We start from the raw sequence: 72089 nt of genomic DNA, 5'->3' as shown, positions 1-72089 counted from the left end.
CTGTGGCGTGCTAGCGATGATGGCGTCCTTGCAGTACCGTGGCGGAAGGTCTTGATCATGGCGGTGGCTACGGTGCAGGGGCAGGCCTGGGAGCTTGTCTAGCGTGTAGAGGGCGGGGAGGCGGTGCTCGATGCAGGCGTAGCTTGGTCAGAGGAGGACGGAGGTGCTCGAGCGCGTGGTGTACTGGCGATGCCAGAGCGCGGTCACCGCGCGTGCTCGGCACGTCTCGGCGAGTTTTGGGCGAGCGCGTTCCGGCCAATGCCGTGCGTTGGCGTTGCCGGGGCGTGTACCCTCGTCGTCCTTGAGTGTTGTAGATGCTCCGGGACAAGAGGATGAGTTGAAATGGTGGCCGGAGGTGGAGATGCCAAAGGTGGCCGGGTGTGCATGGCATTGAGCATCTCCTCTCACTTTCTCACTTAATCAACCCAGGCAAGTACTTGGCTATGTGCAGGGGATCATAGAGAGGCACTTATCATCTCGATAGCAAAGGGGTTTAGGTCAAGAACCATTGGATAATAGCATGTAACACAAAATGGAAAACATGCCTGCCAAGTGTTTGATTAAATGGCCGCAAGAACTTTTTGTTTAAATTTTGAAATTCTTTTTGGTGGATCTCATTTATATAATTAATGTGTTGGATTGGTGGTGTTGGTGTTCATTTTGGTGAAGTTTTGCAACAATTCAAAAAGTGGGTCATCTTCACATAGTTTCAAAGTCTCCACTTGTCAATTCCATACTGGTCAACCTGGTCAAAGTTAGCATGTGTGGTCAACATGAAAGTTGTTCTCCTTGACATGGTCTTGGATGACATGGCAATGGTTGACCAAGTTTGGTTGCAGAAACAAAAGATAGGTGGGTGCAAAGTGAGGAAGAAATTATAAATGTGACATATGACCATTATCATATGTGTGATAGTTTTGAGTTTTGCTTTGATTTGATTTTGGTTTCTTTGATGCAATTGTGTTTTTTATCATATATAAGAGTTTTACAAACAAGAGATCAGGCAATGGTGGCCTTGGGTGAAGATTTGCAAAATTGGTGTTATGTGTATGTGAGTAAAAATGGAATTATCTCACCATTTGAATTCTCTCCATTTGATTTGACTTTTGTTGACTCTAAAGTGATTCTTATTAGTTTAGAACCATTTCCAAACCATTGAATCCATTTATAAGGTCTTGTTCCAAGATTTGCAAAAATGGCCATAACACATAAGAGATGAGGTGTCAAATTTTACTAAACTTGTAAATGGTTGATCTTGCTTTACTTGGACATGGGTTAGGGTCAATTTAGTGTTATATTAGGTTGAGAGATGGTTTCACATCATTTAGTCAAGGTTTAGAGTCATAGGGTAAAATTGGGTGAAATGGCTATGTGTCACATATGACTTTATATGTTGCCTTTAAATTTTAATTTGACTTGGCTTGATTCAAATGGTGTTGTGGATTGTTGAAATGGTATATGGAGGTGATCCAACCATTCACAACAAGTCCTAGGGTCAATTTTCTTAAATTCCCATATTTGCTATTTTACTCTCATATGCCTCTATGGCATTTTTAGTTTCTTTTTATTTTCTTTGGTTTCAACTTGGAAATGATTTAAGAAGTACTATATAAGGTTTATAAAGCTTTTACAATCCTCTAAATAAAGTGGAAAGGTCTAGGGTAAAGATTTATAATTATAGCCATAGGCACATATGCCTTTTTCTCATTTAATTTCCTTTTATTTTATTTTAACTTGGATGATGAAAAGAGGGGTGGGGTTTTAGGGTTTAAGATTATTTTAAATACTAATAACCAGCAATCATGGCAATAGCACAAGAATTAAGCAAGATTATTATGTACCAATCTTAATTTAATAAAAGTTTTTGTTGGTTCCAAAAATTTGGAACTAGATGTTACAAACCCTTCCCCCTTAAACAAATCTCGTCCCGAGATTTTAAGAGAAGTTAGGTTCCTAAGAGAGATTGGGTATTTTGATTAACAGGAAGGCATACTTGTCAGGGTCTGGGGTGCTTCCTGAGCTTCCGTGGCAGTCATGTGGTAGAAACGGATGTTGTTGTTGTTCTGGTTCCTTCTACCTGCGAAGCGGCGCTGTTGCTGGGCAGGTGCAGCGGTGTTGGCCGCGATCTTGGCAAGCTTCTTGGGGCATTCTTTGGAGTAGTGGCCCACAACTCCACATTCGTAGCAGTTTACAGTGGACTTGTCCTTCGGGGTGATGGGGATGGCATTGCTTCCAGTCCTCGGGCCAGTGTTGGTGTTGGTGTTGTTCCCATTGTTGTGGTTGCTGTGGTTGTGGTTGTTATTGTTGTTGCCTCCGGGCTTCGGGGGTCCTCCGTTGTTGTTGCTGTAGTTGGGGCGATAAATCTGAGTAGGTGGCCTGTTGTTTCTGGGGGTGAATCCTCCAGAGGAGTTATTGCGGTGCTTCGGGTATGGTGGGGTCCACTCTGGTTCATCATTCTGCGCTTGCGGTTCTCATTGGCCTGATGCAGCTTTCCTTCCATCTGTATGGCTGAGTCCACGAGGGCTTCGAGGTCAGCGAACGGAATATTCACTAACACCGTTTGCATCTCGTCGTGCAGTCCGTTCAGGAATCTTTCCTTTCTCTTCTCATTTGTGTCGGTCTCATCCGGGGCGTACCTTGACAGAGTGAGAAACCTGTCGCGGTATTCCACCACGGACATTCTTCCTTGCTTGAGTTCACGGAACTCGTCTCTCATTTTCTTGATTAATCCTTGGGGCACATGGTACTTGCTGAACTTCAGCTTGAAGTCTTCCCATGTTATCATATGTCCTGCATTCATTGCACGGGCACTAGTCCACCGAGGCTCTTGCAGGTCTCGACGGGTAGTGGGTGGCAAACAGTACTTTTTCTGCGGCTTCAACTCCCGCAACTTCAAGGTTGTTCTCTATTGTCTGAAGCCAGTCATCAGCATCCAAGGGTTCTTCGGTTTTGCTGAACATTGGAGGGTTAGTGTTCTGGAAATTCTTCAGCTTTGACCCAGGGTGATCGTGGTTCCCATGGCCTTGATTGTTCTGAGCTAGCTGTTGCAGTGCGGCAAGGTTGGCTTGGCGTTCAGCTCTTTCCGCTTCCCGGTCTGCCATCATTGTCTGCAGTAGTTGCATCATGGCATCCTGGGTGGCGTTGCGGGTTGGTGGGGCCATCTGAACATGTAGATAGATCATGAGGTAAGAGGGAAATTTTCTATGGCTTATTTTGAGTTAGGTTTAAACTTAAAACTTGAAATATTTTTGTGATGAACATAGCACACACTTTATTTATTCACAACAAACATCACACATGACTAGTTAAAGCACTAAGGGTTTTAAGAACCCTTTTTCCACAAACTACGATACATGGTGCGGGATACAACTCACACCTACGTAAGTGAAACTAGTGCAACTATTCTTCATCGTCTTCATCCACATCGATGGGAATGATCCCATCCTCCTCGGGCTCCAGAAACTCGTAGTCTTCCTCATCGGTGAACTCATCATCCTCAAAGTCGTTGTCGTCACTCAGGAAGTCATTGCCTCCCTGGATGTCTTCTCCATCCTCCTCCATCTCCTGGATCTGGTCCTGCTGGGTCCGGACAGTCACCTCCAAGGTGCGTATCTTCTCGCGAAGACGGGTGATAGTAGCGACATTCTTGGCGCGCTGCAGGCGGAGTGACCGGCGGTCCTTGGCGAGTAGCCTGATGGCGTCGGCATGATGAGCCAAAGCCATCTGGGCACGGTGGGCATGGACACGTGTCAGCTCCAGGTCCTTCCGTGTCTCATGAAGCATAAAGGCCAAATGCTCCACATGAATCTTGAGCACCAGGTGCGAAGAGAGTGCCATGGGTTCCCCCATGGTGTCGTGCCTCGCGAAGTGGGCGAAGCGGCTTCCCCGGAGTGCGGCGATGTTCTGTCCGCACACCCGAGCAAGTCCCTCCTGAAGGGCGTGAGCAAGACCGTCCACCCAGCTGTATGCCTTGAAGGAGAAAAGGATCCTCTCCGAGATGGGAGGCTCCGGGCTTCCCTTCAAGTCAGCGGTGATCATCCACTGCTGCTCCCCAGCGGGGGTGTTGTGGATCCGGACTCCGTGGAACTGGGGAGGTGGGCGTTCAAGCTTCTCGGACACTAGGTACAAGTCGCGCTCAAACACCAGACTTCCTCCGTTTTCCAGATCGTAGGTCTCCGTCTGGACGTAGGGCTCCATCTGAAAGTGAAATGGATAAGTAAATTAGAGATGTGAACAAGTGTGGCAAAATTTTAAATAGATTTATAAGGAGGTGCATGGCTTATTATTTTTAAGAAGATCTGATAGAGAAGAAAATGAATAAGTTTTTCACAAATACTCACTTCATTTGTTTTAGAAACTTAAAATTTTCCGAACGTCCATTCTAACTAGGGTCTCCTAAGGTCAAACAATGGCTCTGATACCAACTTGTCAACACCCGGATTTTTAAGTCCAGATGCCTATTATGCCGTACATCGCAATCCCAGGAATATTGTTGTTGCGAGACTTAATAGTTGAATATCATAGAGTCATCATTTATTACAACACATAACTGTCTTACAAGATGGATCACATGATCCAATATTACAAATAGTAGTTGATCTATTGATCAACGAACATCACAAAGAGCGGAAGCGAAGTAGTAGTGGCTATCTAATCCACAGGCCAACGCTTGACGTCAGGAGCGGTCCTAGTTGTCGTAGACGTTCTGCTGTCCATCTTCCTCGTACTGCTGTTCACCTTCATAGTCTGGCCATTTGAATAGCCAGGGACAAAGCCATGAGTACTTTTAAAGTACTCGCAAACTAATACTAGTGTAAGCACTATTAATTGCGGTAAGGGGATGCTAAGCTCTAGGTTTATTTGCATAAAGCCAAGTTTATTTCATAAACATTTAGTAAAGATGCTTGAATCGCTAGACTACCTCCGGTGGGAACATTAGTGTCATTCCCACAACTCTGTTGTGATTCAACTCCAAGTCACCATTCACCTTTCAAAATCAAGTCACCAGTCATATGTCACATTTTTGAAAATGGTCTGATGACGGAACAGTATGGCCTTTCCAATCGTCCGTAACCGTGGACACGGCTATTCGAATAGTTCTACACTCTGCAGAGGTCGTACACTTGTGCCACAATATTTGCAATAATCCGTCAGGGTTAACTGGCCCTGATTTATCATACTCCGTATGCGGACTACCAACCATAACATTTCACTTATATACTCTAGTATAGGCACCTCTCCCCATGAGTTTGGCCTCCCAGTGAAGACACACCGTCAGCCTGGGAACTGCACAGGGCTTGGGCCGGACAATTCACCTCATTTCACGTCATTTCATATCCTCTCATATTTCTTTGGAGGCAGCCCTTGGCATAACCCCGATGACGCTTGTTTAGAGGGAACCCATACTAAAGAACATAAATTTCTAGTTAAGCCCTTACCCATATTGGGTATTGTGGGGGTACTTTCAAAATTGGAATGGTATCGCATCCGAACCCAACCCTCAGTTTTATATCAAAAATCACCATCTTCTCTTGGTCATATTCACCTTCAAAGTCATTCAATGGAATGAACCATCATTCCAAGGTTTCAACTTCATTTCAAAGTCACATGTTCCCATCTAGAGTAGTCCAATTTTAATTGATTAGCGCTAGCAACTATTTCATGAGGGGTGCTAAGTATCTTGTTGCTTGCTAGGCTAAGTGTGATTCTCTTGTACTACTCTATAATTCAACCAAGTGAATCATAAACCAAAAATTAACTTTGATAAATAAAATCAAGTAAGGCTTGTAAAGTAAAAACTTTGGGATAGGTTCATGAAGTAAAAGTAATGATGCCTTGCTCTGGTAGAGCTTTGCACCATGATGGTTAGCAAGTTTATCAGCTTGCACTGGTAATAGCTGGCATTAATATTAGCTTGCAAGAGTATTATCTTGCCTTGATTGGTGAGGTGATCAAAGTGTTCTTCTTCTTCCTCTTGGTAGAATACCTCCTCCTCTTGATAGTCTCCGGTACTAGCATCTATAAACGAATACGAGGATACAATCACCAAACAATACTTAAGTACTCTTAAGTAGCCTTAGTGGCTCACATAATGATCTAGCATCACTACTTAACATTTATTACAAGATTATGCTAGGGTTTCCTTATTTAGTAATAGGAAAATAATTTCCTCTCATTGAAAATGGAGTTAGGGTTTCTCTTTAGTTTGTGAGAAAATAATTTCCTCTCATTGAAAATGGAGTTAGGGTTTCTCTTTAGTTTGTGAGAAAATAATTTCCTCTCATTGAATCTTCTTAAGATTTTATTTCTCTTATGAATAATATATGACCTAGGTTGACCAAAGTCAACCTCTTCATACTTACCACTTGAGACAAGGATTTAAATGAGGTTCCATACCTCATGCAATTTAATGCTAACATGGTAGTGATTTAATGCCACCCAATAATTTAATATGAGGTTACCTAGACCATGATCACTACCTCATATTGAATTACTTGAGAACAAGATTTAAATGAGAGGAATATCTCTCATATGATTTAACACATAGTGGTAACTAATTTAAAGGACTACCCTTGAGGTGATTTAATATTCTCAAATAACCAGGGATGATCCCATGTTGACCAAGGTCAACACTTCACACTTAGTATTTGAAAAAAGGGAGTTAAATGAGATTCATCATCTCATGTGATTTAATTAATCTTTGGAAAATTTAAATACTATTTAGATTTAAGATCTATAAGTGAGCAAGTATGAGCCTAGGAAATTAAAGGTCAACACATTACTTCATATTATTTGAGAAAGATGATTTAAATGAGGTGAGCACCTCATACCATTTTAATAACACCTTACAATGTTTTAATATCATTAATTAATCTAAGGTGAGTTTTAATTGACCATGGGATCTACCTCATATTAATTTGGTTGAGGCAAGATTTAAATGAGACCAAAGTCTCTCATATGACTTAATAGATAGGTTTGAAAATTTTAAATACTACTTATGAGGATGATTTAATATTTTCAAATAGGAACCTATGGGTCATTAATACATGTGTTATCAATTATCATTGAACTATTTGGATTAATGATTAAAGTGAGAAGCTATACCTCATATAAGTTAAACTATCATCTAAATGATTTAAAATCTCTAAGTAACCAAGCATGAGACTTATTTGACCAAAGTCAGTACCTCTAGTTGAATTACTTAGGATCACAATTTAAATGAGAGAGAAGCCCCCATACTATTTAAATAAGTTTATGTGTATGTATTAAATGGGCTAGAAATGGCTCCATAGCCATTATTTGACTCTAGTCCATGATCATGCAAAACAACTATGCTATATTTTTGCATAAAAAATTAGAATATGTCAAATGTGATTTATTAGAGTTGGAATCAACTTAAAATCATTTATAGATAATTTTTAATATTTATTTGAAGTTAGAAAAGGCCCTGCCTTGTTATTTTTATCATTTAAATTTAATTTCAAATTTGGACATGAGGCCAGTGGCATTGTTTAGATAATTTCATGGGCTTTCCGAATATATAAAATTGGCTAGATTTGGTTTGGTAGATTTCAAATTATTCAAAAATTACCAAAGTATCTGCAGGGTTTTTGGAATAATTATTAAATCAAAATTTGAATCTGTGGGCTAGGCGGGAAAAGCAAATGGGCCGAAACGAGCGGAGAGGGACTGGGATGGCCCAACTAGTGCTGACCACGCCGCGGGCCGCCTGACATGGGGTCCCACGCGTCAGTGGGTTGATTCGACCGAAACGGTACCTGCGAATAGGAGCCGTTGGATCAGGCGAGGATCGCACGGTGGGGCTTCGTCGTCAACGTCGGGGGAGAGGAGCTTGCTGCGCCGGCGAGGTAGGGGGTCGGAGGGCGCTGTAGGTCGCCGGCGGTCGAAGGAGAGGGGTGAGGCGAGGTTGTCGACGACGAGAAGTCGACTAGTAGCAGTTTCGAGGCTCGGGGTGGCGTGAATTGGCGACGGCGATCTGCAGGCTCTGGCGACGTGGAGCTCGCAATTGGAGCAGCTCCGGCGGTGTGGTGTCAAATTGATGTGGGGAGAGGGATCAGTGAGGGGAGGAGAGCAGATGGTGTGCAGAGAGAAGGAGCCGATCGTCCCTATTTATAGCGGGCGGAGGTGACCGTGAGGTACTGAGAGGGGTCGCTCATGGCGCCGGCGTTTGGGGCGATGAAGGGGCAAGCTAGGGCGCGCATCGTGTAGGCGACGGCTAGACGGAGCTAGCGCGCGTGATGGCGCGTCCAATGATGGTCTGTGGCGTGCTAGCGATGATGGCGTCCTTGCAGTACCGTGGCGGAAGGTCTTGATCATGGCGGTGGCTACGGTGCAGGGGCAGGCCTGGGAGCTTGTCTAGCGTGTAGAGGGCGGGGAGGCGGTGCTCGACGCAGGCGTAGCTTGGTCAGAGGAGGACGGAGGTGCTCGAGCGCGTGGTGTACTGGCGATGCCAGAGCGCGGTCACCGCGCGTGCTGGCACGTCCTGGCGAGTTTTGGGCGAGCGCGTTCCGGCCAATGCCGTGCGTTGGCATTGCTGGGGCGTGTACCCTCGTCGTCCTTGAGTGTTGTTGATGCTCCAGGACAAGAGGATGAGTTGAAATGGTGGCCAGAGGTGGAGATGCCAAAGGTGGCCGGGTGTGCATGGCATTGAGCATCTCCTCTCACTTTCTCACTTAATCAACCCAGGCAAGTACTTGGCTATGTGCAGGGATCATAGAGAGGCACTTATCATCTCAGTAGCAAAGGGGTTTAGGTCAAGAACCATTGGATAATAGCATGCAACACAAAATGGAAAACATGCCTGCCAAGTGTTTGATTAAATGGCCGCAAGAACTTTTTGTTTAAATTTTGAAATTCTTTTTGGTGGATCTCATTTATATAATTAATGTGTTGGATTGGTGGTGTTGGTGTTCATTTTGGTGAAGTTTTGCAACAATTCAAAAAGTGGGTCATCTTCACATAGTTTCAAAGTCTCCACTTGTCAATTCCATACTGGTCAACCTGGTCAAAGTTAGCATGTGTGGTCAACATGAAAGTTGTTCTCCTTGACATGGTCTTGGATGACATGGCAATGGTTGACCAAGTTTGGTTGCAGAAACAAAAGATAGGTGGGTGCAAAGTGAGGAAGAAATTATAAATGTGACATATGACCATTATCATATGTGTGATAGTTTTGAGTTTTGCTTTGATTTGATTTTGGTTTCTTTGATGCAATTGTGTTTGTTTATCATATATAAGAGTTTTACAAACAAGAGATCAGGCAATGGTGGCCTTGGGTGAAGATTTGCAAAATTGGTGTTATGTGTATGTGAGTAAAAATGGAATTATCTCACCATTTGAATTCTCTCCATTTGATTTGACTTTTGTTGACTCTAAAGTGATTCTTATTAGTTTAGAACCATTTCCAAACCATTGAATCCATTTATAAGGTCTTGTTCCAAGATTTGCAAAAATGGCCATAACACATAAGAGATGAGGTGTCAAATTTTACTAAACTTGTAAATGGTTGATCTTGCTTTACTTGGACATGGGTTAGGGTCAATTTAGTGTTATATTAGGTTGAGAGATGGTTTCACATCATTTAGTCAAGGTTTAGAGTCATAGGGTAAAATTGGGTGAAATGGCTATGTGTCACATATGACTTTATATGTTGCCTTTAAATTTTAATTTGACTTGGCTTGATTCAAATGGTGTTGTGGATTGTTGAAATGGTATATGGAGGTGATCCAACCATTCACAACAAGTCCTAGGGTCAATTTTCTTAAATTCCCATATTTGCTATTTTACTCTCATATGCCTCTATGGCATTTTTAGTTTCTTTTTATTTTCTTTGGTTTCAACTTGGAAATGATTTAAGAAGTACTATATAAGGTTTATAAAGCTTTTCCAATCCTCTAAATAAAGTGGAAAGGTCTAGGGTAAAGATTTATAATTATAGCCATAGGCACATATGTCTTTTTCTCATTTAATTTCCTTTTATTTTATTTTAACTTGGATGATGAAAAGAGGGGTGGGGTTTTAGGGTTTAAGATTATTTTAAATACTAATAACCAGCAATCATGGCAATAGCACAAGAATTAAGCAAGATTATTATGTACCAATCTTAATTTAATAAAAGTTTTTGTTGGTTCCAAAAATTTGGAACTAGGGGAATTTATTTATTTTGTTTTGAATTTCTGGGATGTTACAATGACCTCAATGATCCTTCCTTCACCTGCCTCAACACCGCCTTCTATGTCCTGCTACCTAAGAACGAGGCGCCCAGCATGATGTCACATTACAGGCCTATAAGCCTGATTCATGTCTTTGCCAAGCTGGTCTCCAAGATTCTCTCTGCCAGGCTGCAGCCACGCATGAATGAACTGATCTCCCCATGTCAGAGTGCTTTTATCAGCGGTAGAAGTATTCAGGACAACTTCCTATACGTCCAGAATCTTGCCAAACATTATCATCAGGCCAAGACGCCCGCCTTGCTCCTCAAGTTAGATATTGCTAAAGCCTTTGACACGGTGTCCTGGACATACATTCTGGACATGCTCCAGGCAAGAGGATTCCCTGTAAGATGGAGGAACTGGATAGCACTGCTCCTCAGAACGGCTTCTTCCAGGGTTCTCATCAACGGAGCCCCGGGCCGCACAATTGAGCACCATAGAGGCCTTAGACAAGGCGATTCCCTTTCACCTTTCCTGTTTGACCTAGCCATGGAGCCACTACATCGCTTACTCGATCTGGCTTCCGATTCAGGAATCCTATCTAAGCTTAGAGGAACGAAATGCACCTTCAGGGCCTCACTCTATGCGGACGACGTCGCGCTTTTCATCAACCCTACTATACAAGATATTCAGGGGTTGCGTGATATACTTTCTAGTTCGGCTGTGCTACTGGGCTGCTCACCAACTTGGCAAAGAGCTCTATAAACCCTATCAGTTGCGCTGGTATCGACACGGATGCTCTCGCACAATCCATTGGCATTCCGGTGAAACACTTTCCCTGCGTGTACTTGGGCATGCCTCTCTCGGTCAGGAAGCTAGCTAAGGCAGACTGGCAAGCCCTTCTGGACAAAGTTGACAAGTACCTGGCCACATGGAAAGCAAGAATGATGAGCAAAGCCGGAAGACTGGAGATGCTAAACTCTGTTCTTTCCTCCCTGCCGGTCTACTTAATGACGATTAACGATATGCCAGCTTGGGTTCGAAAGGAGTTCGATCACCGACGAAGGGCCTGGTTGTGGGCTGGAGACACAACGTGCAGCGGTGGGAAATGCCGCGTAAGCTGGAAACAGGTTTGCAGACCAAAGGATCTGGGAGGATTGGGGGTACACTGTATCAAGCATTCGGCTCGGCGCTGAGGTTGAGATGGATGTGGCAGAAGTGGAAAAATCCGAACAAACCCTGGGCGCACATGAAGATACCCGCTTCCAATAAGGACAGAGCGTTGTTCGCAGCAGCAACACAAATCACCTTGGGTGATGGATCTAAGGCCTTATTCTGGTTTGATAGATGGCTGATGGGTCAAATACCGGCTGAGGTTGCTCCTGCAGTTTACAAAATTTCAACTAGGAAAAACAGGACGGTTAAGGAGGCTTTGCAAAATGAGAGATGGCTGGAGACTTGCGCCACAATCTGGACGTACAACACTTGCCTCAACTTTTCAGCCTAGCTCAGTTGATCGAGTCAATTCACCTATCCGATGAGCCAGATGACATCACTTGGCGGTTTGGATCTAAGCCTACCTACTCTGCGAGATCAGCATACAGACTGCATTTCTTAGGAGCTGTTCAAACGGACTTCAAGAAGCTAATTTGGAAAGGATGGGCGCCGGCCCGGTGCAAATTCTTTGTTTGGACGCTCATGCTGGACCGGATCCTAACGGCCGACAAACTACTCCAAAGAGGATGGGAAAACGACTACTTCTGCCCCTTGTGCCGGAGGAATCTAGAAACTGCTTCTCACCTTTTCAGTGAGTGCCCATTCTCCATCAAAGTCTGGACACACATGGCAGCGACCCTTGGGCTGGACGCCATAAAACCCATTAACTGGCTATACAACAATGATACAGGGTCATGGTGGGCGCGCAACCCAAGTCTCAGCGGAAGACCATTTTTCCTGTCTCAAACCTCATCTGCTGGGAAATTTGGAAAGAGCGTAACAGGCGTATTTTCGAGAAGAAAGAGTTACCCTTTGCGGAGTTCGTACGCCGCCTAAAGGATGAAGCAGCTACATGGAAGATGGCGGGTGCGCCTATTCCTCTAGTCGTTCAGTATGGCGGGGCACCCTTCGATCCGGGTTAACTCAATGTATTTGTTTGTTTCGTGAGGGTCACACTTTGTGACTTTCCCTTCCTGTACCTGTTTCCCTCTATTGAAATGAAATAGCAGCTCACCTGCTGTCATTCAAAAAAAAAAACTCAGAAGTGCGTGGGTTTGCTCGATTAGTATCAGAAGAAAAGGAGCACTGGATTTTGCTCTTCATCAACTTTCAAAGCCCCGTATAAACTCTGGGGCTGTCAAAACAGACGTTTGTGGCCTCGGGGTTGGTACAAGCTGAAAAGAAGTGGCGCTAAGTTTCTTTTGTTCATCATCCTTGTTGCAAGAGATATCATATTGGTTGGATGTATATAACAAGCAAACTCTGTATCCCGACCTAGCAAATCTACAAAGTTACCCACGCACCTAGCTAGTTGATGCCAATGAGCATAGCACCACTAATTCACTAAACCAAGTGTAATCCTGTTTTTTTTTTTTGTGAAACGAGGCAAAAGTCTTCATTCCCACTAGCATTTGTTGACCGTGGCGAAATATCGTGTATTTTGAGTGTAATCTAAAGAAAACTTTCAGATTCTCTGAATTTGTCCATGCCTTCATTCCTAGTAGCGTTTGTTGACCGCTGGCTTCATGGGTTGTTCTCAGACAAACTGTAGAAACCTGAAGGGCGCGTTTGGTTGGCTGGTCCGGATTCCTGCATGCCTGGCGCAGCGAGATGGGAGGCATTACACGTTCAGAACGGGCCATGGGCCACTTTCGGCGGGTCGTTTGGTAACATGTGCGGCCTTTTGCGCGCCGGAGAAGGAATCCAGGCCCCATCGTTTGGTTGTCCATTTTTAGCCCATCTTGCACGGAGGAAAATAGGAATCAGCTGTTTGGTTGCTCAAATCACAGTTTCATATCCTTAGCACAATTCAAATAGGATGAGATTACCATGCCATGGCATATTACATATGATCATACACCACTTAGAAGAACACGATCCTCACGATCACCACGATGAGGAAGGCGATGATGTAATCTTTGACCCGGCTGGGACGTACCTCCGGTGGTGCTCCTTGTAGAGCATGTACTTCCTCCGGCGGCAGCTGTGCTAATGGCACTGCATCATCGATGGCCTGGTCTTCCAGGAGCTCCTCTTCCAGGTAGGTGAGGTACTCTTGTTGTGCCTCCTCCAATGTTGCATATCCTCGGTAGTTGTTGTTGGAGTAGCCATTGACCTGATCTTGACGGACTCTCCATGAGCTGTAGATTCCTCGAACCCACCTGCGAAACACCACATACCACTAGAATGGCATAAGAATAAGTTAGCAATCACAACAATGAAGCAATGCAAAAACGAGCAATAGAACAAGACAAGTGTTGACAGCAAATCTGAAACTAACATGGGCATGCATATTGATGGGGATATGCCCATAGGGGGTGGGTCGCCAGTCCCACTCGCCATGAAGGTGGAGGCCCAAGTGGGCCGCCAGTCGCCCAAGCGACTGGGCCCTGTAGCGACTGGGCCACAATCCCAGGGTGAAGATCTGCGCGACTGGATGAGGAGGTTACTTGCGAGAGGGGTGGCGAATCCCGGATTAGTAGCAACTGATATGATTCAGAGTTATCTTCATGTAACCCTAGATCGGGGGTGTCTATATAAACCCCCGAGCTAAACCCTAGAAGGGACATCATCTGAGATCCAATCTCCCCCTTGTAAGCTCTTGGCGTAGCCGCCGACTGAATCTCCCCCCCCCCCCCATTGTAATTCTCCACTGAGTAATAGATCTAGAAGGACGTAGGCCTTTTACTCTCCGGATGGGCTGAACCAGGGTAAAACCTTGCGTCGTATGCACCTCGATCCGCAGATGGCAGTGTTCCCTTGCCCCCGCATCAACGAAGTGTTGCCCCCTGTAGCACCTGTCGTGGTCATATCCATGACAGTGGCGCCCACCGTGGGGCATGGGACATCAAGCCTCCGAGTTGCGGCGAGGCCCTACTCGCCGATACGCCGGCCGGTCGCCTCCGGCAGGATGATCGCCACGGGCAACTTCTTTCACATCCTGCCGAGCTCCTACCAGCCGGCCTCGTCGCCCCTCACGCACGCTTGGATGGTGCCGGTCGGCACGATCAACCTCTTCGTCGGGCTCGCCAACGTCAGCGACCCCGCGGAGCCTCGCCCTGGCCAGCTGAACGACCCCTTCGCGCCGGGGCAACTCCTCACCGCCACTCTCCCCGTTACCGGCGAAGTATACGTCGAGGCCGAGTCGGCCCTGGAGGTCGACGCCGACTCGGCGGCCACGGCGTCAGTCGCAGGATCCATCACCGCAGCGTCGTTCGGGGACTCCATCACCCCGGTCTCCAACCCGAGCGACTTCGAGGACGACTCCATCCTCCCCCTCTTCGGCAGCGACTCTGAGTCGGACTCTGTCGACGCCACGCGGTACCAGTACCCCAGTGCCGTTGTGGAGGGTGCTCCTCGGCAATGCCCTCCGATAGGGGCTTAGGGTTGATGGAATCCTGCAAGCTGACACGAGACATCGGTTCACAGACAAGCGGGGAGAGCGATTTACCCAGGTTCGGGGCCCTCGATGAGGTAAAACCCTTACGTCCTGCCTCGTCCGTTCTTGATTATGATGAAAACTGGTTACAATGGGGTGCCGAATAGTTCGGCTGTGATCTCGTCGAGATAGCCAATTGCTAGGGTAACCTAGTTCTAAGCTTCTGTTGGCTAAGATTGCTAAGATTGATTGATTGTGTCCTCGACAGCCCCCCTTCTGGCCTTTATATAGGAGGCCAGGTCTTGAGAGGCCTAATCGAGTACGAGTAGGTTTACAATAGATCTACTTCCAATCTTTCCTTGTTCGGCTTCTTCCGTGTCTTGTACTTCAAGTAATCCTCCGCCGTACCGTCCTTAGTGGCCCATCTTGCCTTCGAGTACCTTCATGGGCCTCCATCTGGACTGTATAGGGTAGTGCAATATTGGTTACCCAGAGGGTAATGCCCACGTCAGTAGCCCCCGAGTGTCTAGCCGAACATAGTTCGGGTAGAGACTGAAGCATGTCTTCTTCCGAAGCTCTTCTCCTTGATCATTCTTGCTTCTCTTCTGTCTGCACTATTCTCTTTTATCGGGCGCGCGTCAGCGCTCCCGATGGGAGTAGCCTCCGAGTCTAGGTACGGATGACTGCAATCCGTGCGTAGACTCAAGTTGTACCACTCGAACGTCTTCTGCCGAAGTTTTTCCTGCAAGTCTTTGTAGGTCACCCGATATATTTTCCTTACGCAAGGGATAATGGATAACGTGCCCAACTTTTGTTGGTTAACTGCCGAAGGCAAAACAACGTTACCCTGCACAGAATCAAGTCCCCGGGCATGATCCTGGAGTGCGAAAAAGTTCTGTCGGGTGCGCACCAGCGCTCCCGATGGGAGTAGCCCCCGAGTCTGGGCGCGGGCGCTTGTGTCTGGGCGCAGACTTCCAGTTAAAAATTTTTCTTCGAGTCCTCATTCTATCGGGTGCGCGCCAGCGCTCCCGCTGGGAGTAGCCCCCCGAGCCTAGGTGCGGATGCTCGCAATCCGTGCGTAGGCTTAAGTTGACAACCCGATACTTTCTCATCTCTTCGTATGCAATCATTCCTCATGACGTCATTGATGACGTTTTTCTGTCCCCTTGATTTTGACTGATAAGACGCAACCTGCAAGCCCTGTTTTCGAGAAATTCCTGCTCCTCTTTACACAGTTAGTGAGGCGCCTCCTCGATTTCCGCCACCATTAACTGGAGAAAAGGCCCACTAACAATACGGGACCTTCCTTAAGTTTCCCAAAAGATAGAAATCCCAAATCTTCTCCTTCATTCATCCCTTCGCTGTTCTTCCTCTTCTCCCTTTCACAACTTGCTCGCGCCGCACCACTGCCTTCCGGTTTCTCCCAGATCTCATAATGGTGAAGAAGAAGAACCCTAGCGCCGCCGCCAGCTCCACGAGCGGTGGTGCCGCCACCAAATCTTCCTCGATTCTTTCAAAGGAGGGCGCCCCAAGCGCTCCTCCCCCAGCTTCGGCACCGCCGGCGCCACCGAGCTCAGCAGCCGGGCCCGGAGATTGGATAGCTTCAACCGTCACCAAGCGTGACGAGAAGAGATCCCGAAGCCTGGGATTGATCTCCTCCGATGAGGGGAATGTGATCTTTCCAGGTGCGATTTCTCGACCTAACCCCCCTGCCGGTTTTACCGTGATGTTCTCGTCGTTCTTATACCGAGGTCTTTCGCTTCCCGTTCACAAATTCCTCCTCCATCTCTTGCAAACTTACGAGATCCAACTATGGCAACTTACTCCCAACTCCATTCTCCACGTTGTTGTGTTTATCACCCTTTGCGAAGCATATCTGGGCATTGAGCCTCATTTCGGGTTGTGGAAAAAGATCTTTTATGTGAAGAGATACAGCAGCAGTAATGGATCCTTTGTCACCGGAGGAGTGGGATTTGTAGCTCGTTCGGATGTGAACTACTTCAATTTTCCAATGAGGGAGTCCGTGCAAGGGTGGAGATTGAAGTGGTTTTACCTCAAGGACACCTCGTCACCCGAATCTCAGCTTCCTCGCTTTGTCGATGTCCTTGAAGCCAAGCCTAAGAATTCCTGGAAGAATATTCTATCTCCCGATGAAAAAGTAGCAGCCGATGAATTATTTGACAAATTTCTTCGGATCAAGGAAGCCGATGGCCAAACCATGGTCGGCACAGAGATAACAGCGGTGTTTCTGAAACGTCGAGTCCAACCAGTCATGGCCAGAGTTCGCCCAGTGTGGTTGTACTCAGGTCCGAAAGATGAGACCAGAATCAATGCTGCCGAATTGTCGGGAAAGGAACTGCTCGATGAAGTCCGTCGCCTCACTTCCTTTAGCCAGGAAGATTTGATCCCATTGGTGTCTTCGTATACTCCTCTTGATGCCGAACATCCACCGCCAGAGGTAACTTCCCTTCTCAAATTCTTATCATGCTACTATTTACTTAGTCGTCATAATTACTGATGTTCTCATCTGCCTTTCCTTTGACAGACTCTTGTAGCTTCCGGGAACTTGCACAACTTGCCAGCCGATGTTTCTGAAGGAAGAGGCTCTTCAGAGCCTGTTGATTTCCATACTATCGAACATATAAGCCCGAAAAGTGGTCACGATGATCCGATAGACTCAGAAACTGTTCATACCAGTCTCCCTCCATCAGCCGATGACACTTGCAACACAGAGGGATCAGTGCGTGATGATGACGCTGATCATGATGCCTTTGTTAATGCAGCTGCGGAGGAAACCAGGGCTCCGCTCAAGAAGAGATCAATCGGCGGCTTTGCCGATGAAGATGATCTTCTTGACATGTAAGTGTTTTACTATACTCTGCTCCTTTGTTTTCCCGCATTTTCCTTATAACTTTGGTTGATCAAAATCCTTCTCGTAGTGATGAAGCTTCCGTTGAACCTCTGCCTAAGAAGGTCAGATCTGATGCTGCTTCCCCGGCTGCCGTAGCTTCCGAAGCTTCGGTTCCTAAAGCAGCTCCCGCAGTTCAAGCATCGACTGCTTCCTCCCTTTCCAAAGGGAAAGATGCCCCTTCTGCCGCCACAGCTCCTCCTTCTGTAAGTCCTTCTCGAATGTAACATGAATCTTCTGGGGCGTGTTTTGCCTAATGATTGTTGTAAAACATTTTTTTTCTTTAAGGATCTGAGAGGTGTGATATCCTCTCTAGAAGCCTTCGCCTCTCAATTTGCTTCTCTGGAGGCAGACAAAGTTCGGCTGCAGGAGGAGGCTAAATCTACTTCTTCAAAGTTAGACGGCGCCATCAAGAAGGCTGCCATAGCTCGCCAGGAGGTCGACTCCCTGAAAGAGGAGCTGAACAAGCTGAAAGAGAAGCTGAAGGAGGAGGAAGCTCGATCGGCAGAAAAGGATGATCTCCTTCGTCAGTCTGCTTTGGCTTTGCTTGGTAAGCTCTTCCGTACATCTTTTGTTGATTATTATTCATATGAATCCATCAATGATTTTCTCCAATTCGATTTCTTGCAGAGGCCGCCAGTATCCCTGCCACTGCCTTGGACAGCGTTCCAAATAACTCCCCGGCAAATGGTGTGTTAATGGCTCTCGCCTCCCACCAGCTTACCTGGGAGCTTCCTAACAAGGGAAAGGGTGCCTTGGCGCGGATGCACTCGATGATTTTCCCCAAGGTCAAGCAGGAGAAGACTCTGGGGCAACTGATTGATGCCTTCGCGGTTGACACCAAGGAAACTATTGAGGTATTCAAGCGTAGCTCACGTACCTATGGTGCCCTCCTTGCCTTCCAACTTATGATGGGTTACTGCTTTAAGGCTGACATTGAAGAAATGACTAAGGAGCTGCCGAAAGAAAAAGATGGGCGATCTGTTGACTTGAGCGCTTTTACAGTGTCTGCCCGTACTTGTGCTCGCCAACTCCTTGCACTAGTTTCGTCAGAAAAGACATCGGCTGGCCCCAGCCTATCTGCTCAGACCCAAGCTCCTTGATTGTTGTAATTTTAACCTCGGGCTTATGTGAAACATTATTTTGTTGCGAAACCTTATGTTTGTAATGAACTTCGTGCTGGCAATGTTGCTGGCACACTTTTATCATAACTTCTTTTACTTGCACCTCTCCTGATAGGGATTACTTGTACTTCTCCCGATGGGACTTGCGTTGGATGCTCAATTTGACTATATCCGTCACCCTTTTTAACGCTGTTTCCTGCAGGTTTTCCCGGTGCCTTCGTTTGTCGATGACTCTTCGGCCGTTCTTCCCGAAAGTGATCGGATCCAGCGGATGAAGGATCGGATCGCCCAGATGGAAAAGGATCTGCGCGACACTTACGCCTTAGCTGCTATTGTCAACAAGAAGAGTGAAATTGCAGCCAACGTGGAGCGATACGCTCTTACTGAGCTGCATAAAGCTACCGACAGTTTGAACTGTAAGTTCCTTGATCCCTGCGCCATTTTGACGACAACGCCTTATCTGATCCTTTACTTATTCTTTTGCCAGTCATAGCTCTAAACCGTGCGGAAGAAAACAAACGGATTTACGAGCATGTGCATGCGTTAACCCAGCTGTCCTCAGCCGAAGAGATTTTCTGGCGGGAGCACTCGAAGGCTTCGGCTGTCGCGCAATTTCAGGATCGGGTTCAGCAGGTCCACCACTTCTTTGACAAGTGCTACAAGGCCATGAGGGTGGTTTGGAAAACGATGTTTCCTTTGAACGCAGTTCCCCCCCCCCCCACGCTCCTTGCATTGATGTCTGAGTTCGGTAACGCCAAGAAGATCCGAGACTTGGTGTGCGCGCAAGTTTTTGCAGGAGCCAGGTTTACACTTGCCCTTGTACTTGCCCGTTATCCTTCGACAGGTTTGCTGTCGATTGCCAATGCTACTGGAGACTTGGAGGCGCTGTATCCGAAGGTATTGTTGCCCGCCAACATAATTGTCGACAGACTCGAGAAGGACTCAAGGGTACCTGAGGAAAGAGGAACTCCGCAAGGGTGATTTCAAGGTTTTAATGTCTGCTTGTAAATAAATATTTTGGCTACTTTATCCAAGTGTTTGGATTATATAATGACGCCTTTTCATTTGGTAGATACATGTATATGTACTTTTACCATGTTATTGCCGTTGGCAAGTTTCGACTTTGAGCGAATCTTAGTTGCTCGTTTTTTAAATGTATGTATATTGGTTGGCTAGCAAATCATGTGAGTGATCAGCTCGTGTTGCAGGTCTTGCTAAACCTGTTGTATGCGCAACTTTGCTTTCAACCGTTTTAAATTTCGACAGGCACTCCCGAATATTTCGGGTGTAGTGATTCTGCCGATGAGCCCGTTGTTCCTTGATATTTCCATAAGTAAAATATCGAACGTGGGTTGTTGTTTGTGTGTATGTCCAACCTCTTGCTATTTACGGCACTCGTAGAGGCATCTATAGCAGAGGGAAAGGTGAACGTCATTTTAGCACTCGTAGAGGCTTTTTGGAGCACGATCCTCGTACTACGTTTATGTAGTGATGGGGCTTAGAAGTTCGCGATCGCAGTGCTTTAACAAAGGATAGAAGCGTAAGTTCTTATTAATAAAGTAAGCACGGGGCTAGAGGGCGAAAAAAGGAAGGCCCTGTATAAAGTAAGAGGAAAAAGGAAAATAAAGGCTGAAAAATTTCTTAATCAAGGAAGGGGTTCTTCTCTTCTCCTGGCTTCTTCACCACGTTAGTGGTAGCTGCAGCGTTGCTGGTTTCATCAAGGGTTTGGGCTGTGATTGCCAGCGTCTTGCTGTCTTCTATGCCTTCTGTGCCATCAACTTCCGAACCCTTTGCTGCCGAAGCTTTTGCTGCCGAAGCTCCTGCTGCCGAGGCTTCTGCTGCCGAAGCTTTAAGGGAAAGGTCAGCTGGCTTCTTTTTGCTTTCCCTATCGTGCTTCTCTTCCTTGATTTCGCGCAACAACAGCTTGGGTGGAGGCTTAGTAATTTCTTGTTTGCTCCCGAACTTCGCAGCGATCCTATGAAAATCGCGATCACAACTGTCTGAGCATGAAAAACTTCCATGAACTGTGATGTTTGTCCCTTTGTTCCCAGGCATCTTCAGCTTGAGATATGCATAGTGCGGCACGGCCATAAACTTGGCATAAGCTGGTCTTCCGAGTATAACGTGATACTGTGATTCCCAGTTCACTACTTCAAACTCGATCTTTTCCTTCCTGAAATTGTCGGATCTGCCGAAGACGACATTTAGGTAAATTCTGCCAAGAGAGTAACCTGGTTCAGTTGGCAGAATCCCATGGAAGCAGGTGTCTGTCTCCTCCAACATTCCCATGGTGATCCCCATACTCTTGATTGTGTCGACGAAAATCAGGTTTAACCCGCTCCCACCATCCATAAAGACTTTGCTCATCTTGAATCCCCCTATCTGTGCCTCAACTACTAGGGCAGCGTGTCCTGGTTTTGGTATGGTCATCGGGTGGTCTGCTCGGCTGAACGTAATGTTCTGAGAGGACCACTCGACATACTCAGGGATGTTTGCCATGATGCTTTCGGCCAGATTAATTTCTCGGGTGAGCTTCTTCATCTCTCTTCTCGAGACACCTGTCTTGTGGATCATACTCATCTGCCCACGTGGTGGTGGGAACGCCTCGTTGGGTTGATGAGGTTGAGCCTGCTGGACTTGGTGCTGTGGTGGAGGTGGGGGTAGAGGTGGTAACGCTTGCTTGTCCGACTGCCTGGATGAGTTTGTGCATGTCAAGGAACTGTCGGCAATCCCTGAGAAGGTGACTTGACTTTGTTTTGCCGTCCTTGGAGTCGACATACGAGTGCAAGTAACAGGGGGCGTTGATCTGCTCAGCATAGGGTAGCTCGGGAGTCCTCTGCTGCCGTGGTTTATAATTACCACGGTTCCCAGAGTTGTTCCGATTGCCATCCTGTCGATCGTCTCTTCTTTCATCATATCGATCGTCATGTCGATCGGAGTATCCTGCAGCTACCAGATTGTTGTCGTCATAGTTGCGATTTTTCCTCCTTTTGTGCCGATCCCTTCGACTGCTCGAGTCGTGCTTTGGCTGGTCGTCATCCTCGTCATCGCTGCGCTGGCGCGGTCTTCGCACGTTGTCCTCGCCATCAGCCCAACTGTTGGCGATTTCCATTAGCTTGGTAATGGTTTTCAGCTTTTTGCGTCCGAGTTCTTCTATGTAACTTTCACGTCGGACGCCATCGCTGAAAGCGTCGATTGCTCTGTCTACGGATACATCTTCGGCAGCGTTTAGGAGTTTGGTAAATCTCCCTATGTATGAGCGCATCGACTCCTTCTGCTTAACTCCTCAATCCCGACGGGTCTTTTGTATGTTGCCTGGAAATTAGCAACAAAGGCGTCCACTAGGTCGTCCCATGATTTGATGGAACCCTTCGGCAGCCCCCTTAACCAGGCTCGCGCTGAGTCCTTTAAGTAGAGCTGCAAGCACTGCATTGCTGCTATCTGGTTCCCTTTATGCAGAATCACAGTCTGCAGGTAGTCGTCTATCCAAGATCTTGGCTCCTGCTGCCCATCATACTTGGCAGCGTCGGTGGGAGTAGCCTTGAACTTTTTGGGTGGCATCGTCTCGCGGATTTTGTAACTCAAACAATCGGCTCCCCTTAGTTCACCGTCGTACTCCTGATCCTCATCTGAGGAGTCACTGTCGTCGTCCTTTCTGGCGGCGCGTCGTCGCCTTGCTTTATCAATCCGGCTCTGGGTGATTTCATCCCGAGCATCTCTCGCCCGATGTTTTGAACCGCTGGCCTGCGCCGTGGTTTTCTCCTTCTGCGGAACCAGATTATTTCCCAATATCGCGAGACTTTCTAGGGCACCACGGTGAGCTTGTGCCATGGATCCTTCGGGGCGCTGGTTGATGAGGAATGCAGCGAGGTTAGCTGTTGCTCCTGCAACGTTCTTCGGTCGTGGCATGCCCGCGATGTCCGTGGTCATGAAGGACTTGGTTAGATTCGACGTTATTTCTCTGGCGTCGTCTTCTGAGAGCCTGGACAGTCTTGACCGATGTTTTCTGCCCCAAGAGCACTTCGAGAAGCGCTTCCTTGTGAAGCTCTCTGTCGCTCGCTGGATCGTTCTGTCGCAGATAGACGTCTCTCGAGCGTAGCTTGCTCTCTCGACAGGTGCTCCCAGTTTTTCTCTAGTATAGAGCGGTATGCGTTTAGGGTTCCAACCGAGGTTCCTGCAGGGAGCGGGGTGTTGTTAAGTACGGCTGCCCTGGCCGCCGCCCATTCCTCGTCCGCGATGGTGTAGTCGCTATCGCGATTGCTGGCGCTATTTTCGAAGCTTGCTCTCCTGCTAGAACGAGGCGTGCGGTCTCTGTCTCCTCCGTGCCTTGTATTTCCTGTGTTGTTGGCGACGTAGACCTGATATTGTGCTGTTCTTCGGGTGGCTCTTCGGGCGATGTTGCCGACACTGTCCTCTCCCGACGAGTATCGGGCATTGCAAATGAACGGTGTGTCGCTTGACCCCAAGCCGTGCCTGGCGTCACAGTTCGAGCAATAGTAGGAGGTTAATTCCGAGGATGTGGGTTCGTCGGATCCTACTGACATGGAGGACGCTGAACGGGGAGTCGAAGGCGCGGGCGAACTCATCGACTCTGTCAGGCCAGCCAACAAATTGAGTGATGATGACGCGCTGGGACTCGTTGATCCAGAGGTAGGCGATTCCAGTAGCTGAAGAATTCCCTCTGCGTTGACGTTGTAGTGGACGCTGCCGATGGTCAACTCCATGTTTCCTTGTAGATCCGAGAAGTTTGAGCGAGAAGAGTCGCTATGCGGGGTGAACTCGTAGGAGCCGAATCGGACCGGACCTCCCAGAGTTGGTGATGGCGGTGCCGATGAAGATGTCGATGACATGATCGGATCTGCCGATGACCGATCTTGCGCCGGCAGGGTTCCCACGAGACGGCGCCAATTGTCGAGGGTGCTCCTCGGCAATGCCCTCCGATAGGGGCTTAGGGTTGATGGAATCCCGCAAGCCGACACGAGACATCGGTTCACGGACAAGCGGGGAGAGCGATTTACCCAGGTTCGGGGCCCTCGATGAGGTAAAACCCTTCCGTCCTGCCTGTCTGTTCTTGATTATGATGAAAACAGGTTACAATGGGGTGCCGAATAGTTCGGCTGTGATCTCGTCGAGATAGCCAATTGCTAGGGTAACCTAGTTCTAAGCTTCTGTTGGCTAAGATTGCTAAGATTGATTGATTGTGTCCTCGACAGCCCTCCTCCTGGCCTTTATATAGGAGGCCAGGTCTCGAGAGGCCTAATCGAGTACGAGTAGGTTTACAATAGATCTATTTCCAATCTTTCCTTGTTCGGCTTCTTCCGTGTCTTGTACTTCAAGTAATCCTCCGCCGTACCGTCCTTAGTGGCCCATCTTGCCTTCGAGTACCTTCATGGGCCTCCATCTGGACTGTATAGGGTAGTGCAATATTGGTTACCCAGAGGGTAATGCCCACGTCAGCCGTCTTCATGACGACCGGCGGCGAAGCCCCGCCTCCACCGGATCCCTTCTCCACGCCACTCCCTGCGACCGCAACCGCGACCGAGATCGAAGCACATCGGGCGGCCCTGGAGGAGCAAAGGAAAAAAGGAACTCGTCGAGCGGCAGAAGTTCTGCCTCGAGCAGGACTCGGTGAGAGCCGTATCCCATTACCGCAACGAGCGCAATCGCATGCGCATGGAGCGCATCCAAGCGCAGGGCTTCCCAAGCACACGCCTCAACTTCGATGATCCGGACGGAGAAGTCCGGGTCGCCCGAACCCAGAATCACGACGTCCACGAATCGAGTCGGGTTGCCGCTGGCAGGGTGGCACACGGAGCACCACCCCCCCCCTCCGCCACCTGGAGGACGGCCGGCTCCCCGAGCAGAGGTCGACGCCAATGGCCTGCCCCTCCATTCGTCGCCGGCCGACAACGTCGCGGCCGCTCAGGCCGCCCTCGCCAACCTCCCCGAAACTGGAGACGACGCAATCTTCGTCCAGCACGCCAAGGCCCTGGAGCAGTAGCACGCCGCCGCCGATTCCCAAGGACGGCTCTACTCGCGCTCGTCCGCGAGTCGAGTCGCATCATCAGACGCGGGGAATCGCGCAGTCGCCAACGTCAACAACTGCCCGCCTCTAGCGCCACGCGCCGCCCACTCGACCAACCACCGAGTCGAGCCACGCCCTCCGCGGGCGATGGTCGCCGCTAACGGGCAGGCGATTGACGCGCGCACACACATCGTCAACGACCAAGAATGGCGAGTGCGCAACCGCGCAAACGACCGCTTCGCCGACGAGGCCCCGCGCCAGAGCGCGTTCAACCAAGTCGGCCCAGCATGTTTCGGCCCCATGATAAGAGGCGAGCCCTACCCCGTAGGGTTCAAGGATCCCCACGACATCGAGAAATACAACACACATATCAACCCCACGGTCTGGATTGACTCGTACACCATGGCAATGGGTATCCTAGGCTACTCCGAGCTACTCGCCGCCCGCTACCTGCCCCTCATGATGCACTGAGTAAACCGTCACTGGTTCAACACCCTCACCCCGAACAGTATCGACTCGTGGGAGGAGGCTCGCGCCGCCTTCATCCAGCACTTCGCCAGCGCATACACCCGCGCCACTGATACGTCTCCAACGTATCGATAATTTCTTATGTTCCATGCTACTTTATTGATGATACCTACATGTTTTATGCACATTATATGTCATATTTATGCAATTTCTGGAACTAACCTATTAACAAGATGCCGAAGAGCCAGCTTGTCGTTTTCTCGCTGTTTTTGGTTTCGTAAATCCTAGTAAGGAAATATTCTCGGAATTGGACGAAACTTTCGCCCGGGGTCCTATTTTTGCACGAAGCTTCCGGAAGACCGAAGAGATAACGAAGTGGGACCACGAGGCAGCCGGGGACAGGGCGGCGCGGCCCAGGCCCCGGCCGCGCGTCCCTGTCATCCGGGCACCTCGTGTGGCCCCCGACCTACCCTTCCGCCTACTTAAAGCCTCCGTCGCGAAACCCCCGGTACCGAGAGCCACGATACGGAAAACCTTCCGCAGACGCCGCCGCCGCGAATCCCATCTCGGGGGATTCGGAGATCGCCTCCGGCACCCTGCCGGGAGAGGGGATTCATCTCCCGGAGGACTCTTCATCGCCATGATCGCCTCCGGAGTGATGAGTGAGTAGTTCACCCCTGGACCATGGGTCCATAGCAGTAGCTAGATGGTCGTCTTCTCCTTGTTGTGCTTCATTGTTGGATCTTGTGAGCTGCCTAACATGATCAAGATCATCTATCCGTAATTCTATATGTTGTGTTTGTCGGGATCCGATGGATAGAGAATACTATGTTATGGTGATTATCAATCTATTGTTTATGTGTTGTTTATGATCTTGCATGCTCTCCGTTATTAGTAGAGGCTCTGGCCAAGTTTGTACTCTTAACTCCAAGAGGGAGTATTTATGCTCGATAGTGGGTTCATGCCTCCATTGAATCTGGGACAGTGACATAAAGTTCTAAGGTTGTGGATGTGTTGTTGCCACTAGGGATAAAACATTGATGCTATGTCTAAGGATGTAGTTGTTGATTACATTACGCACCATACTTAATGCAATTGTCTGTTGCTTAGCAACTTAATACCGAATGGGGTTCGGATGATAACTCTGAAGGTGGACTTTTTAGGCATAGATGCAGTTGGATGGCGGTCTATGTACTTTGTCGTAATGCCCAATTAAATCTCACTATATTTATCATATCATGTATATGCATTGTTATGCCTTTCTCTATTTGTCAATTGCCCGACTGTAATTTGTTCACCCAACATGCTTTTATCTTATGGGAGAGACACCTCTAGTGAACTGTGGACCCCGGTCCTATTCTTTACATAGCATAAATTCTATCGGAATTGTGTTTTACTATTTTCTTTGCAAACATCTTCCACTCGATACGTTTAATCCTTTGTTACAGCAAGCCGGCGAGATTGACAACCTCATCTGTTTCGTTGGGGCAAAGTACTTTGGTTTTGTTGTGCAGATTCCACGTTGGCGCCGGAATCCCCGTTGTTGCACCGCATCACATTTCGCCACCATCAACCTTCAACGTGCTTCTTGACTCCTACCTGGTCCGATTAAACCTTGGTTTCTTCCGAGGGAAACTTGCCACTGTGCGCATCATACCTTCCTCTTGGGGTTCCCAACGGACGTGTACATCTACGCGCATCAAGCAAATTTCCGGCGCCGTTGCCGGGGAGATCAAGACACGCTGCAAGGGGAGTCTCCACTTCTCAATCTCTTTACTTTGTTTTTGTCTTGCTTTATTTTATTTACTACTTTGTTTGCTGCACTAAATCAAAACACAAAAAAATTAGTTGCTAGTTTTACTTTATTTACTGTCTTGCTCTCTATATCAAAAACACAAAAAAATTAGTTACTTGTCTTTACTTTATTTGCCTAGTTTACTTTATTGCTGTTATCATGAGTAATCCTGAAGTTGAAGTTCGTTCTTTTAAGCAACAAGGTGGAGAAAGTTTTAAAGATGCTTGGTATAGAATTAGTAATGCTCATCAAAGGTGCATTAAGAAACACTCCACCACTATCCTTCTTAGGAACTTTTATGTTGGTTTATCTAGTTGGAATAGATATGTTCTTGATACTCTTTCGGGGGTAATTTCCTAGGTACTCCCGCTTTAGAAGCTAGTTGCATCATTGAGAGTCTAGTTGGAATACCACCTGTTAATGAAGTTAAAATTGAAATCTCTCTTGAGGATGTTATGAAAAAATTGGAAACCATAGAGAAAAATTTTCCAAGTATTGAAACTAAATTGGAAATGTTATTGGATAAAACTGATGAACTTGATAAATCCCTAGGAGGAATTGATGAAAGAATTAGTGTCCTAGGAACTTGTGTAGTCCATGATAATCAAATCAATAGGATTGATGAACTTGAAAAAGCTATGGGAACCTTGGGTTCAACCTTTTCTTCTCTCAAGTATAATGAGAAAGCTTATGTGGGTAAAGAGCAAAAATTCTTGTACGCCTCTAAAGTGCCTAAACAAAAGAATTATTATAGGCCTAAAATTTCTAAAACCCCTAGCACCACCGTAGAGAATTTAGATAATGGAGCACCTAAAGCACCCTCTGCAACAAGTTGTGTTTGCATGAAAAATAATAATGTTGATGCTTCTACTCTCGATAATACTTGATTTGCACTTTCTGCGCCTAGCTGAAAGGCGTTAAAAAAAAAGCGCTTATGGGAGACAACCCATGTTTTTACTACAGCAATTTTTTTTGTTTTGTTGACTCTTGGAAGTTGTTTACTACTGTAGCAACCTCTCCTTATCATGTTTTTGTGCCAAGCAAAGTTTCTATGTTATAGTTGATGTTATATTTGGGATCGCTGCGCAGAAACAGCATTGCTGTCTGTCACGAATCTGGGCACAGTTCTCTGTAGAAAATTCGAAAAAATCTGCCAATTTACGAGCGTGATCCTCAGATATGTACGCAACTTTCATTAGTTTGAGTTTTTCCATTTGAGCAAGTCTGGTGCCAGCTTTAAATTCATCTTTACGGACTGTTCTGTTTTTGACAGATTCTGCCTTTTATTTCGCATTGCCTCTTTTGCCATGTTGGATTTATTTCTTTGATCCATTAATGTCCAGTAGCATTATGCAATGTCCGAAGTGAAAATAATGATTGTGTCACCTCTGAATGTGTGAATTATTAATTGTGCACTAACCCTCTAATGAGTTTGCTTGAAGTTTGGTGTGAAGGAAGTTTTCAAGGGTCAAGAGAGGAGAATGATATACTATGATCAAGAGGAGTGAAAGCTCTAAGCTTGGGGATGCCCCGTGGTTCACCCCTGCATATTTTAAGAAGACTCAAGCGTCTAAGCTTGGGGATGCCCAAGGCATCCCCTTCTTCATCGACAACATCATCAGGTTCCTCCCCCGAAACTATATTTTTATTCAATCACATCTTGTGTTCTTTACTTGGAGCGTCGGTTTGTTTTTGTTTTTGTTTTGTTTGAATAAGATGGATCCTAGCATTCACTTTGTGGGAGAGAGACACGCTCCGCTGTTGCATATGGACACATGTGTCCTTAGGCTTTACTCATAATGTTCAAGGCGAAGTTTCTTCTTCGTTAAATTGTTAAATGGTTGGAATTGGAAAATGCTACATGTAGTAATTCTAAAATGTCTTGGATAATGTGATACTTGGCAATTGTTGTGCTCATGTTTAAGCTCTTGCATCATATGCTTTGCACCCATTAATGAAGAAATACATAGAGCTTGCTAAAATTTGATTTGCATATTTGGTCTCTCTAAGGTCTAGATAATATCTAGTATTGAGTTTTGAACAACAAGGAAGACGGTGTAGAGTCTTATAATGTTTACAATATGTCTTTTATGTGAGTTTTGCTGCACCTGTTCATCCTTGAGTTTGCTTCAAATAACCTTGCTAGCCTAAACCTTGTATCGAGAGGGAATACTTCTCATGCATCCAAAATCCTTGAGCCAACTACTATGCCATTTGTGTCCACCATACCTACCTACTACATGGTATTTCTCCGCCATTCCAAAGTAAATTGCTTGAGTGCTACCTTTAAAAATTCCATCATTCACCTTTGCAATATATAGCTCATGGGACAAAATAGCCTTAAAAACTATCGTAGTATTGAATATGTACTTATGCACTTTATCTTTTATTAAGTTGCTTGTTGTGCGATAACCATGCTTCGGGGAACGCCATCAACTATTGTTGAATATCATGTGAGTTGCTATGCATGTCCGTCTTGTCTGAAGGTCTATCATTTTAGTGATTGGAGCATGCAAAATTGTTAGAGAAGAACATTGGGCCGCTAACTAAAGCCATGAATCATGGTTGAAGTTTCAGTTTTGGACATATATCCTCAATCTCATATGAGAACAATAATCATTGCTACATGCTTATGCATTTAAGAGGAGTCCATTATCCGTTGTCCATGTTGTCCCGGTATGGATGTCTAAGTTGAGAATAATCAAAAGCGAGAAATCCAAAATGCGAGCATTCTCCTTAGACCTTTGTACAGAGCGGCATGGAGGTACCCCTTTGTGACACTTGGTTGAAACATGGCATGCAAAGATCCGGTAGTCCAAGCTAAGTAGGACGAGGTGCGGACACTATTAGTATACTATGCATGAGGCTTGCAACTTGTAAGATATAATTTACATAACTCATATGCTTTATTACTACCGTTGACAAAATTGTTTCATGTTTTCAAAATAAAAGCTCTAGCACAAATACAGCAATCGATGCTTTCCTCTTTGAAGGACCATTCTTTTACTTTTATTGTTGAGTCAGTTTACCTATCTCTCTCCACCTTAAGAAGCAAACACTTGTGTGAACTGTGCATTGATTCCTACATACTTGCATATTGCACTTGTTATATTACTTTATGTTGACACTATCCATGAGATATACATGTTATAAGTTGAAAGCAACCGCTGAAACTTAATCTTCCTTGTGTTGCTTCAATACCTTTACTTTGATTTATTGCTTTATGAGTTAACTCTTATGCAAGACTTATTGATGCTTGTCTTGAAGTACTATTCATGAAAAGTCTTTGCTTTATGACTCAGTTGTTTACTCATGTCATTACCTTTGCTTTGATCGCTGCATTCATTACATATGTTTACAAATAGTATGATCAAGATTATGATGGCATGTCACTTCAGAAAATTATCTTTGTTATCGTTTTACCCGCTTCGGGACGAGCAGTAACTAAGCTTGGGGATGCTGATACGTCTCCAACGTATCGATAATTTCTTATGTTCCATGCTACTTTATTGATGATACCTACATGTTTTATGCACATTATATGTCATATTTATGCATTTTCCGGAACTAACCTATTAACAAGATGCCGAAGAGCCGATTCGTTGTCTTTCGCTGTTTTTGGTTTCGTAAATCCTAGTAAGGAAATATTCTCGAATTGGACGAAACTTTCGCCCAGGGTCCTATTTTTGCACGAAGCTTCCAGAAGACCGAAGAGATAACGAAGTGGGGCCACGAGGCAGCCAGGGGACAGGGCGGCGCGGCCCAGGCCCTGGCCGCGCGGCCCTGTCATCTGGGCACCTCGTGTGGCCCCCTGACCTACCCTTCCGCCTACTTAAAGCCTCCGTCGCGAAACCCCCAGTACCGAGAGCCACGATACGGAAAACCTTCCAGAGACGCCGCCGCCGCGAATCCCATCTCGGGGGATTCAGGGAGATCACCTCCGGCACCCCGCCGGAGAGGGGATTCATCTCCCGGAGGACTCTTCATCGCCATGATCGCCTCCGGAGTGATGAGTGAGTAGTTCACCCCTGGACCATGGGTCCATAGCAGTAGCTAGATGGTCGTCTTCTCCTTGTTGTGCTTCATTGTTGGATCTTGTGAGCTGCCTAACATGATCAAGATCATCTATCTCGTAATTCTATATGTTGTGTTTGTCGGGATCCGATGGATAGAGAATACTATGTTATGGTGATTATCAATCTATTGTTTATGTGTTGTTTATGATCTTGCATGCTCTCCGTTATTAGTAGAGGCTCTGGCCAAGTTTGTACTCTTAACTCCAAGAGGGAGTATTTATGCTCGATAGTGGGTTCATGCCTCCATTGAATCTGGGACAGTGGATGAGAAAGTTCTAAGGTTGTGGATGTGCTGTTGCCACTAGGGATAAAACATTGATGTTATGTCTAAGGATGTAGTTGTTGATTACATTACGCACCATACTTAATGCAATTGTCTGTTGCTTAGCAACTTAATACTGAATGGGGTTCGGATGATAACCTGAAGGTGGACTTTTTAGGCATAGATGCAGCTTGGATGGCGGTCTATGTACTTTGTCGTAATGCCCAATTAAATCTCACTATATTTATCATATCATGTATATGCATTGTTATGCCTTTCTCTATTTGTCAATTGCCCGACTCGTAATTTGTTCACCCAACATGCTTTTATCTTATGGGAGAGACACCTCTAGTGAACCGTGGACCCCGGTCCTATTCTTTACATAGCATAAATTCTACTGCAATTGTGTTTTACTATTTTCTTTGCAAACATCTTCCACTCGATATGTTTAATCCTTTGTTACAGCAAGCCGGTGAGATTGACAACCTCACTGTTTCGTTGGGGCAAAGTACTTTGGTTTTGTTGTGCAGATTCCACGTTGGCGCCGGAATCCCTGTTGTTGCGCCGCATCACATTTCGCCACCATCAACCTTCAACGTGCTTCTTGACTCCTACTGGTCCGATTAAACCTTGGTTTCTTACTGAGGGAAACTTGCCACTGTGCGCATCATACCTTCCTCTTGGGGTTCCCAACGGACGTGTACATCTACGCGCATCAGCCACCACCATAGAAGACCTGGATCGTTGTGTTCAAGGCCCGCACGAATCGACTCGCCGGTGGGTGCAACGCTGGCCGGACATGTGGACGACCTCCAGCGGCTTCAGCACAGACACGGCGATCTACTGCTTCCGGTGGTGCTGCCGATACGAGCCACTCAGCGCCAAGCTCCGCCGCGTCAGAAGGGACAACATCTGCATCGCTGAGCTCTTCGACATCGCCCAGCGCTACGCCGACGAAGACCCGGCGGTCGACTCGGACGACGAGTACGGGCAGCAGCGCAATCGCCGCCCCACTCACTCCGACACTCGCCGCGGCGACTACCGGTTTGGCGGCCGGTCAAGCAACGGCAAGCGCCGCGTAGACGGCGGTCACACGGAACTCGTCGCCAACGCCGATTACGAGCAGCGCGACCCGAAGTCCTTTCGCCGAGACAACCGCGCACCAAGAGAGGACCGGCCCCAGCCCAAACGGTTCGACGCGCGCAGCCTGCTGGATGCCCCATGCATCAACCACAGCAGGGAGGGCAAGCCCTCCACCCATACGACTGGGAACTGCTACTCCCTGAAGCAGATAGAGAAGGCCCGCCGCGCCAAGGAAGCCAACGGCGGCAATCAACACAAGGACCACACCAAAGACCAAGACCAGCACAAGGAAGACAGGTTCGGCCGCAGTGCCGGCTCACTCCACACCTTCATCGGGGTCGGCGACCGCCAAGACAGGAAAGTCCTCGCTAGAGCGGTGGCCGTGAACGCAGTCGTCATCGACGTCCCCCACTGGCTCAACTGGTCCGAGCAGAGCATCACGTGGAGCCGCGAAGATCATGCCCCACGCATCGAGTACCTCGGCCGAGTGGCGCTAGTCGTTAGGCCCAAGGTTGCCGATTACTGGCTTCCGAAGACTCTGATGGATGGAGGAAGTTCCATCAACATCCTGTACTATGAGACCTTCCGGCGGCTCGGCCTGCCTGACTCGCGCCTCGAGAACACGAGCGTCACCTTCCACGGCATCGTCCCGGGGCGGAAAGCCTTCCTAATCGGCAAGGTCACGCTGCCGGTAACCTTCGGCACACCCGTGAACTACCGCACCGAGCGGATAACATTCGAGGTGGTCAACTTCCGCAGCCCGTACCACTGCGTCCTCGGTCGCCAGGCGTTCGCCAGGTTCATGGCTACGCCTCATTACGCCTACAACATGATGAAGATGCCCGGGCCCCGCGGCATCATCACCGTCCACGGCGACCCAGAAATGGCCCTGGAATGCGAGGACAACGGCGCCAAGCTCGCTGTTGCCGTCATCACCGAGGAACGCGACAACACCGTCGAGCTCGCCAAGTACCCAGTCGACCGCAATGACCCCGCCATCCTCGAGAAGCCGACTAAGCTCGACTCGCCCGCAGCAACCTTCAAGCCTACAACCGATACTCGCCAAGTAGATCTTGTAGAGAACAACTCGAGTAGGCAGGTTACCATTGGGACGGGTCTGTCCGCCCAATAGGAAAGCGCGTTCATCAAGTTCCTCCGTGAGAATCGAGATGTCTTTGCATGGAAACCGTCTGACATGCCAGGTGTCCCGAGAGAACTTGCTGAGCACAAACTACACGTCGACCCCACCGCACGCCCCGTTAGGCAAGCGATGCGACCCGCGGGCGAAGAACATCAGCGCGCAATCGCCGAAGAGGTCAACCGGCTACTCGCCGCCGGCTTCATCATAGAGATCAAGCACCCCAAATGGCTGGCAAACCCAGTCCTGGTGCTGAAGAAAAACAAGACATGGCACATGTGTATCGACTACACCAGCCTCAACCGCGCCTGCCCCAAGGACCCATTCGTCCTACCGCGAATCAACCAGATCATCGACGCGGTCGCGGGGTCGGAATCGCTGTGCTTCTCGACGCATACTCCGGGTACAATCAAATAAAGATGGCAGTAGAAGACCAGGAGAAAATGGCGTTCATCACGCCACTCGGCGCTTACTGCTACACAGCCATGACCTTCGGCCTCAGGAACGCCGGAGCTACTTACCAGCGGTGCATGAACAGTTGCCTGGAGAGCCAAATTGGTCGCAACGTCCACGTCTACATAGACGACGTGGTGGTCAAGTCGACTCGGCAGGACGACTTAGTCGCCGACCTCGCCGAGACCTTCGCAAACCTGCATCGCTACCAGATCAAGCTCAACCCCCTGAAGTGCACCTTCGGGGTCCCATCCGGACAACTCCTCCGCTACGTCGTTTCTAAGCACGACATCGAGCCCAACCCGGAGAAGATTTAGGCGGTCATGCGTACCAAACGACCAACTTTCCTGGTCGACGCGCAGAAACTCGAAGGGCGAGTCGCGGCTCTCAGTCGCTTCATCCCCCGACTCGGCGACAAGTCCATGCCACTATACCGTCTCCTGAAGAAGTCGGACTCGTTCGAGTGGACGGACGAAGCGCAGAAGGCCCTGGAAGAGCTCCAGAACGCCCTGAGAAACGCTCCTGTCCTCGCGGCCCCGCTCCCACAAGAAACCATGCTGCTGTACGTCGCCGCGTCAAATCGCACAATAAGTGCAGTCATGGTCGTCGAGCGCAAGGAGGAAGGGAAAGAGCAGCTCACTCAACGCCCAGTCTACTACATCAGTGAAGACTTAATCGAGTCGAAGCAGCGGTACCCACACTACCAAAAGTTGGTATACGCAGTGCTTAGGGCCCAGCGGCGACTGGCCCCTTACTTCCACGAGCATCCCATCAAGGTGGTCGCCTCAACGCCACTCGCTGATATCATCCGCAACCGTGACGCAACCGGCTGGATCGCCAAGTGGGCAGTCGAACTCGGCATCCACAACATCACGTACGAGTCGCGCCATGCTATCAAGTCCCAAGCGCTAGCCGACTTCCTCGCCGATTGGGAAGAAGCACAGCAGCCAAACTCCCCGGCGGACCTCAAGCATTGGACACTACACTTCGACGGCTCCAAAAACCTTGAAGGAGCAGGAGCAGGGGTCGTCCTCACTTCGCCTAAGGGCGACATCGTGAGATACGTCCTGCAACTCCGATTCGAGCCCTGCACCAACAACATGGCCGAATACGAGGCACTTCTCCATGGCATGCGCATCGCAAAAGAGATGGGCGCAACACGACTGCGTTGCCTTGGCGACTCCGACCTCGTCGCCAGCCAGACGTCCGGCACCTGCGACGCCACCGACGCCAACATGATCGCCTACAAGCGAGCGTTCGACCAGGCCGGCGCCAGCTTCGCCGGCCACGTCGTCGAGTGGGTCGACAGGCGCAAGAACGAAGAAGCAGACGCACTGGCCAGGCTCGGGTCCAAGCGACTCCAACCCCCTCCAGGCGTCTTCCTCGACATCCTCACTCACTCGTCGGTGCGAGTGCCGCGGGAGATCGACATTGCCGAACCACCCGCACCCGACTCCGTCCTAGTCGCACTCGCCTCCGATACTGGGGACTGGACGGAACCGTACATAAGCTACCTCGAGCGCCAGGTACTACCGATGGACGAGACGGAGGCACGCACGCTCGTGCGCCGCTGCAAGTCGTTCACCATCATCAACAATGAGCTCTACAAGCACAGCGTCTCCGGAGTATTCCAGCGGTGCGTCACCGCTGATGAAGGCCGCAAGATTCTGCGCGACATCCACGCAGGCGACTGCGGCCATCACGCAGGCGCGCGCTCGATTGTAGCCAAAGCCTTCCGGCACGGCTTCTACTGGCCAACAGCCCATGAAGATGCAGTCGACCTCGTCCGCGCATGCGCCGGATGCCAGAAATACGCGAGCCAGTCGCACATGCCGGGCTCGGCACTGAAAACCATACCCCTCACCTGGCCGTTCGCCGTCTGGGGCATAGATATGGTGGGGAAATTCAAGACAGCCACATTATTTTTGTAGATGCATTTATTTTAGTGGCAAATAATATGGATTGGGGGACGTACAAGTTTTACACTGGTAAAAAGAAAGCATGGTGGAAGGACTCGGTGACATTTCCTATTGCCAAAAAAATGGCACAATCAACGGCGAGCACACACCCTACGACACTCTCCATAATCATCGCCCATGATGCCGTAGAACCCGCTGGTTGCTGTTCGTCAACAAAGAAAACGAAAAAGAATGTGTTGGAACAATTAGCAAATTTCCCCATGATTTAATAAAAGAACACAATAGATAAAACATGACTAAAAAGGTTGAGATTAAACTAGTCATGCAAATCACCATAGAGTAAATAAGCAACAAGTCTAAACTGATTGTTAAGAGTAATATGTTTCCTGACAACGAGCCTGAACATGCTGCTAGGAGAAGGAAGAAGATCATGATCTCATAAATAGAAGGCAAGAACACATACGGTCTAGAAGAGGAACCATCGTTGACGTTGGCGGTGTTGATGTTGAGAGCCATGTCGCTGAAGAGGTTGTTGATGTCGAGGAAGAAATCGTTATTGGGGAAGTAGTCGTCAGCCTCCGTGTCGATGTCCAAGCCAGCAGTCGCGCTATAGCGCTCCCCAAAAACCTTATCGTCTCTCTCCCGTACAGGATCACAAGGGACGGGGTTCCGGTGGCCTGTTGTCCCGTCCAGCGGTGCACACCGAAAGACGGGATGGAGAAGTCTTGAGCGGCGGCCCAAAGCTCTGGAACCAAGTGATAGACGCCTATGGTGTTATGTCTCGCAGTGTGTCTCTCTGGAGAGAAGCAACCTCTCTCTTATAGAGACAGGCAGAGGGAGGCGAACAGGCCGCGATAGAAGATGAAACGAAGGGACGGAATACGAACTGAACAAGCAGCAATATTCATTGTCCACTAAGCAAAAAAACGTTTCAGATTCGTTCGTGGTTTTTTTTTCTAAAACAAGAGGGGTAATCGTGGTTTTGGAATAATAATACCGAAATATAGGAGCAATTTGAGTATTAATTGCCCCACTTAACTCCTAATCCTCTCAGCCGATCCCTCTTCCCACCATTTAAACTCACTAACCACTGCATCCGGGCTTAATTAGTGGTGATTGATTCTCTTCCGCTTTGATCGGGCTGCATGCAGAACCTAGCTCAGAAAAAAAAAGGACGGGGCTTGTCTGCGGCCTGCTCATGCGCCCATCCGTGCGGCGCGACTATTCCCTAACCATCCAACGGTTCTGTTTCCTTTGCTCCCTCACCTGTCCCTTTTCCTGTAAAAAAACTTCGCAAATATTATCTTAATACGTGTCTCATTCGTACATCCGTCCGTCCGTCCACATGGCGGCGGCCGGCGACGTCCACCGCACCGGCGGGCAAGGAGTCTTCAATAGTGGCGGCAGCGGCCGGCCACATCCACCGCACTGGCAGGCAACGGCGCAAGGACTCTTCGATGGTGATAGCGGCGGCCGGCAATGTCCACCGCACCGGCAGGCAACGGCGTAAAGAATCTTTGATAGTGGTGGCGGACGACCTCCATGCCATCGAGAACTTGGACATCCCTCTTGCTTTGATTTTCTTGGCTTCGTTCGTCCTTCGTGAAGATCCCCCTTGGTTCCTCATTTCTACAGAACACACACACGGACAGAGAAATCCGTTCTAGCTAGCAAATGCATTAGTCCCAGTATAATTACGATTTGAAATCCTTTCTAATGTGTCTCATTGCTGCCGCTGGAGAGCCCGAGGAAGATTGAGTCGAGTGTATGTTAATTGTTAAATTTGCCCCCGGGAACAATGAAAGATCTCGATAGTCACCATTCCTTGTGGGTAATTTGATCACAGAAACTATTGGTTATTTCGATGAGTGAGATTAGACACTGCCGTCCACGAGCAAGAATATGCCATCCCATACAGGAAGTCAGCGAGGGAAGGCGATGAATTCCCGGCAGCGGCCCCGTTCTTCCTGCCGCGGGAGGGTAGCTTGCAAACGCGGTGACGATCTAGCGGCCTCCATGGCTCCATCTTATCGTCTCAGGTCGTCAGTGTCCACGTCACTAGTACACGGTAGGGATTTAGGGGCACTTTGCTCTGGGACACTTGTCCCTAAATACCCTCTATTAGAGGCATTTTGGTTAAAATGCCTCTGATGCCCTATCTATTGGGGCAGTTTGGAGAAGTGCCCCTATAGGTGTATACCTACAGGTGTACACCTACGGGGGCAGTTCAGAGAAGTGCCCCAATAGGTGTACACCTACAGGGGCAGTTCGGAGAAGTGCACCAATAGATATACACCTACAGAGGTAGTTTGGAGAAGTGCCCCAGTAGGTAGCAACCTATCGAGGCACTTTGACAAGGGTCCCAATTGCTGAGGCACTTTGACAAGGGTCCCAATTGGTGCCTTTGTAAGGATCATGTCAAAGTTCAAGTCAAATTATGTCTACAGAAACAATAATATTGTTCAGTTATAAATAATACTAGCAAGATGGGGCGCGGCGGCACGCGCCAACATAATAATAGTGACAAAAACGTAACAAGTTTTGTGCTGCTTTAGATTAGAAGGTATTTTAACCCCCATAATAATAGTGACAAATAAGTAAATAAGTCTTGTGTGTACTAAATATATGAATGCAAAAAACAAAGTATCAACCTCTCCGCCACAATCTTCCATTGTCAGCCTCCGGCTATAGCTTCCATCCTTACTACCTTGCTATAGATGAATAGTCTGCAAAGTTTACAAACAAAGGTGTGAAACGCATAATTGCTAGACTGGAAATTTCAATTACTAAATCTCAGTTCAACACTCTGCCATCTACGGTTGAGCACTCTCATCATCTATGGTGCACTCGTGTTGGGAATATCTAATATACACGGGATCAACTTCGGCAAGATACTGGAGAAAAACCCAAGTTGTTTTTTCTTCTAGACTCGAGCTCCTTGACTAACTAAGCTTGCTATCTATGTTATCTATGTAACACCGAATCTAGCACTGAAGAGGGATCAGCCTGTTATATACCAGCAAAGGTATATTCAGGGCTTTTGCAAGCAAAACCTGAAGGTACACGCATGTCTTTGAAAGTTTTTTCAGGCCATCCAAACAACCATTTCTTTTCATAAAATAGTGGGAGAACTATTTGTCCATAAATTTCAAATGTACCGTGCATCCTCCATTGAAATTGTGGGCTGCACTAAATTTGGGAGAAAAAAAGCAAACCAATATGATATCATGATACCACACGTTGGATATTATACTACAGGAAAGTCCAAAACTATAGAATACCACCATAGATAAGTAGAAACAAATTTTATAAGGTTGATGTATCCTAATGCAGACTATGCACACTGCAACAGAATTTTGTTAACCTGAGTAGTACATTGGCCTCTCAAGCCATGCACACGTAGCCTATGATAGTGCATAAAAATACGCTATTTGTTCTACAGATGCTAAATTAATTTCAGTTACAAACACACCACATACTTTCGTGCTAGATTGTAGTTAGAACATCTACTGCCGATCTGGGTAGTATAAATTGAAGATGAAAAGTTAAATAAATCACAAACAGTTGTACTTGGTTTACTTGGATCAATAAATTATCATATAATTACCTGGCATAGGGCTCAGCCCCTCAATCTTGCCCCAATTATGTCGAGTGTCCAAGGAACCCTGTAGGTTGCCAAGACTGCACCTCTGCCAAAACAAATGTGACACATGTTATCAATAAGGAATGGCATAGAACTTGTTATTCTGCACCAAAGAAAGGGTTAATCTACCCATTCAAAGACCCACATCAAAATCATCAAGACGTATAACAGATTCAGTGGAGACATTTGTCAGTATCATATTTGATTATTCCCTGAACCCATATATTTGACAATTGTGAATCCAGATAAGAACTGGCCGACATATTATTTTGGAAACGAACTAACCAAGAACTGGCCGACAATCAAAAGATATCTGAAAACGAAATACTGACATACTAATGCAAGTAAGAGATATGCGAGATCTCTAATAGTAAAACAAATAATTAAATTGCTAAACCAGAGGCCTGCTGCCTCAGCGGACAATGTCACAATGTATGACTTAATTATATCTGAGATGCTCGAGCTGAGTCATCTGCCTTTTGTGATATGTGAACCCTTTGTATGTCCTCATTCAGAATTAAATATGTAGTTGCTAATCGGAGGGCCCAAGTAGCAGCAAGCTAACCACAACTACAAAACAATGCTATACTATGTATGGATTAATTATCCTGATCATTTTACCTCAAGTATTGGAAACAGAAAGTGAATTAGCGCTGTAGAGGAAGGCCGCCTCTGGTACCGCGGTGGAAGCTGCCTCTGCCATAGCGTGACTGCGCCTCCGCCGGAATGCGACGACCCACTAGCACAAGTGACTTCTGCGCTGGCCGCCCTGAAAAGTCAAGGAACGACATCACGCCGCATCACGCTCGGCCTGATTTGATGAAACTGAAGAAAACGAGAAAGAAGATCAGATAAAGGGGAAGGAGGAAAGGCGGGGAGAGAAGTCAACTGGACGCAGGTGGTTGCTGAGCTCGCCGCCACACTCGTGCTCCACAAAACTTCGGTGTGGCGGATGGCTGCGCTGCCGCTGACGTCTTGGTATCGCCGACGATGCTCTCAGCTCTGGCCTCTCCATTGCTGAAACAATTGCGCCAGCCGCTCGGGAGGAGCGGCGGCGGCTGCCTGGTTTGGGCCACCTCGTGCTGGTTTTACGGCAAGTGACGACGCTGGGTATTTACGATGACGTGAATGTCATCGTCGGTTAGCCCTCCGGAAGAGAGATGGATTTGAGCCATAGAGTAGAGGAGAGAGGGATTCTCAGAAGAAGATTAGATGAACACGAAAGTGAAGGAGGCGTAAGACATGGGTACAATCCACCGCTTTGACCATCTGAACCATACGAAGAAAACCCAGATGGTTTGACCGAGGTAAGCCCAAGACTAGATGAAGCTGCATGTGGCGAACCAACCCAGCTGTCAACCATTGAAGTGTACCACGTCTAGTTTAGGCATGTTACGAACAGAAACAACCAAAGCTGGGATCCACTACACCAGCATCGTCCTACATGCCCGTGGCTAGAGCCACATAGCGGAGAACCCAAGCAGCCCAACACTGAAACAGTTAGGAAGATAACCCACTCATTTGCCCACTAAAAATCTCACAGGGCACCAAGATAATGCACACCAAAAAATAAGGAGCAAAAATCCCTAAGAAGTCGTTTGGAAGCCAGGCTTTCATTTCATTTGTAGCATTTTAAAATGAATACATGTATTCATTTCATTTACATTGTAATTTCAGAAATAGACACTTGTTTGGTTGCCACAGGAATTACAAATGACAACAGAATTCAATATTGAATGTGTAGAGGCTTTCATAGAGAATTGCAAATGACAGGTCTCAGCTTGGAATCATGCTTACCCATGGAGTCATTTTGCTGGAATTCCTAAATGAAATGACAGCACAATTCTGTGGCAACCAAACAGCCCACCTATGAAATTTCAAAATGAATTCCAGGATTATAGGCCAAAATGATGGATACCAAACGACCTCTAACGTGTCAGCATGAGGTTAACTCCCAAACACCCCCAAAATTCTGAGAAAAAAGATATTTGTTACCATTTAGTATAGTACTTATGATTGCCTACTAAACAACAACAATAATATGACTGCCTACTAAACAACATGGCACAAGTAGCAAAATTCTCAAAAACTGGAAGACTTGTATTTTAAAAATTTACCATTATGCATAAAAAGAAGTTTACCGTCCTAAGAAGGTCCAAAATATCAGGGAAAGCACGGCCAAAATAAAAACATCAGCGAATGGACATAGAATGTTGTCTATTCATGTTGGTACTAACAGAGTCCCCCTGAGAATGGACTTTCGTATACATAAAGAAGCAATGTTCTGAGGTCTCCATAAACAATACCAAAGCTCGTGATTTCTGTATTGTTGTCTCCACTAAAAATGCATGGCAAAATAGTTAGAGAATCATTCAGGGAGACACCACTCCATGTCTCTACAGGAAGTATAGATTTATAAGAGGTATCCTTGATGTCATTGTGTCGCTTATACACTCGCCGCTTTGCCATGTCAGCAGATTAAGTAAAAAGATTAGTAAAATTATAACTTTTGAGAAAACCTTTAGCTTCTCGGGAAATTCGAAAAAGAGAACATGAAAATTTTCCAAAATGTGAGTACAATTAGAAGATATTATTACTATATGAACAAACAAATCGCTAGTTAAATATTCCATGCTGTGATGTTTTCTTCGAAAAGATCTTATAGCCCACCACTAAGATCACACAAAGATTTGAATAGTGTGAGTGCATTTGCCTGACCTTTAGCAAGTCAAGTCTGAGGTTTGGTCCACTGGGAAAATATTTTCGGTGGACATTTCCAATGCATACAACTAATGTATCAATACCAGTATCAAGAATAAATTTATCAACCTAAATGTAGGTACCATATTAGTTCCGAATTCATACAGGAATGTAAGAATAGAAGGCCAAAGTTGGAATCTGTTGGGGAAGAGAAAAGCACCTAAGCAATACAGTAATTCCTGCTTCATATTCTTCAGCAGTCAGGCCATCTTCGTATTAGTTTCATGATCGTACAAAGGCTCCCCGCTGATTGCTGGAGGCTTCATTCACTTCCAACATTCTTTCTCCTATTAGAAACGAGTTTCAGATATCAGATATGGTGAAGGAAAATCGGGTAAGTGCTAACATAGTATGTTAATTATGCGATGAGATAAAACAGACATCTTGATCCATCATATACCCAAGAAAAAGAGCTTTTTCCATCAATTATGAAAAAACCTTGGTAGGCTAACAATAAATCACTTCCATAAGCAAATAAATACATGATTATTATGTTGCGTACACTTGAGGAGCTGGAGAATGGAAACTGTATCTTTTATGCATTTGAAACTTAGAAGCTAATGTCTAATGTATCCTATAAACTAACTTGCGGATTCAATTCCCCAGATAAAATCAAAAGTCATCCTAGAAATTCAGATGTACATTAGTTAACAGTCGTTTATCAGGGCAAATAACTCAAGGAGCGGTATATGAAACATATAAAAGTAGGGTGGGGTAAAGATTATACAAAGAAATAATGAACAATGCATAAAGTTTAAAGCTGCCATTTATTTCCTTTTAGCATTTCTATCTGACAAGAGAATTCACTTTTAACTGAATCATTCAGCATGTTCTCTCCTCACAGTAAGAATGATATATATGCCACACTATAAGGATGAACGTAGTGCAGTTTGATCCTATTTGCTATAGGACAAGGACTAAACTAACATCTATACTCAATGAAGAGTAACAATTGCATTGTCTTTGGCCTGGACCTTCAATTTTACAATTTAGAAGTCCAATCAATAGGATATAGAACAAGCTGTTCAAATAGTCGTAAAAAGATAATCAGAATTTTAATCCTACAAGCAACTACCTGCATCTCAAAACACTAAGCAGAAGAAGACTTCATGGTAGCAGACTTGATTTTCACATACTCGGGAAGAATGCAGACTAAAATAATTCATAGTATCATTGCTGATAATTCATAGTACCAAGATCTATGCCATTTGGCCTCGCCCTGCAAGAACACACTGTCATTTATTTCAGTTAATAGTATAACTTAACCTGAACAAACAATCCACCTCCCACGCCTCCATGCATCTGCTTCCCCTCCAACTGCTGCACTCCCGATTGGCCTCCTCTACCGCTGGAGATGGCCGGCGGTGGTCGGACTTTCTCCGCGAATCTGCTGAGGCAGCGGCGTGACAATGGATTAGAGGGGGGGGGGAAGAAGGCGTGTTGGACCAAGGAGGCGGCGGCGGAGTGGGGGAAGCAATGCGGCGGCGGCGTGGGGCGGGAGCCGGGGTGGTGGAGCAAGGTCGCGTCCAGCGTCGGCAAAGGGGAAGAGAGCGAGGAAGAAGCCAAGGACGCAAGGAGCTTTGGTCAGAAATTTCACAAGAGTAAACTGCACCAGCGGTCCCAATTCTTTTCGCGTGCCTCCAGTTTGGTCCCTATTCTTTAAAATGGAATAAGTAGGTCCTAAATATTTGTTAAATGGAATAAGTAGGTCCTAAATCTTTGTTAAATGCTGCAAGCGAGGTCCTATTTTGGTCTGACCCCTGTTGACCGGTGCCACATCGGCCGTGGGAACCACACGGCCTAACAGTTGGAGGTAAAATTTTGCAATTAGCCCCTAGAGCTTCCTTTCCTGTTATATTTCGCTCCACCATCCCTTCGGCGACAACCACGGCGAGTCCGGCGGCGGCCGGCGAGCACGGCCTCAACGCTAGGCATGCGCGCGGGCACGCGGACACACGCGTTGGACGTGGGAGGACACGGGAGACCATCTGGGAGCGGCGCCGCTCCAAAATGGTCGTCGGAGCGACGACCACGGCGAGGTCAGCCTGCGGCCGGCGAGCAAGGCCTTGACGCTAGGCATGTGCATGGGCACGCGCGCGTTGGACACGGGAGGACACGGCGGACCATCTGAGAGCGGCGCCACTCCAAAATGGTCGTCGGAGCGACGACCACGACGAGGTCCGACGGCGGCGGACGATGGTGCTCGACGGCAACGCGATACAAAGCGAGAGGGAGGGGATGGAGAGGTGCTGGAGCACCAAGAGCGCGTGGGTGGCGAAGGCGAGTTTAGGTGAGGTCGCACGTCGGCTAATCGACGGCAACGAGCGCGGCCGGCTGCGGGGAAGACGACCACAGCGACGCTAATTCCGGCCATCCCAGCCGGCATATCTTGGAGAGGAGATTGAGGGGGACGAGGCGGTCTCGACGGCGTGCTCAGCAGGGCTCGACGAAGCTCCGAACGGCGGCGACGAGGGACATCAGTGGGGCTAGGGTAGGTTGGGAGAGAAATAAGGACTTTCTTAGGAAGAAATAGAAGTTAGGGGTCCTTTTTGCAAATATACATGTCTACCCAGCACCTCTTGTGGGCCCAACCATCGACGTAGCAGTGGTCAAAGTGCCACATAGACAGGTCAAAGCGGTCAAACCAAAATAGGACCTCGCTTGCAGCATTTATGAAAGATTTAGGACCTACTTATTCCATTTTAAAGAATAGGGACCAAACTGAAGGCACGTGAAAAGAATTAGGACCGCTGGTGCACTTTACTCATTTCATAAGGGTTGTTTTGAAAAAAATACTGGCACGATATTTTCCCTGGGACGGAGGGAGTATAAGGATAAACTGAAAATAACCCGACCCCCACCTCTCTCTCACGCGAGCCCGTCGATCCTCTTCCCCACTATAATGCCGCCGCCGCCACCGATGCTGCCGCCGCCAGCTGCAACCCCGGCCGGTACCTACCACATCCGCCGCCATCGTCGACCGGTGAAAATCCGGCGTCTCTCATCTGCCACTTTCCCCGCCGCCACGATGGACGCACGTGCCCGCACGCTTGGCTACGCGAAACCCTAGCCTCGCAGCTTGGGCTCGCCGGCGCTGCTTCGGTTGCCTCCCGCCGATACCGGCGCCCCGTCTTGACGCCGCCATGGACCCCTCCGCTGAATCCATGCCTCAGCGCCATCCTACAGCACTCAAGCGCGCGTGCCCATGAAACCCTAGCCGTGTGGGGCTTGGGCTCGCAACACGGTGCCCACGCCCGCGCCTCCACTACTCCCCTTCGTCGACCACGAGCTTCCCTGCCTCCCTAGTCTCCTGCTACCCGACGTCGACGACTACCACCTGTTCATGTCGCCTGGGTGGCCGGGACCTCTCCCCACCGTGGTGTGGTGATAGGCTACGGATACCCTCCCGCCTCCCCTCTTCTTCAGCGGCCTTGATGGCTTCATCCACGGTTTCAACTACCACTGTGAGCTATTTCTTCTCCCTTCAATCTCCCTTGTGCACTGTGATGGTTCGCCCAACGAGTTGTAGTTAGTTTTAGGTTTAGGACTATGGTGATGATCGCCTGAACAAGTCATATGTTGTCATGTTGCTGGTACATGGCCGTGGTGATGTTCTGATTAGGTTCTAGCTGCTGGTATTTTCGTGAATGGATAATTTATTGGTTAAATAGGGTCCTCGTAAGTGCATGATATATATACCTGATTTTTTGCCCATGACATATATACTTGCTCTTGTAAGTTTCTGCACAAGAGATTTTGGCCGCTGCTGCATTATTCACTTGTGCGTTGAGTGTTTGATTTGAGAAGTGAGTGGGTGATACCAGTATTGGTTGTATATATATTTACTGGCCAGGTAGGAGTAATAATATAATGATGTACAAGTCAGTGATGTGAGATCAAATGTTTGGGATCATTTCGTTCTATGTTATGTGCAAAACTTCGTGACAATAAATAATCTAGTTAATAGTTATATATGCCATACCATGCTGTATCCATGATGTAGCTTTGTTAGATTTTAAGCTGGAGGATAATTTTAACCAAAGCTTAAAGTAATGGAGTTAAGAATGCGGCTGAAAAAATAGCCGTTGTTATTCATATAAACTTTCAACATTGTTAAGCGACGCTGCATGAATTTCACATCTGCTGCTATTTCTAATCAGTGCTCTTTTATTTATAATTTCAGTTTATGATCTTCTGTCAACATAAGGAGTGTTAAAAACAATATTTAAGTCTGGTTGCCACACCCTATAAGGGTATTCTCTCAACCCACTAACCATAGATAGAACAATTACATCCATGTTGTCATTTGGTGTGTATTAATTATCTTATTATTTCATACCTTCTAAAACAGATAGTCTCGTCTTAACTAAAAATACCAAAGTTAAGTTGTTTGCTTGAGTAAATTAGGCAGCGGCATGGCCTCTGCCTCCTTATAGTGAGACACCTTGAAACCGAAGGTATAAGTTTCTGCGAAATCTTTTATAGTGGATCCCTTTATATGTTCTGTGCCAGCAATGTTTCCTTTTGGCAAGGTTAATAATAATTATGTGCCCCAACAAAACTGATTCATCCTTAGTTGTCAATGCTTCAAGTCTTCTTTGAAAAATGCAAAATGCTTGTGACTGGTGGGTGGATTGTGTGTTCAGGTTAGATTGTGCAAAATGTAAAACATGCAAAAATGCAAAAGCCGGTATTTCTCTGGCAATTTTAGGTGGTACCTATTTTTGTCATTAGAGAAGGAAATATTTCTCAGTTTTCCGCTATTAACTTGTGTTTTATTCTCCTACGTGATAGGATCATATCATTAGAGAAGGTTCTGATTTAAGCAAAGGTGACCAATTTCCTGGCAACTATGGGAGTCCCTCGCCACCATAGTATGAAGGGCACCCTGGATGATGAAATCATCTATGCCAGTTGATACGTCTCCAACGTACCTATAATTTCTGATGTTCCATGCTTGTTTTATGACAATACTTACATGTTTTGCTTGCACTTTATAATGTTTTTATGCGTTTTCCGGAACTAACCTATTAACAAGATGCCACAGTGCCAGTTCTCGTTTTCTGCTGTTTTTGGTTCCGTAAAGGCTGTTCGGGCAATATTCTCGAATTGGACGAAATCAACGCCAAAGATCTTATTTTTCCCGGGAGGCTCCGCAACACCGAAGGGGAGTCGGAGGAGAGCCAGGGGCCACCACACATGTGGGCCGCGCGGGCCACACCCTGGCCGCGCCGGCCTGGTGTGGGGCCACCCTGTCGCCCCTCCTGCGCCGCCTCTTCGCCTATTTAAGCCCTCTCGACCTAAAAACGCAGTACCAATTGACGAAACTCCAAAAATACTCCAGGGGCGCCGCCGCCATCGCGAAACTCCAATTCGGGGGACAGAAGTCTCTGTTCCGGCACCCTGCCGGGACGGGGAAGTGCCCCCGGAAGCCATCTCCATCGACGCCATCGCCTCCATCATGCTCTGTGAGTAATTCCCCCGCTGTAGGCTGAAGGGGATGGTAGGGATTGGATGAGATTGGTCATGTAATAGTCATAAGATTGTTAGGGCATAGTGCCTAGTATCCGTAGATGTCACTTTTATGATATTGTTGCAACTTGTTATGCTTAATGCTTGTCACTAGGGCCCGAGTGCCATGATCTCAGATCTGAACATGTTATTGATTCATGAAGATATTCGTTGTTTATGATCTTACTCGCAAGTTGTATACACATGTCGCTGTCCGGAACCAATGGCCCCGAAGTGACAGAAATCGGGACAACCGGAGGGGATGGTAGTGATGTGAGGATCACATGTGTTCACGGAGTGTTAATGCTTTGCTCCGGTACTCTATTAAAAGGGGTACCTTAATTTCCAGTAGTTTCCCTAGAGGCCCGGCTGCCACCGGCTGGTAGGACAAAAGATGTTGTGCAAGTTTCTCATTGCGAGCACGTATGACTAAATATGGAACACATGCCTATTGATTGATTAGTACTTGGATACCCCATTTTATTATTATCTGCAAATGCCCCTGCTTTGATTGTTATATGAGTTTCTCTCATCCATGCAACGCCCGTTAATCCGTCCCTATGCCTACAGTATTTTAATCTTGTTGTTTACTATAATCACTACTGCTGTCTTTATTTCACCGATGTTGTTATTTCCCTATTCCTACTACTATAAAATTGTTACTACTGATAAACTCTTGCGAGCAAGTCTGTTTCCAGGTGCAGCTGAATTGACAACTCCGTTGTTAAGGCTTACAAGTATTCTTTGTCTCCCCTTGTGTCGAATCAATAAATTGGGTAATACTTCCCTCGAAGACTGGTTGCGATCCCCTATACTTGTGGGTCATCAAGACTATTTTCTGGCGCCGTTGCGGGGAGGCATAGCTCTACTCATAAGTTCACCTGGGGAGTACACTCTACCTCTCTCTCTGCTTTTATTTCATTTTGTCTTGCTAGTTTATTTCTGTCTAGTATTATTTTGCGTAGTTTACTTTTGCTTAGTTTCTTTTTGTCTTGTTTTACTTTTCCTATATACCCAAAAATCCATAAAAAATTTAAAAACCTAAAAATTAAAAACTGCTGTTATGGGAGAACCAACAACCTACTTGGAGCTTATAGAATGTTATAATAATTATAGAGAATCAAGAACTGGTAAAATAATGAGTGCTATGATAGAAAAATTGAATACAATGGCTAGAATCTTGCTTAGACGCCATGATATAAACTGTTGCTCTCAACAGGATACTAAACATCTTAAATTTCAATGTGGCTTTAGTGGAGAATTTTTAATTAAGAACTATAATCGGAATTGCTATATTCATTATGGGTTCGAAGAGGTAGAACAATTTGTCTTATTTATGGGAGCCTCCGAGATAGAATCCTTCATGGTTGAGAATTATGAAACTTGTGCTATTTGTAAGGACCTTAAAGATTATGTCTCTACTATCCTTAATTCTTGTATAGAATGCTACAGTAGGAATCTGTATATCCTTGATTATAAAGAGAGACACATTAACGCACAAGAATGCACTCACAATTTGCAGGAACCGGTGGAAGAAGAAATTGATGAACCTGAAAGCTCATTGGATGAAAAAGAGGAGGAAATTGATGAACCTAAAAGCTCATTGGATGAAAAAGAAGAGGAGAGTGATGAACAAAAGGAGGAAGAATGGATTAGCTACCCATGCCAACCTTCTAATGAGAGTAACTCTTTATCTCTTACACTATTTGATTGTTCTCCATGCTTACCGAAAGAGGTTGAATGTTATGTTCCTGTGGATTCTCTTGAACTATTTCCTATAAGTAAAACTTGTGAGAATAATTATGCTACTGTTATATATGATAATCCATGCTACTTTGATAAATCTTATGATAATGCTTTGTTTGTGCCTCGATGTCGAAATGCATGGTACTAAAGAATTTTGCTTAGCAAATGTTTATGATAAAGCTCTAGATGATGGTCCTATGTTACTTGATAATATTAATTGTACTACTAATGAAAATGGGATTGGAGAGTTCTTGACATTATCTATGTGTCCCATATCTCTTGAGATTGATCATTCATGTTGCTATATTATTGATAAAAGTGTGTTCGAAAGTTTTAATTCCACTATTTTTAAGCTTGATAAAAATTATATGTTTGTGGATCATGAAAAGTATGCTGCATGTGATAGTTATATTGTTGAGTTTATTCATGAAGCTACTGAAAATTATTATGAGAGAGGAAAATATGGTTGTAGAAATTTGCATGGTACTAAAACACCTCTCTATATGCTTAAAATTTTGAAGTTACACTTGTTTTATCTTCCTATGCTTGTTACTTTGCTTTTCATGAACTTGTTTATTTACAAGATTCCTTTACATAGGAAGCATGTTAGACTTAAATGTGTTTTGGATTTGCTTTTTGATGCTCTCTTTTACCTCTACTCTTGTTTCTTGCGAGTGCATCATTAAAACTGCTGAGCCCATCTTAACGGCTATAAAGAAAGAACTTCTTGGGAGATAACCCATGTGTTATTTTGCTACAGTACTTTGTTTTATATTTGTGTTTTGGAAGTTGTTTACTACTGTAGCAACCTCTCCTTATCTTAGTTTTGTGTTTTGTTGTGCCAAGTGAAGCCTCTAATCAAAGGTTGATACTAGATTTGGATTTCTGCGCAGAAACAGATTTCTATCTGTCACGAATCTGGGCTGTTTTCCCTGTAGGTAACTTAGAAAAATATGCCAATTTACGTGCGTGATCCTCAGATATGTACGCAACTTTCATTAGTTTTGAGTTTTCTGATTTGAGCAACGGAAGTACCATTTTAAAATTCGTGTTTACTGGCTGTTCTGTTTTGGCAGATTCTGTCTCTGTTTTTTGCATTGTCTCTTGTGGACTTTATGTGAGGCTTTCTAGACGTGGAGAGCTGTAGCTAATGTTTTATTGAGTTCTTGCAATGTGTCACTACAGGACCAAGGTGGATTCAAGTTTTTTGAGTACTAACCCCTCTAATGAAGTTTATGAGAAGTTTGGTGTGAAGGAAGTTTTCAAGGATCAAGAGAGGAGGATGATATATGATCAAGAAGAGTGAAAAGTCTAAGCTTGGGGATGCCCCCGTGGTTCATCCCTGCATATTTCAAGGAGACTCAAGCGTCTAAGCTTGGGGATGCCCAAGGCATCCCCTTCTTCATCAACTTATCAGGTTTCTTCTATTGAAACTATATTTTTATTCGGTCACATCATATGTGCTTTACTTGGAGCGTCTTTATTTTTGTTTGTGTTTGAATAAATTCGGATCCTAGCAATCCTTGTGTGGGAGAGAGACACGCCCCGCTTTTTCATATGAACACTTGTTCTTCGTTTTACTTTTAATGTTCAATGATAAAAGTTAGAAGCTACAATACTTATTGGTATTTGGTTGGAAATAGAAAATGCCTCATAATGTCTTGGATAATTTGACACTTGGCAATTGTTTTGAGCTCTCAAGTAGATCATGATTAAGTTTTTTCATGTAGTTTAAACCTATTAGTGGAGAACTACCGTAGAGCTTGTTAAAATTGGTTTGCATGATTGGTCTCTCTTAAGGTCTAGATATTTTCTCGGTAAAAGTGTTTGAGCAACAAGGAAGACAGGTGTAGAGTATTATAATGCTTGCAATATATTCTTATGTAAGTTTTGTCTGTACCGGTTCATACTTGTGTTTGCTTCAAATAACCTTGCTAGCCTAAGCCTTGTATCGAGAGGGAATACTTCTCATGCATCCAAAATCCTTGAGCCAACCACTATGCCATTTGTGTCCACCATACCTACCTACTATGTGGTATTTCCTGCCATTCCAAAGTAAATTGCTTGAGTGCTACCTTTAAACAATTCAAAATTTATCACCTCTGATTTGTGTCAATGTTTTATAGCTCATGAGGAAGTATGTGGTGTTTATCTTTCAATCTTGTTGGGCAACTTTCACCAATGGACTAGTGGCTTCATCCGCTTATCCAATAATTTTGCAAAAAGAGCTGGCAATGGGATTCCCAGTCCCAAATTAATTAACAAAAATAGACACTCCTCCATGGTATGTGATTGTTGGACGGCACCCGAAGGATTCGGTTAGCCATGGCTTGAGAAAGCAAAGGTGGGGAGGAGTGTCATCATAATAAAACTAAAATAAAAAGGCACTCCTTCATGGTATGAGATTGTTGGCAGGCACCCGAGGATTCGGTTAGCCATGGTTGTGAAAGAAAGGTTGGAAGGAGTGCCACCCAAAAATAAAATAAAATGGGAGCCGCTCTTTGAAGGTTTGTCTGGCAAGGGGGTTAGAGTGCCCACTACCATTCGTTGACAACAACAAACACCTCTCGAAACTTTACTTTTATGCTCTCTTTATGTTTTCAAAACCAAAGCTCTAGCACAAATATAGCAATCAATGCTTCCCTCTGCGAAGGGCCTTTCTTTTACTTTTATGTTGAGTCAGTTTACCTACTTCCTTCCATCTTAGAAGCAAACACTTGTGTCAACTGTGCATTGATTCTTACATACTTGCTTATTTGCATTCATCATATTACTTTGTGTTGACAATTATCCATGAGATATGCATGTTGAAAGTTGAAAGCAACTGCTGAAACTTAAATCTTCCTATGTGTTGCTTCGATGCCTTTACTTTGAATCTATTGCTTTATGAGTTAACTCTTGTGCAAGACTTTTGATGCTTGTCTTGAAAGTACTCTTCATGAAAAGTTTTGCTATATGTTATCTATTTGTTAGCAACTATAGATCATTGCCTTGAGTCACTTCATTCATTTCATATGCTTTGTAATAGTATGATCAAGGTTATGTAAGTAGCATGTCACTACAGAAATTATTCTTTTTATCGTTTACCTACTCGAGGACGAGCAGGAACTAAGCTTGGGGATGCCGATACGTCTCCAACGTACCTATAATTTCCGATGTTCCATGCTTGTTTTATGACAATACTTACATGTTTTGCTTGCACTTTATAATGTTTTTATGCGTTTTCCGGAACTAACCTATTAACAAGATGCCACGGTGCCGGTTCTCGTTTTCTGCTGTTTTTGGTTCCGGAAAGGCTGTTCGGGCAATATTCTCGGAATTGGACGAAATCAACGCCAAAGATCTTATTTTTCCCGGGAGGCTCCGAACACCGAAGGGGAGTCGGAGGAGAGCCAGGGGGCCACCACACATGTGGGACGCGCGGGCCACACCCTGGCCGCGCCGGCCTGGTGTGGGGCCACCCTGTCGCCCCTCCTGCGCCGCCTCTTCGCATGTTTAAGCCCTTTCGACCTAAAAACGCAGTACCAATTGACGAAACTCCAAAAAGACTCCAGGGGCGCCGCCGCCATCGCGAAACTCCAATTCGGGGGACAGAAGTCTCTGTTCCGGCACCCTGCCGGGACGGGGAAGTGCCCCCGGAAGCCATCTCCATCGACGCCACCGCCTCCATCATTCTCTGTGAGTAATTTCCCCGCTGTAGGCTGAAGGGGATGGTAGGGATTGGATGAGATTGATCATGTAATAGTCATAAGATTGTTAGGGCATAGTGCCTAGTATCCGTAGATGTCACTTTTATGATATTGTTGCAACTTGTTATGCTTAATGCTTGTCACTAGGGCCCGAGTGCCATGATCTCGGATATGAACATGTTATTGATTCATGAAGATATTCGTTGTTTATGATCTTACCCGCAAGTTGTATACACACGTCGCTGTCCGGAACCAATGGCCCCGAAGTGACGAAATCGGGACAACCGGAGGGGATGGTAGTGATGTGAGGATCACATGTGTTCACGGAGTGTTAATGCTTTGCTCCGGTACTCTATTAAAAGGAGTACCTTAATTTCCGATAGTTTCCCTAGAGGCCCGGCTGCCACCGGCTGGTAGGACAAAAGATGTTGTGCAAGTTTCTCATTGCGAGCACGTACGACTAAATATGGAACACATGCCTATTGATTGATTAGTACTTGGATACCGTTTTATTATTATCCGCAAATGCCCTCGCTTTGATTGTTATATGAGTTTCTCTCATCCATGCAACGCCCGTTAATCCGTCCCTGTGCCTACAGTATTTTAATCCTGTTGTTTACTATAATCACTACTGCTGTCTTTATTTCACCGCTTCTGTTATTTCCCTATTCCTACTACTATAAAACTGTTACTACTGATAAACTCTTGCGAGCAAGTCTGTTTCCAGGTGCAGCTAAATTGACAACTCCGTTGTTAAGGCTTACAAGTATTCTTTGTCTCCCCTTGTGTCGAATCAATAAATTGGGTAATACTTCCCTCGAAGACTGTTGCGATCCCCTATACTTGTGGGTCATCACCAGTGATGGTCGGTGCTCTATCACATGACTGCATCTCGATTTATGTACCATACTTACTATGTTAACTGGTGTGAGTTTATCCTGCCATAGTGCCTAAAGCACAATACTTTGTTTGAACTGCAAGGTAACCAGCTTGTTACCATGCTTGTATGTGTTTATCATTTGTAGGTATTACTTTGCTTTCAAATGAATCACTACCTGTTGTATATACTACGTGTCTCCTATTTACTCTGTTGGTCCTCAGTTGTCAATTTACCGAAGTATGTTTCTTTCGTTTCATCGGTAGAGCTATTCACATTGTTTTCTGCAATATAACTATTGAAGTTTCTGAATTACTTTCAAATGAAGCAAACTGACACCATTATCATGTCGACGAGTGCATGCTGATCTAAACCGAGAGTTAACTCACTATGGATTGGTTTGCCGCAGTTGGGTGTTTAATCTGGATTGCTTCCATGTCAAGTGTGAATTACCTTGCTGGTACTGGACCTGACGAGGAGGTTTTCAGTGTCATCTCTAATGGTGTGAGTATTTCTTACATAAGTATATTGTCATGGGTTTTATTGTTATGGGTTTTATTGTTAAGTGTGATAAAACATATTGCTATACACTCCTGTATTTATATTTTTGGTAGCTGGGGGGAAACACTATGGGTTGTCTATTTTTTGCTTTTGGTTTTGATCACTGCAATATCATGATTAGCAACATAATTAAGTTGGCGGTCCTACCTCAATGGTTCTCTCTGTTTGAAGTTACTCTTTATTCTGTACAACTTATAAGTAACACCTGTTATGCTGATGGTTTTTGATTTGTACATATGTCAATGTAGGATCAAATAAATTGTCTTTTTGTGTGTTCCTAGGGAGCCATGGCCAGTTCTCATGCTTCCTTATCATAATGTTTTACAAACAGTTTACCAGTGCGGAGGACTAGGGCCATGCATTATTTTTCCGATTTTTGTCTCTGCGCTACTTTTAAGTTGCTTCCAATGTTGATTGCTACTTTTAGTTTTTCGGTGTCCATGGTCGAAGTTCCTGCTCTTCTAATATTTTAGGCACATGAACAGAAAATTCCAGTTTTACAGTCATCATATTGTGGGTGTAGGGTTCATGTAAAAATTTAAGAGAAAGGAGATGAATAAAGTGTGGTTGGTGTATATGAGCAGTGACACAATTTAGATCATGAACAATACTGTATAGACCCAGATTTTGATCACCCATCAAGGAAAAAAGGGAATTGTTGTATATTTGTTAGCGAAGATGTATTAGTGCTATGTGCTAGGTAAAAAAGCTTATACATGCTATAAATTGCGTTATGCATGTGAAAATCCATCTTAGTGTACAGTTTGTGTTTTGAGTACATGTAGAACAGATGTACCACTTTAATATTCAAAGGTGAGATTACTGGCTGGCCTTAGAAAAGAGAGATGCTTTTGTTCTATTAAATTGTGCATTCTATTTTGATGAAATAATTACAAGGAGTTTATTCCTAAAAAACTATATTACATTATTATGGATGTTGAAGGTTATTTCCCTTGCAGCAAAAATTCTGCTTCTTTATTCGATGAAATGTGACCAAGGCTAGAGGGATGAGTTCAATGCCCTCTGGCTATTTGATAAAACACGTACTGAATGTTCTCTTTTCTCTCTATTTATCCATATATTTCTGATATTTTCCCTTGATGTATTCGCAGTTCATTGATTGCTTACTAGGAAAAGTATTGTCTTAGGTGCATGCATTAACCAAGGACATCATATTCAAAGCTTGGGACCTCTGAATTCAACATACTACCAAGACGATTTTATTTTATTTATTGCGTTTTTTCTAGCACAAATGATCCTCCACCACTTATAGATGCTTCACTCTTTTGTCATGCTTTCCCCATTCCTAAGTAGCAGCAGGTTGCATCTCTTCTTTTCCTATGACTCCAGTGAGATTTTGTTATTGTGAATTTTATACTGATAGACAAATTATTATTAGCTCTATGAAGTATGCATCTACGACACATCGGCTTAGCAATCTGTAGCAGGATATCAGCTTGCAAAATTATCGGATTGGCATGTTGTAGTCTCGAGTTACCCATCATAAATCCATTTTTTCATGTACTGAATTAGATGCTTGCCATTTTTATATTTTGTGATAAGATGCATTCTTGGGTACTCAAAAAAAGAATACGCATTACAAATCTGTAGTGTTCCTTTTACTGAGTTTGGTACCAGCCACGGTCATCCCTGTTTGTGTAAGCAACAGAGGCAATCAAACGCATATTATGCAGTGACTAGAAACTAGGACCACACTTCCATGTCTTCATCTGAGAGTGCAACGAACAAAAGCTTCACCATGCAATTACCTGAGTCAGGTCTTCTTCAGTATGACAGACCCCCTGAGTCCCAAGCAAGTCATAGCCTATTTGCATGACCATGTTCATGAAAGTATATTGCTTGATTCTATTTGAACTTACTTCTTTCATTCACCTGTATTTTTTCATATTCAGTGGTTTCTAGTAATCCTGTGTGAGAGTACTGTCACTTCCCATATTGACGGTATATACTATGTACGGGCATTTTAGTTGATGCTGAAATTGTTACATGTGCTTCTATGCCATATATATCTTTTGTCTTGCTTCCTTACATGTAGTGGAACATCTTCAACGTCCGGTGGAAGATCGAGAAGTTGTAAAGTGATGGAGGTACCGTGTCCTGGTTTCACCGGAGTTTACATACTGTGATTGTTAGTGGAAATTGTAAGTTTAATTTTGAACAGGAAGAATGTAGGTGACAAATTGTTTCTTGCACATTGAATTGCTACATACTGATATTTGATACGTCTCCAACGTATCGATAATTTCTTATGTTCCATGCTACATTATTGATGATATCTACATGTTTTATACACATTATATGTCGTATTTACGCATTTTCTGGAACTAACCTATTAACAAGACGCCGAAGAGCCAGTTGCTGTTTTTTGCTGTTTTTGGTTTCAAAAATCCTAGTAAGGAAATATTCTCGGAATTGGACGAAATCAACGCCCAGGGTCCTATTTTTGCACGAAGCTTCCAGAAGACCGAAGGGGGAAGGAAATGGGGCCACGAGGCGCCGCCACAACAGGGCGGCGCGGCCTAGGGCTTGGCCGCGCGGCCCTGGCGTGTGGGGCCCTCGTGTGGCCCCCCGCGTTGCCCTTCCGCCTACTTAAAGCCTCCGTCGCGAAACCCCCGCATGCGAGAGCCACGATACGGAAAACCTTCCGAGAGGCCGCCGCCGCGAATCCCATCTCGGGGGATTCAGGAGATCGCCTCCGGCACCCTGCCGGAGAGGGGAATCATCTCCCGGAGGACTCTTCATCGCCATGATCGCCTCCGGAGTGATGAGTGAGTAGTTCACCCCTGGACTATTGATACGTCTCCAACGTATCGATAATTTCTTATGTTCCATGCTACTTTATTGATGATACCTACATGTTTTATGCACACTTTATGTCATATTTGTGCATTTTATGGAACTAACCTATTAACAAGATGACGAAGTGCCGGTTCTCGTTTTCTCGCTGTTTTTGGTTTCGAAATCCTAGTAACGAAATATTCTCGGAATTGGACGAAATCAACGCCCGTGTTCCTATTTTGCCCGGAAGCATCCGGAACACCCGAGAGCCGCCGGAGGAGGGCCCCGTGGGCCCCGGATGATAGGGTGGCGCGGCCCGGGCCCCGGCCGCGCCGGCCTATGGTGTGGTGGCCCCGGCCCCCTCCGAGGCTGCCCTTTCGCCTATATAAAGCCCCTGCGTCGAAAACCCTTACGGAGGAAGCCACGGTACGCGAAACCTTCCGGAGCCGCCGCCATCGCGAAGCCAAGATCCGGGGGACAGGAGTCTCCGTTCCGGCACCTCGCCGGACGGGGAAGTGCCCCGGAAGGCTTCTCCATCGACACCGCTGCCATCTCCACCGCCATCTTCATCACCGCTGCTGTCTCCCATGAGGAGGGAGTAGTTCTCCATCGAGGCTCGGGGCTGTACCGGTAGCTATGTGGTTCATCTCTCTCCTATGTACTTCAATACAATAATCTCATGAGCTGCCTTACATGATTGAGATTCATATGATGATGCTTGTAATCTAGATGTCATTATGCTAGTCAAGTGGGTTTTACTTATGTGATCTCCGGAGACTCCTTGTCCCACGTGTGTAAAGGTGACAAGTGTGTGCACCGTGTGGGTCTCTTAGGCTATATTTCACAGAATACTTATTCACTCGTTATGAATGGCATAGTGAAGTGCTTATTTATATCTCTTTATGATTGCAATGTATTTTGTATCACAATTTATCTATGTGCTACTCTAGCAATGTTATTAAAGTAGTTTTATTCCTCCTACACGGTGTAATGGTGACAGTGTGTGCACTCGTGTTAGTGCTTGGTTTATGCTATGATCATGATCTCTTGTAGATTGCGAAGTTAACTATTGCTATGATAGTATTGATGTGTATTATTCCTCCTACATAAGCATGAAGGTGACGAGTGTGCATGCTATGTTAGTACTTGGTTTAGTCGTTTCGATCTTTCATGCACTCTAAGGTTATTTAAATATGAACATTGAATTGTGGAGCTTGTTAACTCCGGCATTGAGGGTTCGTGTAATCCTACGCAATGTGTTCATCATCCAACAAGAGAGTGTAGAGTATGCATTTATCTATTCTGTTATGTGATCAATGTTGAGAGTGTCCACTAGTGAAAGTCTATTCCCTAGGCCTTGTTCCTAAATACTGCTATCGCTGCTTGTTTACTGTTTTACTGCGTTACTACTACTGCGTTACTACTGCATGTTTACTTCCCGCAATATTACTACCATCAACTGCACGCCAGCAAGCACTTTTCTGGCGCCATACTACTGATCATATTCATTCATACCACTTGTATTTCACTATCTCTTCGCCGAACTAGTACACCTATTAGGTGTGTTGGGGACACAAGAGACTTCTTGCTTTGTGGTTGCAGGGTTGCATGAGAGGGATATCTTTGACCTCTTCCTCCCAGAGTTCGATAAACCTTGGGTAATCCACTTAAGGGAAACTTGCTGCTGTTCTACAAACCTCTGCTCTTGAGGCCCAACACTGTCTACAAGAATAGAAGCACCCGTAGACATCAAGCACTTTTCTGGCGCCGTTGCCGGGGACGGAAGGTAAACGGCACTCACACATTGGCAAGCCCGGCAACTAAGCACTTTTCCTCCCTCGTCAACTACGCGCCAAGCACTTTTCTGGCGCCGTTGCCGGGAGGAAAGGTAAAAGGCACTCATACTTCGGTTCCAGGTAACAGTACTTTTCTGGCGCCATTGTGTGTGTGCTCGAAGCTATTTCCTTTAGACTCTGCAATTGCGACATTTGGTTTCTTGTTTACACTAGTGAGGCATAATGGACAACAATGACCTTTTTATTCTATTTCCTGATTTAAGACATGGATGGTTTGATGCGAAAATTAAAAAACCCATGGAACATATTAATATGAATGCTTTGAACACTATTGTTGCTAATGCTATGGAAAATTCTAAGCTTGGGGAAGCTGGCTTTGATGAGCATGATATTTTTAGTCCCCCAAGCATTGAGGAGAAAATTTACTTTGATGATACTTTGCCTCCCATTTATGATGATTATAATGATAGTAGTCTTTTGTTACCACCTGTTATGGAGGATAAATTTGATTATGATTACAATATACCTCCTATATTTGATAGCTACTCTGTTGAATTTGCTCCCACTACAATTAATAAGAATGACTATGCTTATGTTGGGAGTAGTAATTATTTTATGCATGAGACTCATGATAAGAATGCTTTATGTGATAGTTATATTGTTGAGTTTGCTCATGTTGCTACTGAAAGTTATTATGAGAGAGGAAAATATGGTTGTAAAAATTTTCATGTTACTAAAACACCTCTCTATGTGCTGAAATTTTTGAAGCTACACTTGTTTTATCTTCCTATGCTTGTTACTTTGCTCTTCATGAACTTGTTTATTTACAAGATTCCTATGCATAGGAAGCATGTTATACTTAAACGTGTTTTGAATTTGCCTCTTGATGCTCTCTTTTGCTTCAACTTCTATTTCTTGCAAGTGCATCATTAAAACTGCTGTGCCCATCTTAATGGCTATAAAGAAAGAACTTCTTGGGAGATAACCCATGTGTTTTTTTTACTACAGTACTTTGTTTTATATTTGTGTCTTGGAAGTTGTTTAATACTTTAGCAACCTCTCCTTATCATGTTTTTGTGCCAAGTAAAGTTTCTATGTTAAAGTTGATGTTATATTTGGGATCGCTGCGCAGAAACAGCATTGCTGTCTGTCACGAATCTGGGCACAAGTCTCTGTAGAAAATTCGAAAAAATCTGCCAATTTACGAGCGTGATCCTCAGATATGTACGCAACTTTCATTAGTTTTGAGTTTTTCCATTTGAGCAAGTCTGGTGCCATTTTAAAATTCGTCTTTACGGACTGTTCGGTTTTTGACAGATTCTGCCTTTTATTTCGCATTGCCGTTTTTGCTTTGTTGAATGGGTTTCTTTGTTCCATTAACTTTCAGAAGTTTTGTGCAATGTCCAGAAGTGTTAAGAATGATTGTGTCACCTCTGAACATGTGAATTTTGATTATGCACTAACCCTCTAATGAGTTTGCTTGAAGTTTGGTGTGACAGAAGTTTTCAAGGGTCAATAGAAGAGGGTGATATAATGTGATCGAGAAGAGTGAAAGGTCTAAGCTTGGGGATGCCCCGGTGGTTCATCCCTGCATATTTTAAGCAGACTCAAGCATCTAAGCTTGGGGATGCCCAAGGCATCCCCTTCTTCATCGACAAAGTATCAGGTTCCTTCTCTTGAAACTATATTTTTATTCGGTCACATCTTATGTACTTTACTTGGAGCGTCTGTGTGTGCTTTTATTTTTGTTTTGTTATATTTGTTCTCTGAATAAGTTCATCCTTGTGTGGGAGAGAGACACGCTCCGCTGGTTCGTATGAACACATGTGTTCTTAGCTCATAATATTCATGGCGAAGTTTCCTCTTCGTTAAATTGTTATATGGTTGGAATTTGAAAAATGCTACATGTAGTAATTGGTAAAATGTCTTGGATAATGTGATACTTGGCAATTGTTGTGCTCATGTTTAAGCTCTTGCATCATATACTTTGCACCCATTAATGAAGAAATACATAGAGCTTGCTAAAATTTGGTTTGCATATTTGGTCTCTCTAAGGTCTAGATAATATCTAGTATTGAGTTTTGAACAACAAGGAAGACGGTGTAGAGTCTTATAATGTTTACAATATGTCTTTTATGTGAGTTTTGCTGCACCGGTTCATCCTTGAGTTTGCTTCAAATAACCTTGCTAGCCTAAACCTTGTATCGAGAGGGAATACTTCTCATGCATCCAAAATCCTTGAGCCAACTACTATGCCATTTGTGTCCACCATACCTACCTACTACATGGTATTTCTCCGCCGTTCCAAAGTAAATTGCTTGAGTGCTACCTTTAAACAATTCAAAAGTTATTACCTCTTATTTGTGTCAATGTTTTATAGCTCATGAGGAAGTATGTGGTGTTTATCTTTCAACCTTGTTGGGCAACTTTCACCAATGGACTGGTGGCTTCATCCGCTTATCCAATAACTTTGCAAAAAGAGCTGGCAATGGGATTCCCAGTCCCAAATTAATTAACAAAAATAGACACTCCTCCATGGTATGTGATTGTTGGACGGCACCCGAAGGATTCGGTTAGCCATGGCTTGAGAAAGCAAAGGTGGGGAGGAGTGTCATCATAATAAAACTAAAATAAAAAGGCACTCTTTCATGGTATGAGATTGTTGGCAGGCACCCGAGGATTCGGTTAGCCATGGTTTGTGAAAGAAAGGTTGGAAGGAGTGCCACCCAAAAATAAAATAAAATGGGAGCCGCTCTTTGAAGGTTTGTCTGGCAAGGGGGTTAGAGTACCCACTACCATTCGTTGACAACAACAAACACCTCTCAAAATTTTACTTTTATGCTCTCTTTATGTTTTCAAAACCAAAGCTCTAGCACAAATATAGCAATCAATGCTTCCTCTCGCGAAGGGTCATTCTTTTACTTTTATTGTTGAGTCGGTTCACCTATTTCTCTCCATCTCAAGAAGCAAACACTTGTGTGAACTGTGCATTGATTCCTACATACTTGCATATTGCACTTATTATATTACTTTGCATTGACAACTATCCATGAGATATACATGTTATAAGTTGAAAGCAACCGCTGAAACTTAATCTTCCTTTGTGTTGCTTCAATACCTTTACTTTGATTTATTGCTTTATGAGTTAACTCTTATGCAAGACTTATTTATGCTTGTCTTCAAAGTGCTATTCATGAAAAGTCATTGCTTTATGATTCAGTTGTTTACTCATGTCATTACCATTGTTTTGATCGCTGCATTCATTACATATGCTTACAATAGTATGATCAAGATTATGATGGCATGTCACTTCAGAAATTATCTTTGTTATCGTTTTACCTGCTCAGGACGAGCGGAACTAAGCTTAGGGATGCTGATACGTCTCCAACGTATCGATAATTTCTTATGTTCCATGCTACTTTATTGATGATACCTACATGTTTTATGCACACTTTATGTCATATTTGTGCATTTTCCGGAACTAACCTATTAACAAGATGCCGAAGTGCCGGTTCCTATTTTCTGCTGTTTTTGGTTTCGAAATCCTAGTAACGAAATATTCTCGGAATTGGACGAAATCAACGCCCGGGTTCCTATTTTGCCCGGAAGCATCCGGAACACCCGAGAGCCGCCGGAGGAGGGCCCTGTGGGCCCCGGATGATAGGGTGGCGCGGCCTGGGCCCCGGCCGCGCCGGCCTATGGTGTGGTGGCCCCGTGCCCCTCCGAGGCTGCCCTTTCGCCTATATAAAGCCCCTGCGTCGAAAACCCTTACGGAGGAAGCCACGGTACGCGAAACCTTCCAGAGCCGCCGCCATCGCGAAGCCAAGATCTGGGGGACAGGAGTCTCTGTTCCGGCACTCTGCCGGACGGGGAAGTGCCCCCGGAAGGCTTCTCCATCGACACCGCTGCCATCTCCACCGCCATCTTCATCACCGCTGATGTCTCCCATGAGGAGGGAGTAGTTCTCCATCGAGGCTCGGGGCTGTACCGGTAGCTATGTGGTTCATCTCTCTCCTATGTACTTCAATACAATAATCTCATGAGCTGCCTTACATGATTGAGATTCATATGATGATGCTTGTAATCTAGATGTCATTATGCTAGTCAAGTGGGTTTTACTTATGTGATCTCCGGAGACTCCTTGTCCCACGTGTGTAAAGGTGACGAGTGTGTGCACCGTGTGGGTCTCTTAGGCTATATTTCACGAATACTTATTCACCGTTATGAATGGCATAGTGAAGTGCTTATTTATATCTTTTTATGATTGCAATGTATTTTGTATCACAATTTATCTATGTGCTACTCTAGCAATGTTATTAAAGTAGTTTTATTCCTCCTACACGGTGTAATGGTGACAGTGTGTGCACTCGTGTTAGTGCTTGGTTTATGCTATGATCATGATCTCTTGTAGATTGCGAAGTTAACTATTGCTATGATAGTATTGATGTGTATTATTCCTCCTACATAAGCATGAAGGTGACGAGTGTGCATGCTATGTTAGTACTTGGTTTAGTCGTTTCGATCTTTCATGCACTCTAAGGTTATTTAAATATGAACATTGAATTGTGGAGCTTGTTAACTCCGGCATTGAGGGTTCGTGTAATCCTACGCAATGTGTTCATCATCCAACAAGAGAGTGTAGAGTATGCATTTATCTATTCTGTTATGTGATCAATGTTGAGAGTGTCCACTAGTGAAAGTCTATTCCCTAGGCCTTGTTCCTAAATATCGCTATCGTTGCTTGTTTCTTGTTTCTATCGCGTTACTACTCACTGCGTTACTACTGCATGTTTACTTCCCGCAATATTACTACCATCAATCGCACGCCGACAAGCACTTTTCCGGCGCCATACTACTGCTCATATTCATTCATACCACTTGTATTTCACTATCTCTTCGCCGAACTAGTACACCTATTAGGTGTGTTGGGGACACAAGAGACTTCTTGCTTTGTGGTTGCGGGGTTGCATGAGAGGGATATCTTTGACCTCTTCCTCCCTGAGTTCGATAAACCTTGGGTAATCCACTTAAGGGAAACTTGCTGCTGTTCTACAAACCTCTGCTCTTGGAGGCCCAACACTGTCTACAAGAATAGAAGCACCCGTAGACATCAACTATGGGTCCATAGCAGTAGCTAGATGGTCGTCTTATCCTTTTGTGCTTCATTGTTGGATCTTGTGAGCTGCCTAACATGATCAAGATCATCTATCTGTAATTCTATATGTTGTGTTTGTCGGGATCCGATGGATAGAGAATACTATGTTATGGTGATTATCAATCTATTACTTATGTGTTGTTTATGATCTTGCATGCTCTCCGTTATTAGTAGAGGCTCGGCCAAGTTTTTGCTCTTAACTCCAAGAGGGAGTATTTATGCTCGATAGTGGGTTCATGCCTTCATTGATACCGGGACGGTGACGGAAAGTTCTAAGGTTGTGTTGTCGTTGTTGCCACTAGGGATAAAACATTGATTCTATGTCTAAGGATGTAGTTGTCGATTACATTACGCACCATACTTAATGCAATTGTCTGTTGCTTTGCAACTTAATACTGAAAGGGGTTCGGATGATAACCTGAAGGTGGACTTTTTAGGCATAGATGCAGTTGGATGGCGGTCTATGTACTTTGTCGTAATGCCCAATTAAATCTCACTATATTTATCATATCATGTATATGCATTGTTATGCCCTTTTCTATTTGTCAATTGCCCGACTGTAATTTGTTCACCCAACATGCTTTTATCTTATGGGAGAGACACCTCTAGTGAACTCGTGGACCCCGGTCCTATTCTTTACATCGCATACAATCTACTCGCAATACTTGTTTTACTCGTTTTCTTGCAAACAATCATCTTCCACACAATACGGTTAATCCTTTGTTACGACAAGCCGGTGAGATTGACAACCTCACTTGTTTCGTTGGGGCAAAGTACTTTGGTTGTGTTGTGCAGGTTCCACGTTGGCGCCGGAATCCCTGGTGTTGCGCCGCACTACATTTCGCCACCATCAACCTTCAACGTGCTTCTTGGCTCCTCCCGGTTCGATAAACCTTGGTTTCTTTCCGAGGAAAACTTGCCACCGTGCGCATCATACCTTCCTCTTGGGGTTTCCAACGGACGTGTACATCTACGCGCATCAAGCACTTTTTCCGGCGCCGTTGTCGGGAGATCAAGACACGCTGCAAGGGGAGTCTCCACTTCCCAATCTCTTTACTTTGTTTTTGTCTTGCTTTATTTTATTTACTACTTTGTTTGCTGCACCTAAACAAAACACACAAAAATTAGTTGCTAGTTTTACTTTATTTACTGTCTTGTTCTCTATATCAAAAACACAAAAAAATTAGTTACTTGTCTTTACTTTATTTGCCTAGTTTACTTTTTGCTTATTTCATCATGCTTAATCCTAAGTTTACTTTGGAAAAGATACCAGTAGGGCGTGGGTGTATCATTGGAAGAGATAATATAGAAGAATTTTTCACCCATGTTAATATGGATGAAGATTTTAAAGATATACCATTATTAAAAACTGCCCCTACTTATGAAAGTGATGCTGCCTGCTTAATACACATGTTGGAAACTAGATTTGTTAATCTCAATCCCATAATACAACATATGTTTCTTACACTTACGGATATAGAGATGGGAGAAAAGAGAAATTTTGTTTTAAAAGTCCTTGTTAGAGAATTTGAAGATATAGCTAAAGAAGCTACAAAAGTTTTTATCAAGCATAAGAGGCTTGGTTTCTTTCCTGATTTTAAACAAATACTTGAAAAGATGGATATGGATAGAATTAAGTATACTAGTAATGTCAATGATGGTAGGGAAATTAAAGCGCCAATACCTAGTAAGCTACTAGGGATGCATGAAGCTTTGGAAAATAATTATGCTTGGCTTGTTCCTGAAAATTTGTTTGATGAGAATAGTAAGCCTAGGAGCAATGAGAGAGGAGTTACTTATATAGACCAGATACAATGCATTGTTGAGAAAACTCCCAACTCTCAAGGTAATAATGTTGATGCTTCTTCGTTTGAAAATACTTGAATTACACTTTCTGCGCCTAGCTGAAAGGCGTTAAAGAAAAGCGCTTATGGGAGACAACCCATGTTTTTACTACAGTACTTTGTTTTATATTTGAGTCTTGGAAGTTGTTTACTACTGTAGCAGCCTCTCCTTATCATGTTTTTGTGCCAAGTAAAGTTTCTATGCTAAAGTTGATGTTATATTTGGGATCGCTGCGCAGAAACAGCATTGCTGTCTGTCACGAATTCTGGTACAAGTCTCTGTAGAAAATTCAAAAAATCTGCCAATTTACGAGCGTGATCCTCAGATATGTACGCAACTTTCATTAGTTTTTAGTTTTTCCATTTGAGCAAGTCTGGTGCCATTTTAAAATTCGTCTTTACGAACTGTTCCGTTTTGATAGATTCTGCCTTTTATTTCGCATTGCCTCTTTTGCTATGTTGGATGAATTTCTTTGATCCATTAATGTCCGAGTAGCTTTATGCAATGTCCGAAGTGTAAAGAATGATTGTGCCACCTCCGAACATGTAAACTTTTATTGTGCACTAACCCTCTAATGAGTTTGCTTGAAGTTTGGTGTGAAGGAAGTTTTCAAGGGTCAAGAGAGGAGTATGATATACTATGATCAAGAGGAGTGAAAGCTCTAAGCTTGGGGATGCCCCCGTGGTTCATCCCTGCATATTTTAAGAAGACTCAAGCGTCTAAGCTTGGGGATGCCCAAGGCATCCCCTTCTTCATCGACAACATCATCAGGTTCCTCCCCTGAAACTATATTTTTATTCAGTCACATCTTGTGTTCTTTACTTGGAGCGTCGGTTTGTTTTTGTTTTTGTTTTATTTGAATAAAGTTTGATCCTAGCATTCTTTGTGTGGGAGAGAGACACGCTCCGCTGTTGCATATGGACAAATATGTCCTTAGGCTTTACTCATAATGTTCAAGGCGAAGTTTCTTCTTCGTTAAATTGTTATATGGTTGCAATTGGGAAATGCTACATGTAGTAATTCTAAAATGTCTTGGATAATGTGATACTTTGCAATTGTTGTGCTCATGTTTAAGCTCTTGCATCATATACTTTGCACCCATTAATGAAGAAATACATAGAGCTTGCTAAAATTTGATTTGCATATTTGGTCTCTCTAAGGTCTAGATAATTCTAGTATTGAGTTTTGAACAACAAGGAAGATGGTGTAGAGTCTTATAATGTTTACAATATGTCTTTTATGTGAGTTTTGCTGCACCAGTTCATCCTTGAGTTCGCTTCAAATAACCTTGCTAGCCTAAGCCTTGTATCGAGAGGGAATACTTCTCATGCATCCAAAATCCTTGAGCCAACCACTATGCCATTTGTGTCCACCATACCTACCTACTACATGGTATTTCTCCGCCATTCCAAAGTAAATTGCTTGAGTGCTTTCTTTAAAATTCCATCATTCACCTTTGCAATATATAGCTCATGGGACAAAATAGCCTTAAAAACTATCGTGGTATTGAATATGTACTTATGCACTTTATCTCTTATTAAGTTGCTTGTTGTGCGATAACCATGCTTCTGGGGACGCCATCAACTACTCTTTGTTGAATATCATGTGAGTTGCTATGCATGTCCGTCTTGTCTGAAGTAAGAGAGATCTACCACCTTAATGGTTGGAGCATGCATATTGTTAGAAAAGAACATTGGGCCGCTAACTAAAGTCATGAATCATGGTGGAAGTTTCAGTTTGGACATATATCCTCAATCTCATATGAGAATAATAATTGTTGCTACATGCTTATGCATTAAAGAGGAGTCCATTATCTGTTGTCCATGTTGTCCCGGTATGGATGTCTAAGTTGAGAATAATCAAAAGCGAGAAATCCAAAATGCGAGCTTTCTCCTTAGACCTTTGTACAGGCGGCATGGAGGTACCCTTTGTGACACTTGGTTGAAACATGTGTATTGCGATGATCCGGTAGTCCAAGCTAAGTAGGACAAGGTGAGGGCACTATTAGTATACTATGCATGAGGCTTGCAACTTGTAAGATATAATTTACATAACTCATATGCTTTATTACTACCGTTGACAAAATTGTTTCATGTTTTCAAAATAAAAGCTCTAGCACAAATATAGCAATCGATGCTTTCCTCTTTGAAGGACCTTTCTTTTACTTTTATTGTTGAGTCATTTCACCTATCTCTCTCCACCTTAAGAAACAAACACTTGTGTGAACTGTGCATTGATTCCTACATACTTGCATATTGCACTTGTTATATTACTTTACATTGACACCCATGAGATATACATGTTATAAGTTGAAAGCAACCGCTGAAACTTAATCTTCCTTTGTGTTGCTTCAATACCTTTACTTTGATTTATTGCTTTATGAGTTAACTCTTATGCAAGACTTATTGATGCTTGTCTTGAAGTACTATTCATGAAAAGTCTTTGCTTTATGATTCACTTGTTTACTCATGTCATTACCATTGTTTTGATCGCTGCATTCATTACATATGTTTACAAATAGTATGATCAAGATTATGATGGCATGTCACTTCGGAAATTATCTTTGTTATCGTTTTACCCGCTCGGGACGAGCGTAACTAAGCTTGGGGATGCCGATACGTCTCCAACGTATCGATAATTTCTTATGTTCCATGCTACATTATTGATGATATCTACATGTTTTATACACATTATATGTCGTATTTACGCATTTTCCGGAACTAACCTATTAACAAGATGCCGAAGAGCCAGCTTGTTGTTTTCTCGCTGTTTTTGGTTTCGGAAATCCTAGTAAGGAAATATTCTCGGAATTGGACGAAATCAACGCCCGTGGTCCTATTTTTGCACGAAGCTTCCGAAGACCGAAGGGGAAGGAAGTGGGGCCACGAGGCGCCGCCACAACAGGGCGGCACGGCCTAGGGCTTGGCCGCGCGGCCCTGGCGTGTGGGGCCCTCGTGTGGCCCCCCGCGTTGCCCTTCCGCCTACTTAAAGCCTCCGTCGCGAAACCCCCAGTACCGAGAGCCACGATACGGAAAACCTTCCAGAGACGCCGCCGCCGCGAATCCCATCTCGGGGATTCAGGAGATCGCCTCCGCACCCTCGCCGGAGAGGGGAATCATCTCCCGGAGGACTCTTCATCGCCATGATCTCCTCCGGAGTGATGAGTGAGTAGTTCACCCCTGGACTATGGGTCCATAGCAGTAGCTAGATGGTCGTCTTCTCCTTTTGTGCTTCATTGTTGGATCTTGTGAGCTGCCTAACATGATCAAGATCATCTATCTGTAATTCTATATGTTGTGTTTGTCGGGATCCGATGGATAGAGAATACTATGTTATGGTGATTATCAATCTATTACTTATGTGTTGTTTATGATCTTGCATGCTCTCCGTTATTAGTAGAGGCTCTGGCCAAGTTTTTGCTCTTAACTCCAAGAGGGAGTATTTATGCTCGATAGTGGGTTCATGCCTTCATTGATACCGGGACAAGTGACGTAAAGTTATAAGGTTGTGTTGTGCTCGTTGCCACTAGGGATAAAACATTGATTCTATGTCTAAGGATGTAGTTGTCGATTACATTACGCACCATACTTAATGCAATTGTCCGTTGCTTTGCAACTTAATACTGAAAGGGGTTCGGATGATAACCCGAAGGTGGACTTTTTAGGCATAGATGCAGTTGGATGGCGGTCTATGTACTTTGTCGTAATGCCCAATTAAATCTCACTATATTTATCATATCATGTATATGCATTGTTATGCCCTTTTCTATTTGTCAATTGCCCGACTGTAATTTGTTCACCCAACATGCTTTTATCTTATGGGAGAGACACCTCTAGTGAACTGTGGACCCCGGTCCTATTCTTTACATCGCATACAATCTATCGCAATACTTGTTTTACTCGTTTTCTTGCAAACAATCATCTTCCACACAATACGGTTAATCCTTTGTTACAGCAAGCCGGTGAGATTGACAACCTCACTGTTTCGTTGGGGCAAAGTACTTTGGTTGTGTTGTGCAGGTTCCACGTTGGCGCCGGAATCCCTGGTGTTGCGCCGCACTACATTTCGCCACCATCAACCTTCAACGTGCTTCTTGGCTCCTCCTGGTTCGATAAACCTTGGTTTCTTTCTGAGGGAAAAAACTTGCCACTGTGCGCATCATACCTTCCTCTTGGGGTTTCCAACGGACGTGTACATCTACGCGCATCAAGCACTTTTTCTGGCGCCGTTGCCGGGGAAATCAAGACACGCTGCAAGGGGAGTCTCCACTTCCCAATCTCTTTACTTTGTTTTTGTCTTGCTTTATTTTATTTACTACTTTGTTTGCTGCACCTAAACAAAACACAAAAAAATTAGTTGCTAGTTTTACTTTATTTACTATCTTGTTCTCTATATCAAAAGCACAACTCGGAAGTGCCCCTGAAAACATTTAGAGGCACAACTCAAAGTGCCCCTAAAAACATTTAGAGGCAAAACTCAAAGTGCCCCTAAAAACTTTTAGAGGAAATTTTTAAAGTGCCCCTAAATGTATTTGGGGCATTTCATTCAAAGTGCCCCTATTTTAATTAGGGACACAAGCATCCGTGGCATTTTTCATAGTGTCTCTAAAAGTAAATAGGGGCACTTTAGCTACCTATTGGGGCAGTTTAAAATGCCTCTAAATTTGTACCGTACAGTAGTGCGTTCTCGATGGCATGGAGGTCGCCGGCCATCACCATCGAAGAATTCTTGCCCGCCGGTAAGGTGGGCGTTGCCGGCCGCCGCCACCCGATGATCCATTGGCAATCAGCGCGCCGCGGAGGATGTCGACGGACGGACATATACATACGAGATATGTATTAAGACCGTATTTGCAGTTTTTTTTACTACGAAAAGGATAGGTGGGGGAGCAAAGGAAACTGAACCGTCGGATGATTAGAGCATCTCCACTAGTCTCCCCGAGAAGCCCTCCACGACCACTTTTTTTCATCCGGACGGCGAAAAACGGCCCAGTCAGGCCCCCGGTTCCTCGTTTTGGTCTGGATTTGAGCCTATTTTCGTCCGGACTCCCCATGCCATCCTCGGTTTCCCGGGGTCTCCCGGGGACTCCGGATGAAGCTAAACCAACCGCCCACGCCCACGTGTCTCCTCTTTCGTCCGGATTCCCCGAGCCATCCTCTTTTTCCCCGAGAAACGCCGCTTGGGGAGCACACGACTGGGAAACTACTCCTCCCCAAGCCAAATCTTCCTCCAATTCGGACGAAAATTTCGCCGGATTTGAGCGTGTGGAGTGCCAACGAGTGGGATGCTCTTAGGAAATAGTCGCGCCGCACGGATCGGTGCATGAGCGGGCCGCAGGCAAGCCCCGTCCGAAAAAAAACGCCCATCGGGTTGCATGAAAGGGTCTGACTGCTAGTATTCTGTCATTAATCATCGCGCGGAACTAGAACAAAACAGTGTTTGCACGATCAATCTGCCCCAATGGTTAACCGCCTAGGCCCCAACGCTGAACAATATTACCCCTAAATACCGGTATGGAGGGATACATCCGAACGTTATTGGGAGAATAGGGTAGAAGCGGAAGAATATTGGCTAGTCAGAGCATCTTCATCGACGGCCCCTAAATAGTTGCCGGCAGAGGCGTCGATATTTTCGTATAAAGGGCGCCGACAGTGCATCCTCTATTTGGGGAGCTGTTCCTAAACCGGCGC

At 45.2% G+C, this 72089-nt stretch overlaps 1 long non-coding RNA gene across 1 annotated transcript; it reads right to left on the bottom strand.

The window, feature by feature from the left end:
• Nucleotides 1-42469: 42469 nt before the first annotated feature.
• On the bottom strand, nt 42470-43646 carry LOC124659093. The gene is made up of 2 exons (XR_006989444.1): nt 43496-43646; nt 42470-42707 (listed from the first exon to the last, which is right to left on the bottom strand). It is a non-coding gene; the product is annotated as an uncharacterized LOC124659093 (long non-coding RNA).
• Nucleotides 43647-72089: the final 28443 nt, after the last annotated feature.

The sequence above is a fragment of the Lolium rigidum genome, chromosome 6, assembly GCF_022539505.1.
Source record: "Lolium rigidum isolate FL_2022 chromosome 6, APGP_CSIRO_Lrig_0.1, whole genome shotgun sequence".
In the NCBI taxonomy this organism is placed as follows: Eukaryota; Viridiplantae; Streptophyta; class Magnoliopsida; order Poales; family Poaceae; genus Lolium; species Lolium rigidum.
Note: the sequence above shows the minus strand (reverse complement) of the source record. Positions and strands in the feature narration are given on the sequence as shown.